Source organism: Zea mays, chromosome 3 (assembly GCF_902167145.1).
Source record: "Zea mays cultivar B73 chromosome 3, Zm-B73-REFERENCE-NAM-5.0, whole genome shotgun sequence".
NCBI classification, from domain to species: domain Eukaryota; kingdom Viridiplantae; phylum Streptophyta; class Magnoliopsida; order Poales; family Poaceae; genus Zea; species Zea mays.
Genome location: NC_050098.1, coordinates 17,784,245 through 17,855,022, shown reverse-complemented (window position 1 = coordinate 17,855,022; position 70,778 = coordinate 17,784,245). Strand labels below are relative to the sequence as shown.

General features: G+C 47.4%; 3 protein-coding genes and 1 pseudogene across 7 annotated transcripts; all 4 read right to left on the bottom strand.

Moving 5' to 3' along the window:
- Nucleotides 1-20,351: 20,351 nt before the first annotated feature.
- LOC100381749 (uncharacterized) lies at nt 20,352-24,884 on the bottom strand. Of its 5 annotated transcripts, none has more exons than XM_008674870.3 (9): nt 24,366-24,879; nt 24,150-24,266; nt 22,561-22,870; nt 21,937-22,432; nt 21,674-21,773; nt 21,512-21,571; nt 21,282-21,365; nt 21,071-21,205; nt 20,352-20,955 (listed from the first exon to the last, which is right to left on the bottom strand). In XM_008674870.3, the coding sequence occupies exons 1-9, from the start codon at nt 24,558-24,560 to the stop codon at nt 20,611-20,613; spliced, it is 1,842 nt and encodes a 613-aa protein (XP_008673092.1). In that variant the 5' UTR covers nt 24,561-24,879; the 3' UTR covers nt 20,352-20,610. The 5 variants fall into 5 exon arrangements, with proteins under 5 accessions (XP_008673092.1, XP_008673091.1, XP_008673093.1 ...); XM_008674869.3 differs by having other exon boundaries at nt 21,669-21,771; XM_008674871.3 differs by having other exon boundaries at nt 21,071-21,181; nt 21,669-21,771.
- A 1,501-nt stretch (nt 24,885-26,385) lies between these two features.
- On the bottom strand, nt 26,386-29,862 carry LOC100272481 (triosephosphate isomerase, cytosolic). The gene is made up of 9 exons (NM_001146952.1): nt 29,556-29,862; nt 28,839-28,914; nt 28,426-28,549; nt 28,016-28,100; nt 27,675-27,807; nt 27,122-27,216; nt 26,894-26,972; nt 26,719-26,801; nt 26,386-26,594 (listed from the first exon to the last, which is right to left on the bottom strand). The coding sequence occupies exons 1-9, from the start codon at nt 29,592-29,594 to the stop codon at nt 26,547-26,549; spliced, it is 762 nt and encodes a 253-aa protein (NP_001140424.1). The 5' UTR covers nt 29,595-29,862; the 3' UTR covers nt 26,386-26,546.
- Nucleotides 29,863-45,069: 15,207 nt separating this feature from the next.
- LOC103651804 (probable cadmium/zinc-transporting ATPase HMA1, chloroplastic) lies at nt 45,070-45,654 on the bottom strand. Its single transcript, XM_008677497.2, has 3 exons — nt 45,466-45,654; nt 45,193-45,377; nt 45,070-45,096 (listed from the first exon to the last, which is right to left on the bottom strand). The coding sequence occupies exons 1-3, from the start codon at nt 45,650-45,652 to the stop codon at nt 45,070-45,072; spliced, it is 399 nt and encodes a 132-aa protein (XP_008675719.1). The 5' UTR covers nt 45,653-45,654.
- Nucleotides 45,655-50,088: 4,434 nt separating this feature from the next.
- LOC109944959 (9-cis-epoxycarotenoid dioxygenase NCED4, chloroplastic-like) lies at nt 50,089-50,848 on the bottom strand (annotated as a pseudogene).
- Between the last annotated feature and the right edge of the window lie 19,930 nt (nt 50,849-70,778).

The following is a 70,778-nucleotide window of genomic DNA, read 5'->3' as shown; positions in this document are numbered from 1 at the left end:
CCCGGCTGCACCCTTAGGCGACTTCTGCACGGATAGTCTTCGTGGAAGACTTTGATTTTTCGCACTTGTTGTGCTAGCCCGGCTGCACCCTTAGGCGACTTCTGCACGGATAGTCTTCACGGAAGACTTCGGTTTTTTCGCACTTGGTGTGCTAGTCCGGCTGCACCCTTAGGCTACTTTTGCGCGGATTTTGTCGCACGCGAGGGTGGCTAGCGCTTAGCCTCGCGGTGACCTCGTATTGGTCGAATGTCGAAGACCGTCGTCGCGGTCTTTTTTCGACGCATGTTTTTGCGGGGGATTTTTCACACATATATTACATGGCTCCGCCTCGTTAAAAACCTCACCCCCCGGGAGGAAAAGAGTGTGGGCCGGTATAAGATTGTTTTTGCGAGTTACAAGGGCGAAATCAGCCCTGATGAGTCAAACAAAAAATTTGCGGAGGTTGTCGATGTTTCAGGAGTGCTCCAGGTCTTCGCCGTTTGGCGTTGTGAGCCTGTAAGCGCTGGGGGAAGCTTTCGTCTTGACTATAAAGGGGCCCTCCCACTTGGGCTCCAGCTTGCCCCTGGACTCTGTCCGAGTGGTTCGGACGAGTACGAGGTCCCCTTCGCTGAATTCCCTCGGGATGGCTGCGTGGTCGCGCCATGCTTTTGTCTGGGCTTGGTATTTGTTTAGGGCCTGCAGGGCGAAGACTCGGTCTCCGTCAATGAGATCCTTTGAAGTTGGCTCGTCCACGTCGGGGACGGCTGATGGAACTGTTCGCGGGGACCCATGTTTTATTTCTTGTGGGGTCATGGCCTCCGATCCGTATAGAAGGCGGAAAGGAGTAAACCCGGTCGCCCTGCACTCAGTCGTGTTCAGTGCCCAGACTGCCTCGGGTAACAAATCGGTCCATTTGCCCTTTTTTCATCGAGGAGCATCTTTTTGACAGCTGTGAAGATTTTCCCATTGGCGAGTTCCACAACTCCGTTGGACTGCGGATGATAGACTGAGGCGAAGGCAAGCTTGGTGCCAATGGAGAAGCAAAAATCCTTGAAGTCTTGGCTGTCAAACTGCTTGTCGTTGTCAACTGTTAGTTCAGACGGTACTCCGAAGCGGCAGACGATATTTTGCCAAAAGAATTTCTGGGCAGTTTTTGACGTTATTGTGGAAACAGCCCTTGCCTCGATCCATTTGGTGAAGTATTCGACAGCGACGAAGGCGAACTTAAGGTTCCCCTGAGCGGTGGGCAGGGGCCCGACAAAGTCCAGGCCCCAGCGCTGGAGAGGCCATGTGTGGGCGATCAGCTTTGTATACTGCGAGGGGCTGCCTGACCGAGGAGAAAACTTCTGGCAGGCTTCGCAGGACCTTGTGACCCAATTTGCGGCGCAGATCATTGCGGGCCAGTAAAAACCTTGGCGTATCACCTTAGCAGCTAGGGCCCTTGGCCCTGCGTGTGAGCCGCACGTGCCACTGTGGACTTCGCGTAGGATCTGGATGCCTTCGGTTTCGGTGACGCACTTAAGCATTGGCTGACTGACCCCTTTCTTGTAGAGTTGGCCTTCAATCAGTGCGAAGTCCCGACTTCGATGTCTGAGGCGCTTGGCCTCGCTGATGTCGGTTGGATGATAGTACCCCTGTAGGAACAGGATTATTGGTGCCCGCCAGTCTTCGGTCATGATTAAGTTGACTATGCGGTGGCCCTCGCTGTCATTAGTTATTTGGAGCCCTTCGGGGCTCCGGACGGCTGGCGTGCTGATGATGTGAAAGAACACGTCGGAGGGCAAGGACTCGCCCCTGGCGGCGGCCTTGGCCAATGCGTCGGCCTCTTCATTCTTGGCCCGATCCACATGCTGCAGGGTGAATCCCTTGAATTGTCTCTCGAGACTTCGGATGGCCGCGAGGTATTGCATAAGTGCGGGGTCCTTTGCTGCATAGTCTTTCTCGACCTGGCCGGCAACTACCTTGGAGTCTGTTTTGATGATGCAGGTGGTGACTCCGAGGGCCCTTAGCTTGTGGAGGCCGAGGATGACTGCTTCATATTCTGCTATATTATTAGTGCATCTGTCGGATTCCAGAGCGAAGCTGAGGCGTGCTGCATATCTGTGCTTGACCCCGGCTGGTGAGGTGATGACTGCAGTGGCGCCTGCCCCCGCATGGCACCATGCGTCGTCGCAATGGATCGTCCAAACCTTCTCTGCGGACGGGTCTGGCTGTGTTATTGGCCCAGTCCAGTCGACGACGAAGTCTGCCAGGACTTGTGACTTGATGGTTGTCCTGGGCTCGAAGCTGATGTGGTAGCCGGATAGTTCGGCTGCCCACTTGGCAATCCTCACCGATGCCTCCGGGTTTCTGAACAATTCGCCGAGTCCCCTGTCTGAGGTGACTCGGACCTTGAATGCTTCGAAGTAGTGGCGCAGTTTGCGCGAAGACATAACGACTGCGTATGCAATCTTCTCCAGCTCTGTCATGTTGCACTTGGACGGTGTCAGTACTTCGGAGACATAGTAAACAGGGCACTGCCTGACCGCGCCCTCAACTGTCTGCTCCTGCACTAGTGCCGCGCTGACCGCGTGCGGCGAAGCCGCGACGTAGAGCAATAGGGGGAGCGAGGAGTCGGGGCTTGTGAGGACGGCCAACTCCGACAGGTACTGTTTTAGTGAGGCGAAGGCCGCTGCCTGCTCCGGTCCCCAGGCGAAGTCTTTTGCACCGCGGAGTGTTTTGAGGAAGGGGAGACTTCGCTCAGCGGACCTGGAGATGAATCTGTTGAGAGCGGCCAATCTGCCTGTCAGGCGCTGGACGTCCCTGGCGGACTGCAGAGGCGTCATGTTTACGATGGCCTGGATCTTGGTTGGGTTGGCCTCGATGCCGCGGTGTGATACCAGGTAGCCCAATATTTTGCCTTGGCGGACGCCGAAGACGCACTTTTCTGGGTTTAGGCGGAGTCGTGCGTCTCGCATGTTCGCGAATGTCTCGGCGAGGTCGGCGAGATGGTCCTCCTTGCTCTTGCTGGCGACGACGATGTCGTCCACATATGTAAATATATTTCTGCCAACTTGCCCTTCGAGCACTGTTTTGGTGAGTCTGGAGAAGGTGGACCCGGCGTTCTTGAGTCCCTCCGGCATTCTGATGAAGCAATATGTGCCGAAGGGTGTTATAAAGCTGGTGCTAGCCTTGTCTTCCTCTTTCATGTATATCTGGTGGTAACCGGAGAAGCAGTCAAGGAGAGACATGACCTCGCATCCGGCCGCGCTATCGACTATTTTGTCGATCCGTAGCAACGGGAAATTGTCCTTTGGGCAGGCCTTGTTGAGACTGGTGAAGTCGATGCACATTCGCCACTTCCCGCTTTTTTTCTGTACCATTACAACATTGGAGAGCCACGTAGGATAAGCCACGGGCTCGATGAATTTGGCTTCCAGGAGGCGGTGCACCTCCGCCTTGGCGGCCTCTGTCTTCTCGTCGGACATTTTGCGAAGCCTCTGCTTTTTTGGTCGCACCGAAGGGTCAATTCCCAAGCTGTGCTCAATTATGGATCGGCTGACTCCGACCAGATCGAGGGCAGACCAGGCGAAGACATCCTTATTCTTGGTTAGGCAGCAGAGGAGTTTCTCCTCTTCATGCGAAGTGAGGTCTTCGCTGATAGTGACTGTCTGCTTGGGCGTGGCCTGATCGAGGGGGACAGTCTTGGTCCCGTCGTTGCTCTGCAGCTGTGCCTTGTCGTGCTGCTTATTGGTTGGGCTGGCGGGCGCGGGGACCTCGCGCTGTGCCGTGAGGCAGTGCACGTTTCTCTGACCGGGCACGAAGTCCCGCTCGATGTTGCGCGCAGTCTGTTGATTGTCGTAGACCGTAATGACGCCTAACGGACCTGGTATCTTCATACATAGGTACAGTCCGTGAATGGCTGCTTCGAACTTATTGATGGAGCCCCGGCCCATGATGGCATTGTATGGATATACCATATCCACGATATCAAAGGTTACTTGCTCACTTCGGGCATTGGGTGCTACACCGAAGGAAAGAGGCAGCTCTATTTTACCGACAGGAAAGGTGCCCTTGCCGCCGAAGCCATACAACGGGTTGTCCGAAGGCTTGAGCAGGCTGTGGCTTATGCCCATGCGATCGAAGGCGTGGAGGAAGATGATGTCCGCCTGACTGCCATTGTCAACTAGGACTTTGTGCAGGTCCCAGCCTGCCACGCTGCAATTGATAGCCATGGCGTCGCAGTGGGGGCGCTGCGTAGGTCGACGTCTCGTGCGTCGAAGGTTAACGGTATGTGGGACCACTTTGTCTGCACGACTGGGCCGGTGACGGCGACGTGGTTGATGCTGCGGTAGTGGTCCCGCTTCTGCCGCTTTGTGTCGAAGTCGGTGCTGGACCCCCCAGTTATCATGTGAATGACTCCGCGATATGGCTGATCGACGAAGTCTTCCTGCTTTGGAGCATGGGGGATGTTTTGATGTTGTTGGTGTGGTGGTGGGGGTGGGGGAGGTACGATTTGTACTTCTGGATGGTGTTGGTAAGCGTGGTGCGGTGGATGCGGAGCGGGGGCGTGGATGTATGGTGGAGGGGGTTGCTGGTAAGTGTGTGCGACAACTCTGGGGTTGTCGGCTGGCTGCGCCCGTGCCATTCTGTCCCTGGTGGCCTTCGTTTCGGGGCAGTCTTTGGTTTGGTGGGCGCAGTCTTCGCCATGGAAGAGGCAGTAGAATCGGCGCGGCGGCTGCGCACGCCCTCGACCCCTACCACGAGTTCCGTTTCCGCGGCCCTGGGGGGGATACTCCTGGCGACGAGGGGCGTCAGCAGCGGGGTGCTGGTTGGCGATGTTGTGCACTTGCTGCTGATTGCGGCCGTCTCGACCGGAGTCTGGCTGCGGAGTCCTCGTCCACGTGCGGCTGGACTGTGGAGCATCTTTGGGTTTCCGCTGCGACTCAACCTTGCGTTGGTGGAGCTCTTTGGATTTGGCATATTTTTCGAAGAGCTGATATAGCTCCTGGAGGTTCTTGGGCGGATCTCTGATACAGTGGCTGTAGAGGACGCCGGCGCGAAGGCCACTGATAGCATAGTGGATAGCGATCTGATCATCGACTGAGGGCAGCTGTGACTTGAGTGTTAAAAATTTGCGGTAATACTCCCGCAGAGTCTCCTTTTCCAGCTGCTTGCAGAGCGAGAGTTCGGCCAATGCGTCGGTGTCTGGGTGGTACCCTTGGAAGTTGAGCAGGAACTTGTCCCTGAGGCTTCTCCAGGAGTCAATGGACAGCGAAGGCAATCTGGTGAACCAGGTGAGAGCTGGGCCCTCTAGGGCGATGATGAAAGACTTTGCCATTGTGGCGTCGTCCCCTTCGGAAGATGCAACGGCGACCTGATAACTCATTATGTATTGCGCCGGGTCGGTGCTGTCGTTGTACTTGGGATAGGTCCCTGCTCGGAAGTTAGTTGGCCAAGGCGTCACTTGCAGGTGTGGCGCCAGGGGACTTCGCTCGTCGAGATAGTTGACCCCTTGGAATGGCGCGGCGTGCTGGAAGGTGTGGTCACGCTGGGGGAAACGCGGGTCTTCCGGTTGTGCTCGGTGTTGCAGGGGTGGCCCATGCTGCAGGCCGAGGTGGCCTTCGCGCGTGTTTTCCAGTTGTGCGCGCTGCTGGAGGGGTGGCCCTTGCTGCAGGCCGAGGTGGCCTTCGTGCTGCATCAGCGTGATCTCCCGCTCGAGGTCTTGGGCCTTCTGCTCTTCGTCGCGTATCATTTGCCGCACTTTGGCTAGTGCGGACACACGCTGGCGCTTGGCCTCCAGTATCTCTTTCTGCCTCTGGAGATTGTGGTTCTTGAGGCGCAGGGCGCGCAGCTGTAGCTGTTCTTCCGCTGAGACGCCGAGGACTTCACCATCCTCGGTGAGGTCCGCGCCCTCCAGTGGGGCGAAGCCTGGGGGTGGCTGCGATTGTCCTTCAGGGCCGCAGGTACGGAGAGTGTCGTCTTCGCAGGTGCGGGGAACGTTGTCTTCAGTGGCCTCTTGGTGGGTGGATTGGGTGAGGGCGAGGGCCTTGCCCTTTCTTGCGGCAAGTAGTGCTGCCTTCGCAGCCTCGTCAGCCTTCGGGTTAGCTCTCTTGGGTGCCATCGCGGGTGGTTTTCTCGTAGCACTAACGGTGGGCGCCAAATGTTGGAACTTGCTCTCAACTCGCAAGGGGGGCCAACAAAGGTGAACAGTGGTGTTAACAGGGTTATGCGCTAGATGGCAATAGCTCTGTTAATCTGCCCTCTCACGGGCACTGTGCGGGGGTATTTATAGGTACCTGAGCGCCCAGCGCCTTGTACTAAGGACGCATGTGCCCTCAGCTACCTAGGTTATCCCCAGAATATTCCCATAAAGCAGGGTTACAGACTGTAATTACAGGGATGCCTTTACAAATTAGGCCCGTAACACGTGGCGGCCACGCAGGGCCCGTTACAATGGGCCGGATCACACATGGGCCTCTGAGCTGGACGAGGCCGCACTGTGGGGTGACGTCGTCGCAGGTCTTCGTCTGGTGCTGAATCGGCGAAGGGTGTCCCTGCCTGTTTTGTCTCTGTCAGACCAGCGGCTGCAGCGAAGGCTTCGAGCGAAGGGTGGCGTCTTTGCCTTCGCCCCAACATTGTGTTTGATGAGACTAACGGCTCTCAAGTAGAGCAAGTTGATCTTGATGAGATAGGTGATGAAGAGGCTCCATGCATCGCACTAAGGAACATGTCCATTGGGGATGTGTGTCCTAAGGAATCCGAAGAGCCTCCAAATGCACAAGATCAACCATCCTCCTCCACGCAAGCATCTCCACCAACTCAAAATGAGGATGAGGCTCAAATTGATGAAGGAGAAGATCAAAAAGATGAGCCACCTCAAGATGACGGCAATGATCAAGGGGGAGATGCAAATGATCAAGACAAGGAGGATGAAGAACCAAGACCGCCACACCCAAGAGTCCACCAAGCAATTCAACGAGATCACCCCGTCGACACCATCCTCGGTGACATTCATAAGGGGGTAACCACTAGATCTCGTGTTGCACATTTTTGTGAGCATTACTCTTTTGTTTCCTCTATTGAGCCACACAGGATAGAGGAAGCACTACAAGATTCGGATTGGGTGGTGGCGATGCAAGAGGAGCTCAACAATTTCACTCGGAATGAGGTATGTCATTTAGTTCCACGTCCTAATCAAAATGTTGTAGGAACCAAGTGGGTGTTCCGCAACAAGCAAGACGAGCATGGTGTGGTGACAAGGAACAAAGCCCGACTTATGGCCAAGGGATATTCACAAGTCGAAGGTTTGGATTTTGGTGAAACCTATGCACCCGTAGCTAGGCTTGAATCAATTCGTATATTACTTGCCTATGCTACTTACCATGGTTTTAAGCTTTACCAAATGGACGTGAAAAGTGCCTTCCTCAATGGACCAATCAAGGAAGAGGTCTATGTTGAGCAACCTCCCGGCTTTGAAGATAGTGAGTACCCTAACCATGTTTACAAACTCTCTAAGGCGCTTTATGGGCTCAAGCAAGCCCCAAGAGCATGGTATGAATGCCTAAGAGATTTTTCTTATCACTAATGGCTTCAAAGTCGGAAAGGCCGATCCTACTTTATTTACTAAAACTCTTGACAATGATTTGTTTGTATGCCAAATTTATGTTGATGATATTATATTTGGGTCTACTAACGAATCTACATGTGAGGAATTTAGTAGGATCGTGACACAGAAATTCGAGATGTCAATGATGGGGGAGTTGAAGTACTTCTTGAGATTTCAAGTGAAGCAACTCCAAGAGGGCACCTTCATTAGCCAAACAAAGTATATTCAAGACATTCTAAACAAGTTTGGGATGAAGGATGCCAAGCCCATCAAGACACCCATGGGAACCAATGGGCATCTCGACCTCGACATGGGAGGTAAATTCGTAGATCAAAAGGTATACCGGTCGATGATAGGTTCTTTACTCTATTTATGTGCATCTCGACCGGACATTATGCTTTCCATATGCATGTGTGCAAGATTCGAAGCCGACCCTAAGGAAGCTCACCTTACGGCCGTAAAACGAATTTTGAGATATTTAGTTCATACTCCTAAGTTTGGGCTTTGGTATCCTAGGGGATCCACATTTGATTTGATTGGTTATTCGGATGCCGATTGGGCGGGGTGTAAAATTAATAGAAAGAGCACATCGGGGACTTGCCAGTTCTTGGGAAGATCCCTGGTGTCTTCGGCTTCAAAGAAGCAAAATTCCGTAGCTCTTTCTACCGCCGAAGCCGAGTATATTGCCGCAGGTCATTGTTGCGTGCAACTACTTTGGATGAGGCAAACCCTTAGGGACTACGGTTACAAATTAACCAAAGTTCCCCTTCTATGTGATAATGAGAGTGCAATTCGCATGGCGGATAATCCCGTTGAGCATAGCCGCACTAAACACATAGCCATTCGGTATCATTTCTTAAGGGATCACCAACAAAAGGGAGATATCGAGATTGCATATATTAACACTAAGGAACAATTAGCCAATATCTTTACCAAGCCACTAGATGAACAAACCTTTAACAAACTTAGGCATGAGCTAAATATTCTTGATTCTAGGAATTTCTTTTGATGTTTTGCATACATAGCTCATTACTATACCTTTGATCATGTCTCTTTTATATGCTATGACTAATGTGATTTCAAGTGTATTTCAAACCAAGTCATAGATTGAAAGGGATTTGGAGTCTTCGACAAAGACACAGGCTTCCACTCCACTCCATCAAGTATTCACCCTTCGTCGTCGCGCCGAGCAAATCTTCGTCTTTGGTATAATCTTCACTCATATGTTATTTACCAAAGGGGGAGAAAGTAGTTACAGGGGCTTATATTTCACTCAAGTATCTGTTTTTGGCAATTCATGCCAAAGGGGGAGAAAGTATTAGCCCAAAGCAAAAGGACCGCACCACCACCTAATTTTACAAAAATGATGTTTTCAAATTGGTATCTTATTATGTTCAAAAGGGGGAGAAAGTAGTATTTTCAAAATCAGTATCTTAAAACCCTCTTGAACACTAAGAGGAGGATTTCATCAAGGGGGAGTTTTGTTTAGTCAAAGGAAAAGCATTTGAAACAGGGAGAGAAAATTTCAAATCTTAAAAATGCTTCTCAAAATCTTACTCATTTACCTTTGACTATTTGCAAAAGAACTTTGAAAACAATTTACAAAAGTATTTGCAAAAACAAAACATGTGGTGCAAGCGTGGTCCAAAATATTAAGAATATAAAGAAACAATCCATGTGTATCTTATGAGAATTTATATTGGCTCAATTCTAAGTAACCTTTGTGCTTACTTTATGTAAACTAGTTCAATTATGCAATTCCATACTTGCTTTGGTTTGTGTTGGCATCAATCACCAAAAAGGGGGAGATTGAAAGGGAATTAGGCTTACACCTATTTCCTAATTGATTTTGGTGGTTGAATTGCCCAACACAAATAATTGGACTAACTAGTTTGCTCTAGTCTATAAGTTCTACAGGTGCCAAAGGTTCACAATAAGCCAATAAAAAGACCAAGAAAAGGGTTCAAACAAGAGAACAAAAGGCAACCCGAAAGGCACCCTGGTCTGGCGCACCGGACTGTCCGGTGCACCACCGGACAGTGTCCGGTGCACCAGGGCACTTCAGCTCGAACTCTTCACCTTCGGGAAAATCAGAGGGCGCTCCGCTATAATTCACCGGACTGTCCGGTGCACACCGGACTGTCCGGTGTGCCAGCGGAGCAACGGCTACTTCACGCGCAACGGTCGACTGCAACCGCATTCAATGCGCTACAGTGCGCGCAGAGGTCACAGCATGCGCGGGAGACGCACCGGACAGCCCAGAGGCCCCACAAGTCAGAGCTCCAACGGTCGAACCCCAACGGTCTGCTGACGTGGCTGGCGCACCGGACAGTGTCCGGTGCGCCATGCGACAGCACACTTCCAACGGCCATTTTTGGTGGTTGGGGCTATAAATACCCCAACCACCCCACATTCAATGGCATCCAAGTTTCCACACTTCTACACCTTACAAGAGCTAGCATTCAATACAAGACACACCAAAGAGATCAAATCCTCTCCTAACTCCACACAAAGCTTTAGTGATTAGAGAGAGAGATTTGTTGTGTTCATTTGAGCTCTTGCGCTTGGATTGCTTCTTTTCTTTCTCATTCTTTTTGTGATCAAACTCAATTGTAACCGAGGCAAGAGACACCAATTGTGTGGTGGTCCTTGCGGGGACTTTGTGTCGCGTTGATTGAGAAGAGAAGCTCACTCGGTCCGAGGGACCGTTTGAGAGAGGGAAAGGGTTGAAAGAGACCCGGTCTTTGTGACGACCTCAACGAGGAGTAGGTTTGCAAGAACCGAACCTCGGTAAAACAAATCATAGTGTCTCACTCTCTATTTGCTCACGATTTGTTTTGCGCCCTCTCTCTCGGACTCGCTTATATATTTCTAACGCTAACCCGGTTTGTAGTTGTGCTTAAGTTTGTAAATTTCAGATTCGCCCTATTCACCCCCCCTCTAGGCGACTTTCAAATATCATCAACATAAATTTGGCATACAAACAAATCATTGTCAAGAGTTTTAGTAAATAAAGTAGGATCGGCCTTTCTGACTTTGAAGCCATTAGTGATAAGAAAATCTCTTAGGCATTCATACCATGCTCTTGGGGCTTGCTTGAGCCCATAAAGTGCCTTAGAGAGTTTATACACATGATTAGGATACTCACTATCTTCAAAGCCGGGAGGTTGCTCAACATAGACCTCTTCTTTGATTGGTCCATTGAGGAAGGCACTTTTCACGTCCATTTGATAAAGCTTAAATCCATGGTAAGTAGCATAGGCAAGTAATATGCGAATTGACTCTAGCCTAGCTACGGGTGCATATGTTTCACCGAAATCCAAACCTTCGACTTGTGAATACCCCTTGGCTACAAGTCGGGCTTTGTTCCTTGTCACCACACCATGCTCGTCTTGCTTGTTGTGGAAGACCCACTTGGTTCCTACAACATTTTGATTAGGACATGGAACTAAATGTCATACCTCATTCCTAGTGAAATTGTTGAGTTCCTCTTGCATCGCCACCACCCAATCCGAATCTTGAAGTGCTTCCTCTACCCTGTGTGGCTCAAAAGAGGAAACAAAAGAGTAATGCTCACAAAAATGTGCAACACGAGATCTAGTGGTTACCCCCTTATGAATGTCGTCGAGGATGGTGTCGACAGGGTGATCTCGTTGGATTGCTTGGTGGACTCTTGGGTGTGGCGGTCTTGGTTCTTCATCCTCCTTGTCTTGATAATTTGCATCTCCCCCTTGTCTTGATTATCTTCTCCTTCATCAATTTGAGCCTCATCCTCATTTTGAGTTGGTGGAGATGCTTGCGTGGAGGAGGATGGTTGATCTTGTGCATTTGGAGGCTCTTTGGATTCCTTAGGACACACATCCCCAATGGACATGTTCCTTAGTGCGATGCATGGAGCCTCTTCATCACCTATCTCATCAAGATCAACTTGCTCTACTTGAGAGCCGTTAGTCTCATCAAACACAACGTCACAAGAAACTTCAACTAGTCCTGAGGACTTGTTAAAGACTCTATATGCCCTTGAGTTTGAATCATATCCTAGTAAAAAGCCTTCTACAGTCTTAGGAGCAAATTTAGATTTTCTACCTCTTTTAACAAGAATAAAGCATTTGCTACCAAAGACTCTAAAATATGGAATATTGGGCTTTTTACCGGTTAGGAGTTCGTATGATGTCTTCTTGAGGATTCGGTGTAGATATAACCGGTTGATGGCGTAGCAAGCGGTGTTGACCGCCTCGGCCCAAAACCGATCCGAAGTCTTGTACTCATCAAGCATGGTTCTTGCCATGTCCAATAGAGTTCTATTCTTCCTCTCCACTACACCATTTTGTTGTGGGGTGTAGGGAGAAGAGAACTCATGCTTGATGCCCTCCTCCTCAAGAAAGCCTTCGATTTGTGAGTTCTTGAACTCCGTCCCGTTGTCGCTTCTAATTTTCTTAATCCTTAAGCCAAACTCGTTTTGAGCCCGTCTCAAGAATCCCTTTAAGATCTATTGGGTTTGAGATTTTTCCTGCAAAAAGAACACCCAAGTGAAGCGAGAATAATCATCCACAATAACTAGACAGTACTTACTCCCGCTGATGCTTATATAAGCAATCGGGCTGAATAGGTCCATGTGAAGGAGCTCGAGTGGCCGGTCAGTAGTCATGATGTTCTTATGTGGATGATGAACACCAACTTGCTTCCCTGCCTGACATGCGCTACAAATCATGTCTTTCTCAAAATGAACATCTGTTAGTCCTAAAATGTGTTCTCCCTTTAGAAGCTTGTGAAGATTCTTCATTCCAACATGTGCTAGTCGGCGATGCCAGAGCCAGCCCATGTTAGTCTTAGCAATTAAGCAAGTATCGAGTTCAGCTCTATCAAAATCTACTAAGTATAGCTGACCCTCTAACACTCCCTCAAAATGCTATTGAGTCATCACTTCTTCTAAAGATAGTAACACCTACATCTGTAAAAAGACAGTTGTAGCCCATTTTACATATATGCGAAACTGAAAGCAAGTTGTAATCTAAAGAATCTACAAGAAAAACATTGGAAATGGAATGGTCAGGTGATATAGCAATTTTACCCAAACCTTTGACCAAACCTTGATTTCTATCCCCGAATGTGATAGCTCGTTGGGGATCCTGGTTTTTCTCATAGGAGGAGAACATCTTCTTCTCCCCTGTCATATTGTTTGTGCACCCGCTATCGATGATCCAGCTTGAGCCCCCGGATGCATAAACCTACAAAACAAGTTTAGTTCTTGATTTTAGGTACCCAAACGATTTTGGGTCCTTTGGCATTAGATACAATAACTTTGGGTACCCAAACACAAGTCTTGGAGCCCTTGTGTTTGTCCCCAACATATTTGGCAACTACCTTGCCGGATTTGTTAGTTAAAACATAGCATGCATCAAAAGTTTTAAATGAAATATTATGATCATTTGATGCAATAGGAGTTTTCTTTCTAGGCAATTTAGCATGGGTTGATTGCCTAGAGCTAGATGTCTCACCCTTATACATAAAAGCATGATTAGGGCCAGAGTGAGACTTCCTAGAATGAATTCTCCTAATTTTGCTCTCGGGATAACCGACAGGGTACAAAATGTAACCCTCGTTATCCTGAGGCATGGGAGCCTTGCCCTTAACAAAGTTAGACAATCTTTTAGGAGGGGCATTAAGTTTGACATTGTCCCCCTTTTGGAAGCCAATGCCATCCTTGATGCCAGGGCATCTCCGACTATAGAGCATGCTTCTAGCAAATTTAAATTTTTCATTTTCTAAGTCATGCTTATTGATTTTAGCATTAAGTTGAGCTATGTGATCATTTTGTTTCTTAATTAAAGCTAGGTGATCATGAATAGCATCAACATTAATGTCTCTACATCTAGTGCAAATGGAAACATGCTCAACGGTAGATGTAGAGGGTTTGCAAGATTTTAGTTCAACAATCTTAGCATGTAGAATGTCATTTTCACTTCTAAGATTGGAAATTGTAACATTGCAAACATCTAAGTCTTTAGCCTTAGCAATTAATTTTTCATTATCATTTCTGAGGCTAGCAAGAGAGACATTCAATTCTTCAATCTTAGCAAGTAATTCAACATTATCATCTCTAAAATTGGGATTTGAAACATCACAAACATTTGAATCAACCTTAGCAATTAAACTAGCATTCTCATTTCTAAGGTTGGTGATAACATCATGGCATGTGCTTAGCTCACTAGATAATTTTTCACACTTTTCTACTTCTAGAGCATAAGCATTTTTAACCTTAACATGCTTCTTGTTTTCTTTAATTAGGAAGTTCTCTTGGGAGTCCAAGAGATCATCCTTCTCATGAATAGCACTAATTAATTCATTTAATTTTTCCTTTTGTTGCATGTTTAGGTTGGCAAAAAGGGTGCTCAAGTTATCCTCCTCATCACTACAATTATCCTCATCACTAGAGGTTTCATATTTAGTGGAGGATCTTGATTTTACCTTCTTCCTTTTGCCGTCCTTTGCCATGAGGCACTTGTGGCCGACGTTTGGGAAGAGGAGTCCCTTGGTGACGGCGATGTTGGCGGCGTCCTCGTCGGAGGAGGAGTCGGAGGAGCTCTCCTCGGAATCCCACTCCCGGCATACATGGGCATCGCCGCCCCTCTTCTTGTGGTACCTCTTCTTTTCTCTCCTCTTGCCCTTCTTGTCGTCGCCCCTGTCACTATCACTAGATAACGGACATTTAGCAATGAAATGATCGGGCTTACCACATTTGTAGCACACCTTCTTAGAACGGGGCTTGTAATCTTTCCCCTTCCTTTGTCTGAGGATTTGGCGAAAGCTCTTGATGATGAGTGTCATCTCCTCATTGTCAAGCTTAGAGGCGTCGATGGGTTGTCTACTTCATGTAGACTCCTCCTTCTTCTCCTCCGTCGCCTTGAATGCGACCGGTTGTGCTTCGGACGTGGAGGGGCCATCTAGCTCGATAATTTTCTTTTAGCCTTTGATCATCAACTCAAAGCTCACAAAATTACCTATTACTTCCTCGGGAGACATTAGTGTATATCTAGGATTACCTTGAATTAATTGAACTTGCGTAGGGTTAAGAAAAACGAGGGATCTTAGAATAACCTTGACCATTTCATGGTCATCCCATTTGGTGCTCCCGAGGTTGCGCACTTGGTTCACCAAGGTCTTCAAGCGGTTGTACATGGCTTGAGGGTCCTCGCCTTGGTTGAGTCGGAACCGACCGAGCTCCCCCTCGATCGTCTCCCGCTTGGTGATTTTGGTCACCTCATCTCCTTCGTGCGCGGTCTTGAGTACGTCCCAAATCTCCTTGGCGCTCTTTAGGCCTTGCACCTTGTTATACTCCTCTCGACTTAGAGAGGCGAGGAGTATAGTGGTGGCTTGAGAGTTGAAGTGTCGGATTTGGGCAACCTCGTCCGAGTCATAGTCTTCATCCCCAGGTGATGGTACATGTACTCCAATCTCAACAACATCCCAAATGCTAGTGTGGAGTGAGGATAGATGATGCCTCATTTTATCACTCCACATATTATAATCTTCACCATCAAACATAGGTGGTTTGCCAAATGGGACGAAAAGTAATGGAGTGCGTTTGGAAATGCGAGGATAACGTAGGGGAATCTTACTAAACTTCTTGCGCTCATGGCGCTTAGAAGTTACGAACGACGTGTCGGAGCCGGAGGTGGATGGCGATGAAGAGTCGGTCTCGTAGTAGACCACCTTCCTCATCTTCTTCTTCTTGTCACCGCTCCGACCCAACTTGTTGTGTGAAGGGGATCCCTTCACCTTGTTGGCGGACTCCCCGGATGGAGCCTTCCCATGGCTTGTAGCGGGCTTCTCGCCGGTCATCATCTCCTTCTTGGCATGATCTCCCGACATCACTTCGAGCGGTTAAGCTCTAATGAAGCACCGGGCTTTGATACCAATTGAAAGTCGCCTAGAGGGGGGTGAATAGGGGAATCTGAAATTTATAAACTTAAGCACAACTACAAGCCGGGTTAGCGTTAGAAATATAAACGAGTCCGAGAGAGAGGGCGCAAAACAAATCATGAGCAAATAAAGAGTGAGACACGATGATTTGTTTTACCGAGGTTCGGTTCTTGCAAACCTACTCCCCGTTGAGGTGGTCACTAAGACCGGGTCTCTTTCAACCCTTTCCCTCTCTCAAACGGTCACTTAGACCGAGTGAGCTTCTCTTCTCAATCAAACGGAACACGAAGTTCCCGCAAGGACCACCACACAATTGGTGTCTCTTGCCTTGGTTACAATTGAGTTTGATCACAAGAAGAATGAGAAAGAAAAGAAGCAATCCAAGCGCAAGAGCTCAAATGAACACAAATGTCGCTCTCTCTAGTCACTATTTGATTTAGAGTGATTCCGGACTTGGGAGAGGATTTGATCTCTTTGGAGTGTCTAGAATTGAATGCTATAGCTCTTGTAATGTGTTGAAAGTGGAAAACTTGGATGCAATTGAATGTGGGGTGGTTGGGGTATTTATAGCCCCAACCACCAAAATGGCTGTTGGAAGTGTGCTGTCGCATGGCGCACCGGACAGTCCGGTGCGCCACCGAACACTGTCCGGTGCGCCCGCCACGTCAGCAGACCGTTGGGGTTCGACCGTTGGAGCTCTGACTTGTGGGGCCTCTGGGTTGTCCGGTGCGCCAACTACGCGTCCTCTGACTTCTGCGCGCGCAGGCACGCATTTAATGCGTTGCAGTCGACCGTTGCGCGCGAAGTAGCCGTTGCTCCGCTGGCACACCGGACAGTCCGGTGAATTATAGCGGAGCGCCCTTGGAAATTCCCGAAGGTGAAGAGTATAGCCTCGAGTGCCCTGGTGCACCGGACACTGTCCGGTGGTGCACCAGACCAGGGTGCCTTTCGGGTTGTCTTTTGCTCTCTTGTTTGAACCCTTTTCTTGGTCTTTTTATTGGCTTATTATGAACCTTTGACACCTGTAAAACTTATAGACTAGAGCAAAGTAGTTAGTCCAATTATTTGTGTTGGGAAATTCAACCACCAAAATCAATTAGGAAAAAGGTGTAAGCCTAATTCCCTTTCAGAAACCACAGAGAGAAACAACACAGTAGACACAGTGGTTTATCCCGTAGTTCGGCCAAGTACAAAACTTGCCTACTCCACGTTGTGGCGTCCCAATGGACGAGGGTTGCACTCAACCCCTCTCAAGTGATCCAATGATCAACTTGAATACCACGGTGTTCCTTTTTCTTATCACTTTTCCCGTTTGCGAGGAATCTCCACAAGTTGGAGTCTCTCGCCCTTTCAACAAATATCAAAGTGAAAGCACTAGATTAAGGGAGGGAAGCAACACACACAAATCCCAGCAATACGCACACACACAAGCCAACACTTGAGCTCAATTGAAACACAACAAGTTCACCACTAGAATGGAGCTCAAATCACTAAGAATGTCAATCGAGTGTGCGAGGATGGAGTGCGGGAGTCTTAGAATGTTTAGAGTATGCTTGGTGTTCTCCTCCATGCGCCTAGGGGTCCCTTTTATAGCCCCAAGGCAGCTAGGAGCCATTAAGAGCAATCCAGGAAGGCAATTCTTGCCTTCTGTCGGGTGGCGCACTGGACAGTCCGGTGTGCCACCGGACAGGCACTGTTCAGTGTCCGGTGCAGATTGCTTTCCAAAATTGGTGCAGCCGACCATTGAAGATTTGGAGCCGTTGGCGCACCGGATACTGTCCGGTGCGCACCGGACAGTCCGGTGCCCCCATCAGACCGTTGGCTCGGCCACGCGTCACGCGCGGATTGCGCGATCGACAGTTGGCGCGGCCGACCGTTGGCTCACCGGACAGTCCGGTGCACCACCGGACAGTCCGGTGAATTTTAGCCGTACGCCGCCGACGAATTCCCGAGAGCGGCCAGTTGACCAGACTCCAGCCTGGCGCACCAGACACTGTCTGGTGCACCATCGGACAGTCCGGTGCACCTAGACTGCGCAGAGTCTTAGCTGCTCCAGCCAAGTCTTTTCCCTTTTGTGTCTTCTCTGATTCTAGCACTTAGATAAATATGTTAGTACACAAAAAATAATGTACTAAGTCTAGAATCATACATTTGTGTTGATTTTCACTTCATCCACCATTTGGCACTTATTAGAACTTAAGGCATTTGTGTTGGACACATAATCACTAAAATCCTTAGAAATGGCCCAAGGGCACATTTCCCTTTCACATTCCTTCACTACTACAGGATGGTGGGTTGATAATAAGAAAGAACATGTGATCTTTTGCAAGACTCGCACACGAAAGGGTATGCATGGATCACGACCGTCCGATCTAAACCAACCACTAGGATTAAATATGCGCCCCTCAGAAACAATGCGCTATGCGGACCCTTGGATCCGGACCCAACGGTCCACAACCGATTTCGTGGCTCAATGCAAGGGCTCAATCCCACCCGTTCGGATCAGGATCGATGGCTCTAATTCATCATAACCCTGCTCGGCTTCCTATACGTCTGATCCCCATCCAACGGTGTAGATCTAATCGGTAAATTGTTAAGCTGCACTCAATCACCGTCGTCCGATCATGGACAAACGACCAGGGACTCTCTCTCCCAACTCCCCGTTGCGACGGCCGCGCGAGCACCATCCACGGCGAACGCCTTGCCGGCAAAACACTGCCCGGTGTCTGAGTGCCCGGCTACCTAACCACGAGGACCCTACCCCACGTTTGGAACACCGCGAGTTGACAGGTAGAGCGCTCGCTAGAGATGGAGGCATAGGAACGCGCCCACTCGGGTTGTCGTTCCGCGGTGGAGGCCCTGCTTCGACGAGAAATTGTCGGCAGTAAATCGCGCACCATTCAGCGATTTCGAGTGCGAACGAGAGAGGAGGAATAGGGGTAGACTCGAGAGTAGACTCACGATGATTGGAGCAGTGAAGATGTCTATCCACGCTCCCCCAGCGGTGCGGTCCGAGCTGAGCTCCCCACCACGACCACTTCTCCCCTCGGCGTCGACGTTTCTGGTGGCAGCGCGGAGTGGTTGAGGAGGAGGCTGGGCCCGATTGGTGGTTTATATCATGGGGAAGGATAGGATTCGGGCAGCGCCAAAGAGTCTGGCAGATTCTCTCCTGGCCGCGCATTGCTCGCGAGGTCGTTGACGCATCTGAGCGAGCGGGCCCACATGGCAGCGACCAAGAGTAACAACGCGCGAGCGTGACCAGCTGACGGAGTGGGGCCACAGACCAGTGACGGACTCACGCACGCATTGGACTGACGGCTGGGCCCCCCATGTCGGTGCGTCGAACCCCAGGCTGGGTCGCGCGGTGGGAGAGGGTTAATGGGACGGTTTCCTAGGAGCGGCCCAACACGAGGTTTTCTTTTTTTTCTTTTTATTTTCTCATTCTTTTGTTCTTTCTTTCAAATTTTAAATATTCAACTAAATTTGAACTCTTGTTTTGAACTTCACTATTCCAAATATAATTTCAATATAAATAATGTTTCCACTGGTTGCCATAACAATATTTATCATAATTATTATTACTATTATTTTTCCACTCTTTTGTTTCTATGTATATAATTTCTTTTCTAAAGCCCAATTTCATGTCAAAATTAGATTTGTTTTAATTATGAATTTGAGTTTTAATGCACAAACAAAGGAAGTCCAGCATGATGCATAATTTTCAGGTGTTTTTATTGGGTATTTATTTGAAAGAAAATGTGTCTCGTGCATAAATCACCTTATCAAAAGAGCTCCTTTATTAATTTCAATGACAAAGGTCATGAATACTCTATACCATGGTTTACAAAAACTTATCAACTAACAATATACATGTTGTTCTTTTATATCCATATTTTTTTCTTTGCATGTCATCCTTTTGTATTTTGAATGTGTATTTTGGTTGAAGCCTAGCTAAAAATATGACAGCTCTTATTGCACTCATATCTTATGATGCAATGAATCTGTATTTTATTTTTAAAATTTTGATCTTATTAGCTTCTACAAACTTTTAATCCTCAAGTTTAGCTTAAACACTCGTGCACATCAGATCCTCTTATGTAATAAAAACAAGGATTGCAGGTCTTAGGGAGTGTTTGAATGCACCAGAGTTAATGGTTAGTTAGCTAAAAAATTGCTAGTGAAATTAGCTAGTTAACAAATAGCTAGCTAACTATTAACTAATTTACTAAAAATAGATAATAACTGAACTATTAGCTAGAGTGTTTGATATTTCTAGCTAATTTTAATCGCTAACTATTAGCTTTATGTATTCAAACACCCCTTATATTAAACTCTTGAGTACGAAAATGATATAAAGTTATTGAAATTTTTTGCACCACGTCACTTGATATTTGTGGCATAGCTTGAACTGACATCTAAGGTGGAGGTGGTAGCGATGCTAAGCTCAAGAGGTTATTAAGAATCAATGCTCAATTGCTATTGTTAATCTAGAGTTATTTGCTACATAGCTTATACAGTATACCAGAAGTGTGACTATTTAAACGACAATTTGAATTTAACAGGGTCCCCTTGGTATTTTTTTTGGGTTTCGAGATATTAATTAGGATCAAATTTGTAATTAGTGACTAAGTACTTAGATATTGATTTCCATAAAAGTTACTCATAGTTCCGTCAGCTATTTTGTATGATCTTGTTAAGTAGTCCTAAGCCTGAAGTAGAAAATTAGCGTCACTGTTTGTGGACGTACTGAAAATAAAACAATAATCAATATAAAAAGTATATGATTTCCTTATTATTAGGGCAATGTTCGTTTTGACCACAATCTATATCTATTGGACAGAATTGGATGTGTTAAAATTCATAGCAAGTCAAAATTCTTCGCAATTTTTCGAATCCATATAGAATATGAACAAGGCCTTATTGATTGATACTTCTGCACGTCAACACAACGCACAAAAAAATGTACGTAGTAAAACTATCATACGGCGGAAGTAGTTCACGCTTCACATGCACGACATCGTCACCACCTCGCACTGCAGCAATGGTCACAGCAGAACTTGACCCGCGCGGCGCGCAGCTAGCAATGCCTTGCTTACATGGACACGGACGGTCGCTGACGCTCACCAGACGGGCAGCAGGTAGCAGAAGTCGGCGTCGTACGGCTCGACCTCCAGCATCTTGGCCGCCGGCGCCGGCGTGGGCGCCCTGCTGCCGCTGCCCATGTTGGCGCCCAGGACCTCCCTGATGGCCCGGCGGAGCGGCCCCGACGCCCTGGGCAGCTGGCTGTGCACCCACTCCAGCAGCGACGCGGCGTCGTCGGCGAAGTCGCGCATGTGCCAGTGCAGCAGCTTGGGCACCACGACGGCGCGCTGCTTCCTGCCGGCGACGCGCACCGAAGACTCCAGGTACTCCACCTTGGCCCGCTCCAGCTCGTTCGACACGTCCTCCGCCGTGTACACGCGCAGCTGCAGGCAGGACAGACAAACCCAACGGCACGCCACGTGAGGCGACTCAGTCTGGGAGACTGGGACTCGGGGGCAGTGGGGAGGGTCGACAGGGACGAGACGACGACACACGTACTGCTGGCGAGGAGCGGCTGCCTCTGCACAGCGCGAAGACGACGTTGGGCTCGGGATACCCTAGCCCGTACGAGTGCAGCAGATCCGTCTGTCCGTCGTCGCCCATAATGCCCTTATCATCATCAACATACATACCCTTGTTCAGATTAAAAACATTAATGAAAAAGGGAAAACGATGATGCATTCTGCGTTCTGCTAGTCTTTTTGCATACTTGCTTGGCGTCAGGAGAGTGCCTCAGGATGAGGTGCTCGATCGACACAACGTTCAGCACTGTTCCGCCGACGTTCACCGAAGCCTGAATATGACTGTCGGCGTTAGCAACTTGTATAAAGGCAAAGTTTTTTTTTTGTCTTTCCAAAAGCAAGTTTGAGGAAAGATAGCCTCCTGAAGCAATCAAGTTTTTTTTTCTCAATCAGTGGAAAGAGCACAGCAGCAGGGCACCTGATTCAGCAGCGCAAGAAGCTTCTCCGGAGACGGAGGCAAACCGTGCTGGAGAAACGCCTGAAACCATGACGGATAAAAAATCAGCACTGCCTTCACGCAATGGTTCGTCAGGCTAGGCCGCTACGCGTGAGATGGAACCAGAGGATCAGCTTACAGTACATGCATCACGCAGAAGTTGTAGACGTTGATCCAAAACGCCAGCTTCTGCTTGTTCGTCATAAGGCTGGGGTCGACGGCGCAGAGCTTCTGCATCAGGCCTCTAGGCAGTAGGCACGCACGCAGACGCATACAGGGAGGCCAAAACAAAAGCCATCCATCATTCAGTCAGTCAAGAGGCTGTACAGGCAGCAAGCAGCATGCACAGTTGCACACGACACAAACTGGGGGGGAGGCGGGGAGCCCGTCAGCTCAAGCGCACGCACCTCAGGTTCTTGATGTCGACGAGGCACAGTGAGATGCGGCTGACGTCGACGGAGCCTCTGGTGAACTCGACGAACCTCCTCTGGCACCCGGCGGCAGACCCGGTCTCCGCGCCGCCGCCCTTGGCCGCCGCTCTCCGGCTCTTGAGCGGGCTCATCGCCGCCGCGGCGCCGTTCACGGACGCGGAGACCCTGGGGACGAGGCTCCTGGGGCCGATGCACGAGATGTTGAGCTTGGACGACGACGCGCCGCCGCCGCTCGGCTCCAGCTCCAGATCCAGCTCCCCCGCGTCCGCCGCCGTCGCCGTCGCCGTCTTGTTGAGCTTGTGGAAGATGGTCACCGTCAGCCTGACGAGCTCCTCCGAGAGCCTGTTGGGGCTGCTCGCCATGCAGTACGTCTTCCGCTCGGGAGGCGTCGGCCGGTACGGGTTCTCCGACGACGACGACGACGAGTGGCAGTGGCTGCTCCTCCTGCCGACGACGTGCTCTGTCTCATCTCCTGATGATCCAAAACACCATGATGGGTCGCGCGTGGCGCGTCGATCAGACAGCGTCTGCGTCGGACACAACGAGCTCCGCACGCGGGTGCTCTTGCCGAGCACTTGACCACGTCAGTACGTCCTATACCTTTGGCGGAGGCGGATCCGACGGAAGCCTTGCTCTCGCGTTCGGGAGCCTCGTCGCTGCCCGGACCCGGACACGGTAGCCTGGGTAGCTGCTGGGCGCCTGCTTGTTGGAGCTGGAGCTCCCTCCTGGACACGGACACGGAGTGCCGTTGCTGGCGGTTGTGCTGCTGCTGCTGCTGCTGGTGGTGGAGGATGCAGTGGTCCGTCCACTTCTGCTCCCGGCGCAGCCTCAGGCGCAGGTCGTCCACCTTCTTCTCCAAGTAGAATATCTCGTCCTCCACCACCGCTAGCTCCGCTAAAAGGCCCCTAACCTACACCGGCCATTGCATACAAAGAAAAAGTAAACACACAAACACACACACACATTCAGATTTTACTGTTGATATACACAAGGGGCAAAGCAGTGATACGGTAAAAAAAAAGGATAACAACTACGAGCAGCAACCATTGTCAAGTCGTACTGATGGCCTTCTTGTACTGTACCACGCAAGCATTGGGTGATTGATCCAGTTGACAGAGGTAGAGTACAGTACGAGAAGGCGGCATCCAAGGAAACCAGATCTGATAGATAAGAGGTACTAGTGATTTTGTCTGAAGATAGACAGGTCGAGATCGCTCACACAGTAGCTCTGCGTCCTTGGTTCTCAAGTGAGAGACACAGGTGACGTCGGATCTCGGATGGCAGGCAAGGCAGGCAGGAATCCAAAGGACACACTGTTGTGTTCCTGCACCTGGCGTTGGAATGGAAAATGGCCGTGCTCTGGGAGTCCATGCATATGCATGGTACATGTTTACCCTAGGGGCCGGTGACTCGAGTGGATCCACCACACCCACACACGTCACTGGCGTCGAGTACGGGGGTGTGAGTGTGTGACAGCTTCACGTGTGCCGTATTTCCCTCCAGATGCGGCGGTGAGGTGAAATGCCACGACTCACGATGCAAATAATTCCTATGGGACTGCGGTGACAGTACACTTGCAATCATGTTTGTTCTTCGTGGCTAGGAGACTTCAGACTGAGCAGTTTCAGCCTTTTTTTTATTGATGAGCAGCAGGCTATTTGCTTGGCTTTAATTTATATCTACTTTTATTGTACCCGTTTCTATTGAGTATCTTTGTTTATATAGATTATAGATACAACATTCAAACAACTAGATTTAATCCGAAGCGAACATCCCCTAACCTTGTTTGTTTCCTTTAAAATTATATAATCCAGCTTATAGATTATATAAACAACTATTGACATACTTATAAATTATCATAATTTAGGTATGTAAATTCTATAATCCATTTAATAATATGTGTTGTCTATTTATCCCAACTTATTTAAACTAGATTATATAATCTATGGGGAACAAACAGTGCCTAGGACTATCAGCGTCACAGCTCCAAACGATCGACAAGGTAATAAGCTACAAAATCAGAACTTTTTCGGATTGCTATGCAGAAATCAGTTCATGCATGATGATATCATACATGCATGATGATCTCACACTGACGGGACTAGCTGGCTGATGAACATTCAGCCGGCCGCCACTACATGCAGATGCAGGCATGGAATGGAACAGAGAAGTGAGTGAGACGCGCTTACGTTGGTAGGAACCAGCGCGGAGAGGCAGCAATGGCACACGACGCGCCCCTGGAGCGAGCACTGCAGGACCCTGCCCAGCTGCTGCTCCTTCTCGAGCACCGTCTCCAGCTCCGACACCTGCACACAGAGAGAGAGAGAGAGAGAGAGAGCGTCAGCCGAGAGAGTCTGCCGTACGTCCATGGAAGACGAGAGAGTCTGCCGCACTGGGCAGCGCACCTCGAACTCGAGCTCCAGCCGCTTCTCGCGCTGCTCGTCCCTGTCCATGAGGAAGTACATCAGCTTCATCTTGCACCGGCGCACCCGCGGCCTTCTTAAACCCGCGCCCGGGCCTGGGCCCGGTCGCCCGCGCCGCCGGTGGAGCGGGTAGTAACTGCCGCCGCCGGCGGGACGTAATGGCGTCGGCGAGCTCATTTAGTGTTGTGGGGGGGGGGGGGGGGGGGGGGGGTCTCGGCCTCTCGATCGGTCTCTCCGGCGCGGGTAAGAAAAGGAGGATGCGGGGAGTGAGAGAGAGAGCGACGTCTCGCTGCCGCGCCGCCTGTCAGAGCACCGAGAGAAGAACCCCGCGCGGAGGGGTTGCCGCCTCTTTCGGGGCAGACGGCAGAGAGAGATAGGGACTAGGGAGGGAGGCAGCGCAACGGGTGACGGGGTGGCGAGGGCGCGTCGGTGTCGCGTTACGCTTCCCGTGCGGGCACCGGAAATAGCTGGCCGGCCCATGCAGTGCAACGCATGACCGGCTTAAATTCCCCAGCGGTTGACGCAATGCAACGCGCCGAGGGGCTGCGCGAATTTATGCCCGTGACGGCATCTGTTACCAAGGTCACTTTGATGAGGGTTGAGGGGTACAGCCTCACGTTTTCTTTTTTTTCATCTTCAAAATATAAATATATAAATCAGCGGTTTAAACTTTACAAAACTCATCCAATCATAATATTCTCTAAATTCATCAAATAAATTATTTTAAAACATAACACATTCTTAAAACCAACCGTTAAGATTGTTAGATAAACCTTTTCTCTTAATCGCTCAAATACAATATCCAATGTTATTTGAATTATGGCTACTCACACGTCCCTCACGCACAATAAGAGCATCTCCAAGAGACTAGTTAAATGACTCGTCAAGCCAAATTTTGGCTACTTAACAGTAAAATAACTTTCTAACAGACTAGTTATCTGACTCGCCAAGCTATCTGACTCTCCAAATCAGCTCTCTCACTAGCTAAATTTGGCTAGCCACCTGACTAGCAAAATTAGATAAATAGTCTGTTGGAGTAAGATGCTACATATATAATGTAATCTTTATGAAAAGATAAATAGAGAGTTAAATAGAGAGTAAAAAATAAAAAGTCTCTTGGAGATGCTCTAACCCCCCTACCACCTCTCATTATCCCACGGCTCCCCTCCCCTTCTCGTGCCACCTCACCAGCCTCTATCTTTTCTCTCGCCTTCCCGGAACCATAGCGTTAGCATAGATATATAGATTATTCATCTTCAAAGTGCACACTCATTTTATAGTCTTATAAATTTACAGATAATATTAATGTCTCTTTTTATAGATTTATAAAACCATAAAAAACTCCATTATATAAAATATTAGTTTTCACATTTTCACTTAAATAGTAAAAAGGTTAAAATTATACACAAATAGAGATTTAAGATTTAAACTATGGTTGTTCAGATATCTAACCAGTAGAAGACATGTATATCTAACCACCAGTAGAAAACACGTCTTTTTGGTTTATATCTATACTTTGCTAGTTCTAGGAATACGAGACCACCCATGCCGACTTATCTTGAATCGACAGGTTTCATCCCACTAATTAAGCCACGCCCATTCTTGTACGTATGTGTATTTAATTTTAAAAAAAAAGAAGTAAACAATAGTTTTGGACATTGTTTGGATCCGTATTTCATTTGTAAAAACAAGAATAGATATTCAATCCCCTATGCCTGGGGAGATCGAATATATATCGTACAATAATTGTCTGGCTGCCTCCGTGCAACGATTAGCTGACAAGTTGCATTCGCAGATCAGGCTAATCCGTACGGAGCACAGATGACCGGTACAGTTTTGGCAGCATTCGACCAATGTGGGGCACAAGGGCACAAGGCTACCTTGTCCCAAATGTCCAAAAACTTCAGTCTCACACCCTAGGCATCGGGTGACGCAATTACATACACCAAACCCATGGTTCAGATGACGGATCCACCGTAATTCGGCACAAAAAAAAGGGGATACATAAGCACCATTATTGATACGTCCAGAGGTAAACATTATTAGCAAGCTCAAGCTAGAAGTTGGGGGCAGGCAAAACAGTCTCTGCTCCTGCGCAAAAGCTACTAGCTTACATAGCACAGTTGAGCAAAAAAAAAGTATGTTCGTCTTCAGCGTAGCATCTTAAGCGGACTTCACGGTGGCCGCGTTGATGATGTCGATGAACTCAGGCTGCAGACGAGATAGGGTTGGAAACAGTCAGCAACACGGGCAGCCAGTTCGTTGTTTCTTTGGTTTATAAAAATAAAAGGAAAAAGAAACAGGACATCAACCGTCTTTCTGGATTTTTCATTACCTTCAAAGAAGCTCCACCGACAAGAAAACCATCGACATCAGGCTGTGCTGCTAGCTCTTTGCAGTTCGCAGCAGTTACAGAGCCTGTAGCAGGAGGCACGTGTGTGATTACCAAAGATGATTTAGCAGCTAGCACATAAAACGCCAAGTCGATGGCTCCAACAAAATGTATGTACCTCCGTAGATGATCCTAGTAGATTCAGCAACCTCAGGGCTGGCATTGGTCTTTAGCCAATCCCTCAGGGAGGCGTGCACCTGGGAACATAATACGAATTTGAGCGTTGCACAAAGAAAAGGATAATGTGTAGCAGATCAACATATTTTATAATAGTAGTGCATCACAGCCCAACACTGAAACAGATAAAAATATATGAACCAGTAGAGACTTCTAGAAAAAAACTTACTTCCTGAGCCTGAGCTGGGGTGGCAACTTTACCAGTTCCAATAGCCCAAACTGGTTCATAGGCAACAACTACGTTGCTCCAGTCCTTGATCTTCTCTGTAAAACAAACAGCCATTTGATCCATTCAGCCTGAATTTTCATATGGCGTCAAATTTTTCAACTTGGTAAATCCAAAGCAGGGCACTAAAAAACCAGCATGCGAATTCATCCAAGCAACAGAAACACACATAAGCTGATTCCTAAACTACAGCTGTTACTGAAAAACAGTAATGACTGAACTACACATGTAGATTATCTAACCAAACTGAATGCCAAGATGTAAATTTATCACGAACAGGACAAAACAAAATTCACTAGAAGAGAAGTGTTCAACAAAGATGTCTAGCTAGTAGCTACATTTATATAATCTTAGTATTATATGAATGGGAGCTAACAGTAGAAGCACTTGAATATAATCAATCAGCAACTCTTCATTATCATAAGAAAAAAAACTAACAATGAAGAGCATAGACAAAGACTACACAATCACTGGACTGAGAGTAAATGAAAGGTACCAGCAATTGCTTTTGTTTGTGCAGCAACAACATCCATGGTAGACCCAGCCTCCCTCTGCTCAAGGGTCTCACCAACACATGCAATGACCTTTAGTCCCTGAGACAGGGCATACGCAACCTTGTCTCCAACAAACTGCCATCCAAGCAGAAGAGTAAAACCATTAGATGTGAACATTCTTTGGAAGGTAATGGTTATAGTGTGAAGATAGGGCCTCCACAGTACGTCAACAATCAAACATACCACAAAGGAAACATAGTCCCAAATGAAAACATGCATGCATTACAACCACAATGAAAATGACACGAAAAACATGTTGCATAAGATGCGGCCTGGATCATACTTCATTTGATTCTCCCAGCAGAGCTCTCCTTTCAGAGTGTCCAAGAATGACCCAGGGAACACCAAGGTTGACGAGCATCTCAGCACTGCATTAATAATGACTTTGGTCATTAACTAATAGTGAAATTGAATGAAGCGTATTAGCACAATATACAAAGTGCTGAATTAGGTTATACATGCAGAATGCTTAGCATGGCATCAGTTAATCAGTATACAAGTAGTTAAGATTGAATGAAAGCGTGAAAGGTGACTTCAAAAGCCTCTTGTGCATAATGGACTAATGGTCAAGAGATGATAATCAATTATTCTAGTGTATGTATGCATTTGCACTGAAGGCTTGATATTGATCCTTCCTTAGATTGGTCATCATGACATACGGCGTGATCAGACAGGAGAGAAGTAAAGACTAACCTGACTTCACCAGTGAAAGCACCTCCCTTCTTCACCCAGCAGTTCTGAGCAGCAACATGGAACTCTTGGCGCAGCTGGCTCTTGACCACAGGAAGGAAGACATAAGGAGGGCTGACAACGACCTCTGCAATGCAATCAATACCAAATTGCTAAATACATCATACAATACGCTTTAGTAAATTACTCAGGATGGATTTCGAAAATCTGCAAAGTTCAAGGTTAGTCCTAAAGGACAGGCCTAGTGCAGTGGTGAGAAGCCTCCCCACTAAGCCAAAAGTCCACACAGCCTCTCTGTAAAAAAATGCAGGGGTAAGACTATCCCACTCATGTGGGAGCCACCACCACTGGGTCTGTCCTTCCTCCTTCGAGGTTAGTCCTAAAAGGCATCACGTAAAAGTTTTTGGTGTCCGTACCCACAACATCTGAAGGGGGAACCTGTCCTTCATTCAGGGTTTTGACAATCTTCTCGACCTGATCTGTGGTTCCATTCTGCACGCATCAGGATCAACCATGACATGATCAGTTAACACTTAACAGGCAATTCAGTATGTATACACGTCACTTGTATGAGAAATTTGGCAAAGCAACATGCTCTTTCACTGCTAATGAGTACTGAAGTCGCCAAAGGAGCTCCCATATATATGCTCGGATTGAGCAAGGAGCTCCAATATATGCTCGGATAGTCGGATTGAGTAGGGTCCTTCACGAAACATCTAAAATTACCGCGCTCCGTGACAAAAAAAAAACTACGGTTAAATCGTGCGGCAGGCAATGGATCTCCAGAAGTTGCAGATCGAGCTTCTATGCTGCTACAGACAAGACGTGGGGGTTTTCGATTTGTTCTGCGCTGGCCGCTGGGGCCTAGAAGCACGGGGTGGATCTGAAGAAGGCCACTTCCAGCTAGGTCAGAACATACAAAGACCATCAACATCACCTTGTCTGATTCCGTCTTGGACGAGAACGACCAGATCAGTTCTATTCGTGTCCAGATCTTAAAAGATCACACCTGGAGGCATCACGTCCACTAGCGATCTATACCGTATCACAGAGAGTAAAACACTAGCCTAGCCGCAAACGGGATCAGAAATATGAGAGCCCCACATCCGATCCACGAGGGGAAGAGAAATTACGCATTTCCAGTTGCCACCGACGAAGAACTTGCGGCCCATCTCGGTGAGGTGTCGATTAGATTGGGGTGCGGAGCTTCGGACGGCGAAGAGAGAGAGAGGGAGAGGGGTGCTTCTAGATTGGATTTCGCTGCTTGTGGAGGAAGAAAGACAAGGGGCACGGGATAATATAGGTGGGGTGAGGTTTGTGGCCTCTCATGTGATCCCAATTCATCACTTTCTTTTTTATATATATTTAAACCCGTGAAATCAACTACTATGTTATAGATAACTTTTCGTATTTCTACGCAGCTGGGAATCAACTGGGTAGTATCGCCGTATTAGGCTGTAGCTACAAATGTCCTGTACTGTACGAGCTGTAGCAGTGGAGCGGCTAGGGATGCGTCACGGACACAGGCCACGCGGGTGCAGACGATCCAGCGGCGGCACATGATACTGCGGGCACCCGGCGGCCGGTGCAGTCGCACGGAACAGGGGGCGGCGGCGAATCAGCGGCCGGCGCATCGCGACACGGGTGACGGACTGACGGGCGCGTTTGCATGCTTGCATTGCATAGTTGCATCGTGGATGCGCACCACCGCCTCGGCGGTTCCGCTTTCGTGCTCCACCTTCGCTGCAAAGCTAGTACTCGGTTCGGCGGCCATTCGGCCCGCTCTCGGTTCGCAGCCGGGCCCAGTTTATTATTGCCCTTCTTTTGAGACGGATAGGTTGGTTGGGCCTGGTACGGGATGCCAGTTAAGCCCATCTCAGAAGAAATACGCACAATTTAGGAAACCAGCCAAATCATATACGAGACAATTGTATATGTGGGACTCTAAGCATCCTATTTTGCAGTTTTGTCATTCAAATCATTTACTTTGTCAAGATAGAACTTCAAACATTTTCTATTTGAATAGAATGACATTTGACGTATTTTCTTTTATTTTTTTTATTTTTCCTTGTATTTAAAGCCTAAATAGAAGAAATTACCCCTACTAGATTTTTACTGAAAGTCGCCTAGATGAGGTGAATAGGCAAATCTGAAATTTACAAACTTAAAGCACAACTACAAGCCGGGGTTAGCGTTAGAAATATAAACGAGTCCAAAAGAGAGGTGAAAACAAATCACAAGCGAATAAGAGCGGATGACACGGTGATTTGTTTTACCGAGGTTCGGTTCTTGCAAACCTACTCCCCGTTGAGGTGGTCACAAAGACCGGGTCTCTTTCAACCCTTTCCCTCTCTCAAACGGTCACTTAGACCGAGTGAGCTTCTCTTCTCAATCAAACGGGACACCAAGTCCCCACAAGGACCACCACACAATTGGGGTCTCTTGCTTTGATTACAATGATCTTGGGAACAAGAAAAAGGAAGAAGAAAAGCAATCCAAGCGCAAGAGATCAAATGAACACAAATGTCTCTCTCTCTAGTCACTAATTTGGTTGGATTGATTCCGGACTTGGGAGATGATTTGATCTCTTTGTTTGTGTCTTGTATTGAATGTTATAGCTCTTGCATAAGGTTTGAAAGCTGAAAACTTGGATGCAATGAATGGTGGGTGGTTGGGGGTATTTATAGCCCCAACCACCAAAGGAGCCGTTGGTGGAGGCTGCTGTCGCATGGCGCACCGGACAGTCCGGTGCGCCACCGGACAGTGTCCGGTGCGCCAGCCACGTCACCCGGTCGTTGGGTTCTGACTGTTGGAGCTTCTAACAGCTGGACCACCGGACAGTATGGTGGTGCATCGGACAGTCACTGTTCACTGTCCGGTGCGTCTTCTGGCTCTGCTCTGACTTCTACGTGCACTATAGCGCATTAACTGCTCGTTGCAGACGACCGTTGACGCTGTGTAGCCGTTACTCCGCTGGCGCACCGGACAGTCCGGTGCTACACCGGACAGTCCGATGAATTATAGCGGAGTGCCTCCCAGAATTCCCGAAGGTGGCAAGTTCAGACTGGAATTCCCTGGTGCACCGGACAATCCGGTGGCACAGACCAGGGCACACTTCGATTGTCTTTTGCTCTCTTTGTTTGAACCCTTTCTTGGTCTTTTTATTGGTTTGTTGTGAACCTTTGGCACCTGTAAAACTTATAATCTAGAGCAAACTAGTTAGTCCAATTATTTGTGTTGGGTAATTCAACCACCAAATCAATTAGAAAAAGGTGTAAGCCTATTTCCCTTTCAATCTCCCCCTTTTTGGTGATTGATGCCAACACAAACCAAAGCAAATATAAAAGTGCATAATTGAACTAGTTTGCATAATGTAAGTGCAAAGGTTGTTTGGAATGAAACCAATAATTATTTCTACTAGATATGCATGGATGACTTTCTTCTTATTAAACATTTTGGACCATGCTTGCACCACTTGTTTTGTTTTGCAAAGTTTTGGAAATTCTTTTTCAATTTTTTTTGCAAATAGTCAAAGGTATATAAATAAGATTTTAAGATTTTGAGAAGCATTTTCAAGATATGAAATTTTCCCCTGTTTCAAATGCTTTTCCTTTGACTAAACAAAACTCCCCCTTAATGAAATCCTCCTCTTAGTGTTCAAGAGGGTTTTAGATATTAATTTTGAAGACGGTATACCAATTTGAAAAATCTATCAATAATAAGATGCCAATTTGAAAACACTTACTTTAAATACAAATTGAAAGACTAAAATTTTTGAAATTGGTGGTGGTGCGGTCCTTTTGCTTTAGGCTAATACTTTCTCCCCATTTAGCATGAATCGCCAAAAACGGAGTCATTAGAGCCCTTTTTCAAACTTTCTCCCCCTTTGGTAAAGAATATAGGAGTGAAGATTATACCAAATTGGAGAGCGTTGCGGAGTGACGGCGAAGGATGAATAATTCGATGGAGTGGAGTGGAAGCCTTGTCTTCGCCGAAGACTCCATTTCCCCTTTCAATCTATGACTTAGCATAATATTCACTTGAAAATCACATTAGTCATAGCACATGAAAGAAAGATGATCAAAGGTATATAAATGAGCTATGTGTGCAAAACATCAATCAAAATTCCTAGAATCAAGAATATTTAGCTCATGCCTAAGTTTGGTAAATGTTTTCTCATCTAATGGCTTGGTAAAGATATCGGCTAATTGTTCTTTGGTGTTAATATATGCAATCTCGATATCCCCCTTTATTGGTGATCCCTCAAAAAGTGATACCGAATGGCTATGTGTTTAGTGCGGCTATGCTCAACGGGATTATCCGTCATGCGGATTGCACTCTCATTATCACATAGAAGAGGGACTTTGGTCAATTTGTAACCATAGTCCCTAAGGGTTTGCCTCATCCAAAGCAATTGCGCGCAACAATGGCCTGCGGCAATGTACTCGGCTTTGGCGGTAGAAAGGGCTACATAATTTTGCTTCTTTGAAGCCCAAGACACCAGAGATCTTCCCAAAAAACTGGCAAGTCCCTGATGTGCTCTTTCTATCAATTTTACACCCTGTCCAATCAGCATCTGAATAACCAATTAAGTCAAAAGTGGATCCCCTGGGGTACCAAAGGCCAAACTTAGGAGTATAAACTAAATATCTCAAGATTCGTTTTACGGCCCAAAGGTGAACTTCCTTAGGATCGGCTTGGAATCTTGCACACATGCATACGGAAAGCATAATGTCCGGTCGTGATGCACATAAATAGAGTAAAGAACCTATCATCGATCGGTATACCTTTTGATCTACGGATTTACCTCCCATGTCGAGGTCGAGATGCCCATTAGTTCCCATGGGTGTCTTGATAGGCTTGGCATCCTTCATCCCAAACTTAGTGAGTATGTCTTGAATGTACTTCGTTTGGCTAATGAAGGTGCCCTCTTGGAGTTGCTTCACTTGAAATCCTAAGAAATACTTCAACTCCCCCATCATAGACATCTCGAATTTTTGAATCATGATCCTACTAAATTCTTCACAAGTATATTTGTTAATAGACCCAAAAATGATATCATCAACATAAATTTGGCATACAAACAAATCATTTGCAATTGTTTTAGTGAATAGAGTAGTATCGGCTTTTCCGACCTTGAAGCCATTAGCGATAAGAAAATCTCTTAGGCATTCATACCATGCTCTTGGGGCTTGCTTGAGCCCATAAAGCACCTTAGAGAGTTTGTAAACATGGTTAGGGTACTCACTATCTTCAAAGCCGAGAGGTTGCTCAACATAGACCTCCTCCTTGATTGGTCCATTGAGGAAGGCACTTTTCACGTCCATTTAATAAAGCTTAAAGCCATGGTAAGTAGCATAGGCAAGTAATATACGAATTGACTCAAGCCTAGCTATGGGTGCATAGGTTTCATCGAAATCCAAACCTTCGACTTGGGAGTATCCCTTGGCCACAAGTCGAGCTTTGTTCCTTGTCACCACACCATGCTCATCTTGCTTGTTGCGGAAGACCCACTTGGTTCCTACAATATTTTGATTAGGACGTGGTACTAAATGTCATACCTCATTTCTCGTGAAGTTGTTGAGCTCCTCTTGCATCGCCAACACCCAATCTGAATCCTTAATGCATCTTCTACCTTGTATGGCTCAATAGAAGACACAAAGGAGTAGTGTTCACAAAAATGAGCAACACGAGATCGAGTGGTTACCCCCTTTTGAATATCGCCGAGGATAGTGTTCACGGGGTGATCTCGTTGGATTGCTTGGTGGACTCTTGGGTGAGGCGGTCTTGGGCTCTCATCATCTTCCTTGTCTTGATCATTAGCATCTCCCCCTTGATCATTAACCTCATCTTGAGGTGGCTCCTCTTGATCTTCATCATCATCATTTTGAGCTTGATCCTCATTTTGAGTTGGTGGAGATGCTTGCATGGAGGAAGATGGTTGATCTTGTGTGTGTGGAGGCTCTTCGGATTCCTTAGGACACACATCCCCAATGGACATGTTCCTTAGCGCGACGCATGGAGCTTCTTCATCATCTAGCTCATCAAGATCAACTTGCTCTACTTGAGAGCCGTTAGTCTCATCAAACACAATGTCACAAGAGACTTCAACTAGTTCAGTGGACTTGTTAAAGACTCTATATGCCCTTGTGTTTGAATCATAACCAAGTAAAAAGCCTTCTACAGCCTTAGGAGCAAATTTAGATTTTCTACCTCTTTTAACAAGAATAAAACATTTGCTACCAAAGACTCTAAAATATGAAACATTGGGCTTTTTACCGGTAAGGAGTTCATATGATGTCTTCTTGAGGATTCGGTGAAGATATAACCGGTTGATGGCGTAGCAAGCAGTGTTGACCGCCTCGGCCTAAAACCGATCCGAAGTCTTGTACTCATCAAGCATGGTTCTTGCCATGTCCAATAGAGTTCTATTCTTCCTCTCCACTACACCATTTTGTTGTGGCGTGTAGGGAGAAGAGAACTCATGCTTGATGCCCTCCTCCTCAAGGAAGCCTTCTATTTGTGAGTTCTTGAACTCCGTCCCATTATCGCTTCTAATCTTTTTTATCCTTAAGCCGAACTCATTTTGAGCCCGTCTCAAGAATCCTTTTAAGGTCTATTGGGTTTGAGATTTATCCTGTAAAAAGAACACCCAAGTGAAGCGAGAATAATCATCCACAATAACTAGACAGTACTTACTCCCGCCGATGCTTATGTAAGCTATCGGGCCGAATAGGTCCATGTGGAGTAGCTCAAGCGGCCTGTCGGTCGTCATGATGTTCTTCTGTGGATGATGAACACCAATTTGCTTCTCTGTTTGACATGCGCTACAAACCCTGTCTTTATCAAAATGAACATTTGTTGTGACGGAACCTCCCAAGTAATTAGGCCCACCTACAGTTGTCCTTGTCCAACGGACTTCAGACAACCCTGTAGGTGCCCCTGAACTACTTGACAAGCTCGGTATCTTTTCTTACCTTACCAGGAACGTCTCACCCGTCTTGCAGACATTACAGAACATCGGAGATAAAGAAATGCGGAAGCGAATTACATAAACTTTACATTTATTTCAAAAGCAAGCTTGAGTTATGTTATTACAGACCAGACCAAAAGTGAGTGCAGAGTAGTAATATTATACAAACCAAGGGAGGCACAAACTCCTCCCGATAAGTTTGATAAACAAAAGATCCTAAGTGGAGGACCGAGTCCTCCCGCACTTCAGTCTTGTTTTTCCTCGTTTGGTACCACCTTGGAGCAGAAGCAACAAAAGTTTGTCGCTTCCTCACCTAAAAACAACAAAGGGATAAACCCTGAGTATGGAATACTCAGCAAGTCTTACCCGACTAAGGAAAAGACTCTCAAGGGTATGCTGGATAAATAGGAGTCAAGGAGAGGCTTTAGCAAGAATCAACTTATATTTTGGCAGAAGTAGCTTACTAAAGTGAGTCCTTACTTTCAATCTTTTAACGCCATATTAAGTATTAATAGACTCCATTTGCATCTAGTCTAATTTCCATCTCATCAATACAACATCATTTTTATCCATAGTGTTCACATCCTGACTCTAGGTTGTAGAAAAGTGACCAAGTCTTCATAACCGCGAAGGTACGGCGATCCGAATCGATTATACTCAGCTGAGGATCTCCAATCACACGACATATGTAGCACTTAACCCTTGCATATGTCAACCCGCCACCGGGGTTCTTAAGACCGGATCAGGTTCACGCAAACCGAGAGCACAGATACACCACCGTCCAGCCTCTTGCCACGGAGGGTACACGCTACTCTCGCCACCGCTCCACGCCCATTTCATGTTATCTTATTCCGGCCTTAGTCTGCCCGAGGCAAGGCTTACCCATGACGAGGCATGTGACCAGTTAAAGGGTCCTCGGTCAGCACGCCTACATACGCGTTAATCCTTAACCAACTTGGGTAGAACATCACCTGTTCCTAACCCAAGTCTCAATTTAAGTATTTCCATCCTTAGGATTGTGTCTGTTCCTTAGGATGAAAGAGCATCACAGGGAACTTTGCAGTAAGATCCCACTATTGCTCCAAATGAAAATATTCTTGCAGGTAGAAGCCATCCTCTCCATGGTTAAATTGAGGACAACCTCTATCCACAAGATCTAAGCAAGGCTAAGCATTTTTGTAAATCATAGTTTGATACTTCACAGAAGTATCTATAAAGGTATGGATATCAAGGAAAGCAATGCATCAAAGGGTTTCAAGTAACTCCTATGAACCTAATGCACATTTCACTAGACTTAAGTGTGCAAAAAGTATTTAAAAACACAAGGAAAGGGGTTGCATGCACCGGGGCTTGCCTTCGTTCACAGGTGAATCGGGCTCAGATCCACAGATATCAAAGTAGAAATGATTCCCAGCCTGAGACTCCGAAGGTGGTGGTGGTGTCTCCTCTTCAGTTACTTCTATCTCTTCTTCTCGTTCTAATCATAACCATACATAAGTATAAGAATGGATGCCATGGGATGCTCATGAGGATGCAAAGATAGCATAAACTTATTATTTATGTCTTGAATACAACTTTCCTTCACGGAGTTCCGGGAACTTAGGGTTTCCGGAGTCGGTAAAGGAGTTCATAGGGCAGGGGGGTGTTTTGGGGTTTGGTGATCAAACAAGGTCCAAATCAATTCAAACTCTACCCAAGGCTTCTAAATATTATATAACACTCATATAAAAATTTTGGGCATTTTAGGACTTACCAATTATTTTCTAAAAATCCATAATCAACATTTTTAACCATTTTAAATACCCTAAAATTTCTTACTTTCACTAAAAATCACCAACTTATTTTTATTAAATACTATGGAAAATAACAAACCTAGGAAAATTAGTTTCACAATTTTAGCATTTTTCTACATTTTTCTATAATTGTTTTGGCTCTGGGGATAAAAGAAAAAGAAAAACACTAGAACAGCGCTGGGCCGAATTCAGCCCAGGCGGCCCAGATAAGGCAGAAAGGCGCCCGCGCGCGGCCGCGCCCTGGCGGCTTTGCACAGGGGCCCCCGCGTTTTAGACTAACCGCGAATGAGCCCTTTCACTATTTGGAGAAGTCGCTGACACTTCGCAAAAAGGCCCTCCGGTTTCTATCTCTTCGCAGGATGAAGTCCACGACGGCGTCGCGCGGAGGATGAACTCCGGCGAGCGCATAGACCGGCCGAGTTGGGCTATGACCGGTGCTTAGCTTTGGCGTAAACCAAATTCACTACCTGAAGAACGTTTCCCCTAATTTAATTGCGCGAATGATCAAATGTTTTGCTCTGGCCACGGTGACCGTGAACCATGCGGGCAGATGATTGTGTTCCCGACAATATACAAGGTTCTAACTTAATTAAACGGGTCAGTGATCATCCATAGCAAGTAAGAATGTCGAAACAAGCACGCAGAGGACAAGTGTGGACCTGAATTGGGCTGGCCGCGACGAGGCTTGTTTCACGGTGGCGAAGAACGAAGTTGGGGGAAATGAGCAATTCTCTGGCTAGGGGGGTTAATCGGAGACGAGAGTGGGTGCTACAGCTTCACGAGTACAAGGCGCAACTATCCCCGCCCTCAATTTATAGGCTTCAAGGGCGGCGGCTCTCAATTTGACCGCGATGTGTTGGCGGCCGGAGACGGGGAAGAAGCCTGGCGCGCGCGGTTACGTGTCCCTAGCCGTGGCGGGCTCATCGGCGATGATGGGACGGCAGTAGGGAATTACGGCGGTGCCGTGGAAAGGCTCGGACACGCGGCGGGCACAGAGATGGCACGACGGCGGCGAACGGCCTTATCTACGGCGGTGAGCAAAGGGGAGGGGTGCCGTGTCCAATCGGGGTGGCTTCCAGCTCAGCGGTGACGACGATCTTTTGACGCCGCGAAGCTATCCACTTACCCGAGCGCGAATCGTGGCGCCGGCGACGTGAATCACGGCGGAGAGGTTACCGGCGTCGAGCTGTCCAAGCTGGCGTCCTTATCAGTGCACTGTACCATCGAGGAGCTTGTTCAGAGTGCCTGACAGACAATGTTTAAGCTTCTCTTTCTCTGATTTTCAAATGGCAACACATCCCGTAACCTATAGCAAAGTTGTATAGCTATATACCACCTACAATTCGACTATAGGGATTAAGCTCATTTGAGCACTGGATCAAGGTCAAACTGGCTCTCAAACTTGGGTCTAAGCCACTGTTAGTCTGAAATTCAGACAATACTAGCCTGACAGCCTGACTTCAGGCTTGATTATCTCCAAAATTTTCTTAACAACTGTGCTTACACCTTTTAGCAAAGTTGTACTCCTATAGTTGGGCTACAATCTTGATGTGGTGACTTAGGGCAAAAACCCTATAATTTGAAAGTTACAAAGCCCCAAAGTGGAGCCTTTAACACTAAATTTCAGACTTGGTATAGAGCTCAAATGAGGTCCATTTTGCATTTAAGTCGAAAACTTAGGGTTTGGCTTGTAAATTCACATATTTGTGAACCAAATGACTTTAGATGCTTAAACATAGTAGTTTTTACATTTTAGTCCAAAGGTTCATCACTTTTGCACATAAGCCCCTAGGGTTTGGTTTTAGGGTTTTCCGGGGTTCCAATTAGGGTTTCTGGTATCCCAGGGGTACAAAAGTGATTCAAGTTTATTCTTAGGGTCATTTTATGACTTTTACCCTAAAGTCTTTTGGTTTTCTTAACTTGGGTAAAGTTTTACCCCTATAATCCCTATTTAGGGTTAAGTTCCTTAACCAGGGTTCTAGTTGCAAAACACTTAAAACAATACAACTTGTTTGAAATTTTTGCCTAGTGAATGCACTCTAGGTGTGTCAAACATATGCAATGCCAATGCTTATGATGTCATGCTCAAGTTTTAGTAATAGTAACACCAGGGGTGTTACATCCTTCCCCCCATAAAAGAATCTCGTCCCGAGATTAAAATCCTAGGGTAGGTAATGATAAAGGAAACACATCACATTTTTATTTCCTTAATTTTGGTACAAGGCAGGGGTGATGTGGGGGTTACTTCTTTATTACAACAACTATACAGGTTTTACAATTTACATGAGGCTAGAAAGCCTGGGAAATTCTTATCTAAAAAGTCTTGGGTTTCCCATGTAGCCTCATCTTCCGAATGCTGGTTCCACTGTATCTTGTAGAACTTGAGAGTCTTTCTTCGGGTGACCCTGTCCTTTTGATCTAGAACTCGAATAGGATGTTCCGAGTATGTTAAATCTGGTTCCAGGACAACATCAGTCACTTCAACGGTTCGATCAGGAACCCGAAGACACTTCTTCAGTTGTGACACGTGGAACACATTATGCACAACAGACAATGCTTCGGGGAGCTGAAGTCGGTATGCCACTGGTCCACATTGCTCAAGCACCAGGAATGGACCAATGTACCTGGGTGCAAGTTTCCCTTTAACCCCGAAACGCAATACACCCTTCATTGGTGAAACTTTTAAGTAGACATAATCGTCTACCAGAAAGCATAAGGGTTGTCGTCGTCGGTCTGCATAACTCTTTTGTCGAGCCTGAGCTTTCTTCATATTATGGATAATTCTCTGAACCTTTTCTTCGACCTCTTTCACCATATCAGGTCTAAAGAAGTATCTTTCTCCAGGTTCAGACCAATTTAGCGGAGTTCGACACCGTCGTCCATATAAAGCTTCAAAAGGTGCCATCTTGATACTTTCTTGATAACTGTTATTGTATGAAAACTCCGCTAGGGGCAAACATTCATCCCATTTTGGTGAGAAGTCCAGGACACATGCCCGCAGCATATCTTCAAGTATTTGGTTCACCCTCTCAGTCTGCCCACTGGTTTGAGGATGGTAAGCCGAACTGTGGAGTAATTTAGTACCCAAGGAGTTGTGAAGTGCTTCCCAAAACTTGGCTACAAATTGAGGTCCACGATCCGACACAATGGTCTTCGGAACACCATGCAGACTGAGAATACGGGCAATGTATAATGCTGCATAAGTGGCTACTGTATATGTGACCTTAACAGGTAAGAAGTGGGCAATCTTTGTGAGTCGATCAACGATAACCCAAATAGATTCATACCCTTTGGCTGTCCTGGGTAATCCCACAATAAAGTCCATACTGATGTCTTCCCATTTCCATGTTGGGATTGGCAAAGATTGTAATGGACCAGCAGTTTTCATGTGTATGGCCTTGACACGTCTGCAAGTGTCACACTTAGCCACATAGCGTGCAATTTCGATTTCATCTTTGTCCACCAATAATGTTGCTTTAAGTCTTGATACATCTTAGTGCTTCCGGGATGAATAGAATAGCGACTAAGATGTGCTTCATCCAAAATTTGCTGGCGGAGTTCTTCGTTCTTTGGCACTACTATGCGGTTTTTAAACCATATCACACCTTGATCGTCTTCCTTGAAACACTTGGCTACTCCAGCCTTTATCTTCTCTCGAATGTGCTTCATACCCAGATTATCCTTTTGAGTATCAATTATTCTTTGCAAAATGATTGACTCAAGCTTTAGTTGATTTAGAGTCCCTTGTTGGATAATTCCCAGGTTTAGCTTTTCCATTTCTTGACACAAAGTGTTCTCGGAGGTCTTCGCCATAAGGCAGTGGCAGGAAGTCTTACGACTCAACGCATCTGCCACCACATTGGCCTTACCTGGGTGATAATGGATCTCCAGTTCATAGTCTTTAATGAGCTCAAGCCATCGTCTTTGTCTCATATTTAATTCTGACTGGGTGAAGATGTACTTCAAACTTTTATGATCTGTGTATATGTGACAGATATTACCCATCAGATAGTGATGCCAAATCTTTAGGGCATGAACCACAGCAGCTAGCTCCAGATCATGAGTTGGATAGTGCTCCTCATGTCGGCGCAACTGCCTTGAAGCATACGCAATCACTCGGCCCTCTTGCATCAGTACACAGCCGAGCCCACTGCCAGATGCATCACAATATACGTCAAAAGGTTTAGTGATGTCCGGTTGAGCCAATACCGGAGCAGTGGTCAATAGTGTCTTCAGTTGCTCAAAGGCTTCATTGCACTTAGAAGACCAATTGAACTTAATGTCATTCTTCAACAAACTTGTGATTGGCTTCACAAGCTTAGAAAAATCTGGTATGAATCTGCGATAATACCCAGCTAGTCCAAGAAAACTCCGGACTTGGTGAACAGTTGTTGGGGGTTTCCATTCCAGAATATCTTTGACCTTGCTAGGATCTACCGCAATTCCTTTAGCCGATAACACATGCCCCAAAAATTGAATTTCTTCCAGCCAGAACGCGCACTTGCTGAACTTGGCATATAGCTGGTGCTCCCTGAGGCGCGTCAATACAATCCGTAGATGCTGAGCATGGTCCTCTTCATTCTTAGAATATATCAAGATATCGTCGATGAAGACTACCACGAATTTGTCCAACTCGGGCATGAACACCGAGTTCATCAAATAGGTGAAGTGGGCAGGAGCATTTGTGAGCCCGAAAGACATTACCAAGTATTCAAACAATCCATACCGCGTAGTAAACGCGGTCTTCGGTATATCCTCGGGCCGAATACGGATTTGATGATAGCCCGACCTGAGATCAATTTTGGAAAATACCCTCGCCCCAGTCAGTTGGTCAAATAATATGTCGATCCTTGGAAGGGGGTACTTATTCTTGATGGTGACCTCATTTAGGGGTCGATAATCCACGCACATTCTCAAGGTTTGATCCTTCTTCTTAACAAAAATGGCGGGACAACCCCAAGGGGACGAGCTTGGCCGGATGAATCCCTTATTCAGTAGATCTTGTAATTGAATCTTCAGTTCCGCTAATTCATTAGGGGGCATACGGTATGATCTTCGGGAGATGGGAGTCGTACCGGGCTTTAGCTCAATTACGAATTCTACATCTCTTTCAGGGGGCAGTCCAGGCAAATCTTCCGGAAATACATCTGGAAACTCACATACTACCGGAATATTCTTGATCTCCGGTACAATGGCTTCATATACTCTACCAGAAGCTTTGGCTGGATTAGTTGCGGGGAGAGTCAAAAGAATCTCTTCTTGGTTATAGCTCAACCTGACGGTTCTGAGTTCAGTGTTGAGGATTGCCTTGTGTTGGGTTAACCAATTCATACCCAATATTACATCTATATCCTGGCCCTTTAGAACAATCATGTTAGCAGGAAAGTTCCGTTCGGCCATTGTTACTGGCACTGCATAGGCCACTTCTCTAGTATAAATGTGTCCCCCAGGTGAATGAATTTTAAATCCCTCCTTTGATTCATGGTATGCAATATGATATTGTTCCACAAACTTCTTGCTAATAAATGTATGTGAAGCACCAGAATCAAAAAGAATAATTGCTGGGTGACTGGCCACGGGAAACGTACCCATCATCACCGGTTCTCCTTCCAGTGTAGTAGCCACTTGAGTGTAATACACACGCCCCGTCTTCTTTGTATTCTTTCCCACATCATTTCCTTTGGGCTGAGTTGATTTCCCAGATCCTTGCGAAGCATTAGATTGATTTTGCCTAGGATATGGGCAGTCTTTGATGAAGTGTCCCGACTTGCCGCAATTAAAGCACCCAGTTGAAGAACTAGGCAAGGCAGGAAATCGAGTGCCTGGGGCACCCGGCTGTTTTGGGGTAGTGGGGGTATTATTGGGGCGGATAATGATAGGCTGCTTGAAGGGAAATGAAGGTGGACGAGAAAAAGTGCGATTTTGGTTTGAGGGTTGAATCACAAACCGTTGCTTCTTCGCCTGGCCGTGATTAGGCCTCTCACCACCGAATCCCTTATTCTTCCCAGAGGTTGTGTATTTGGCTTCAACAGATAAGGTCGTGCTGACAGCCTTTCCATATGTGAGGTCTATGCATGTGGCCATTTTCCTTTGTAGCCGATCATTCAGTCCCCACATAAAACAGTTCTTCTTCTTCAAATCTGTATTCACCTGATCGATAGCATACTGCGACAGGTGATTGAATTTGTTGAGATATTGGTTGACGGTATCTCCACCTTGTTGTAACTTCATAAATTCCTCTTGTTTCATATGCAGCACTCCTTCGGGGATGTAGTGTTCACGGAAGGCTGCTTTAAACTCATCCCAGGTGACTTGATGGTTGATAGGTTGAATAGCCACAAAATTTCCCCACCAGGTACTGGCAGGACCACAGAGTTGTTGTGCGGCAAACAACGGCTTCTGCGTCTCTGAGCAACGGAGAAGACCAAACTTTTGCTCGATAACCCGAATCCACTCGTCAGCTTCTAGGGGATCTTCTGCCTTGACGAATAGAGGTGGACGGGTTTCAGAGAAGTCCAGATAAGTGGTTTCTCGAGGGCCTTGTGGATAACCTCTTCCCGCCTGCTGCTGAAATTGTTGCTGACCCGCCATTTCCCTAAGGAAGCGGGTATTATCGGCGGTGGCATTCACCAAGGCGGCGATCGCCTCGGCTAACGTGGGAGGAACTGGAGGTGGGTTTGGGGTAACATCCCGTCCCCCAGAAGTTCCTGCTGCATCCTGTCCTCGAGTCCTGGTCGGCATCTGTGGCAAAAATATTTGAAGTAAACATAATGTGCCAGAGAAAACCTTCCATTTTACATTACTATAAAAAGTAATGATACAGACTCGATATTACATAACAGGATACAATACCCATTATACAAAGGTTCAACCTATTAACAGGATACAATACCCATTATACAACAGTACACCCTTCAATACCCTACCATACACTACTCTACTTCTACTTCTACTAGGTAGATGCCCGTGCGTTGCAACGGTATACAAAATATTCAACAAAATGTTAATGCATAAAAAATAACACCACATATTTTAGTTGCACAAAAACGATACATTCTCCCTTGCAAGGTTAGGGTTGCATTTTCTTCCTACTTTGCACCTCAGCGAACAGAAAAACCAAAGAACCATACAGTCCATAGACGCACTTGCACACTTGAAGAGCACTGCACATCCCGTTATCCTCCCATACACCTCCTGAGCAGTATGAGCCTGATTCCTGCACACTTGAAGAGCAATATGATGAGCTTGTGCCTGTGTGATGTGAAAATTTGAGGCCTCAAGTTTCTCAACCTTGTGACCGAACCTGCAAAGTATTAACAAATATATAGTAAATTAGGACACTCAACAAAATGGAATGATGGAAAAGATGGAAAAAGATCAAGATACTGGTTAATCATTTGATAGTAGGTAAATTCAACAAATGAAAAGGAGAATAAAGGATTGTACAAATTTGATGGCAGCATGCCATGAATGAATAAGAACAGAGCAGTTAGTGACAAAAGCTTTGACATCACTGTGATGAAGGTGTAACCACATGTAAATAAGTGGTAGTAGATAACAGCCAACAGTAGAAGCACTGTCACAGTTTGCTTCGCATCTTCCCAAAGTACTGTTTTTGCAACTGCATATGAATAGATAAATTGGTAAGGATTTCAAATGTGGAAGTACAAAAGTACTATGAATATACAGGGTATGTGTGGGCACAAGGGATGAAGGCAGTTTCATACGATTTCCATTCCCGAGGAAAATTGAAGCCTTTGATATACTCCTATGATTCTGAGCTTGTAGATGGGGGTACGACTCTACTGTTCTCTTCGGTCCATCCTTAATTTAAAATAAGCCATCAATTACTTATTACAAAATAGTACTGAAATAACTGCACTAAAATGAGAGAATTTTTCTAACCATCTAGAATAAAAGCACCATCAGCATGTAGGAAACAATGAAATGAAAACAAAAGATATGAAAGGCAAGGATTTAAATTCTATACAAGATATAACACACCTCGCCAGCTCTAACCAAGATATGAGAACCCACTTCAAGATCGTGCACAGGAACCTTGGTGTAACTTAGATTTGAAAACTGTACAGATTCTTCTCCACTTGTTTCTAACAACAAAGCAAATTCTGGATGATTTTCCTTCAGTTCCCTCACGTCAAACATTGACTTACTTGTAAAATACTCTTCAGCTGTAAGAAACGAGAATAGTGAACTCCTAATAAACACACAACAGGAGCTAACACATGGGGCTTTCAGATGTTATCAAAAGAAATGTACCAATATGAGCCAAATTAAACATTGCAAGAAGCAGGCCACCCTCCAATGCATTTCCCATAAATATAGAAGCAAATGCTGCAAGAGCCATGAGGACATGAATATTTATTCTACCGTCTGCAATATTTACAAGAGCATCAAGCGCTGCAGAAACCTGCAATATGGGGAAAGGAGTGTCAAACAGGTACATTGTTGGCAAGCGACCTCAAAAACAAAGACTTCTCTAATCTCCCTTGTTCGGTAGCAAAGAAAAACACAGCTCCATGTTCAATGAATTCCATTTTACACCAATGCAGTCATCATATCAATTTCTGAGAAGATTTAGCTGAACCTTGGGTAATTTGAAATCTGGACAAGCCGTTTCAAAAGAAGCCTGGACAAGTACCCGAGAGTTGTGTGGTGGCATACACATAGTGACTTCCCTGTGCAAACTTTTAGAGCGAGATCCCCAGCATGACACAATGTCATAGATAGAAGCCTAAGTGTTTCCAATGTATGAACTCCATAGAGTGTGCTATGCTCTAATTTTCCTACCAATTTTCAGGCATTTATTAAATACAACATAGAATTGACGCAACCCAACTAACTATTTCATCTGAAAGTGCGATGTTGAAGGCTTGAAGCAGCTGTGAGCATAGAACAAATAGAACTAAGCAAGCATAGTAATTAGTGGTGATCACTGGTAATCGGTGTTTTAAAGAGGAATAAGTGAGACAACAAAATAAAATCGATGATGTGTAGATTCATAAATACGCATAAAAACATAATACAAACTTGTACATGTATGAATCTAAACACATTTTAGAAATTCCCCATATATTTACAGTGGATGTTAAAGGATTTGTATGAGGAATTCTAAATTATCTTTACAGTATTCGTAACCTGAATAGAAGGTACATAGAAGAAAAAAAAATATGTCGATTAAAGAAGGATATGTCGATCATAATCAGTCGATCACCAACCCCGTGGTCAGTAGGAATCAAGTGAGCATCCAACCAAGTGTGGTCAGTAGAAAAATCCTTTTAAATCATCTACTATACCTTTTTGCATGAACCCAGCATGTGAGGCTCAACATTCTCAAGGTTCATTCCTAGCTCTTCAGCTATTACCTGAATCATGATGAATTGATGAGACAAGTCGTTTTTAATTATACAGAGAAATAAAATGCACACAAGAAACAACTGTGAAGCCTACCTCTCATCCGGTAAGGATAGCGAGGTCCTGTAAGTTTGCCTTCCTGTTTTCCCCAAAACCAGGAGCTTTGACAGCACAGACCTGAATGTCGTTCCAATTAGAACAGAAATGGTACCAAACCCAGAAACTTGACAGAACCTACCTTGATGCCTGCACGAAGCTTGTTAATAATCAGAGTACCTAATACCTCACTTTCCACATCTTTTGCAACAATTAGTATAGGCCTTTTTTTATGTTCCAAGCAAAGAATGAAAAAAAGTACATGTTCCTTCTGCTTCTAGATGGATTCGATCTTTTTCATGTAGTCATCTGTGACTTTCTGCAGAATTTGTACGAGAAAGTTAGCTACCACTGCATCTAACAGTAAAAAGCTTTCCAAGAGATATAAGCATATCCTTGAGGACCTATGTGCAACTACAGGAAGAAAAAAACAGAAAATTCATCCTCACTTGTAGATCAGTTGATAAATCTTTCACGTTGTCCTCAGAAAGCTTCTTTTCCTACATAAGCAAGTGCAGTTTTTTGAACAAAAATAAGCAAGTGTGGTATATGAGTTTTATTACAAAGCTACGATGGCTGCCATTCACATGAGTTGAGTCTAGCAAAAAGATAAACCAAGAAAAATCTTCCCCCGCAAACGCAAAGAGACTGATTTGATCCCACGACCTGGTCAACCACCATTTTTTAAAATCTCAGAAACCACCCGTGGTATTGTGCAAGAGAGAATTTCTTACCAAGGAATCCTTCTGAAGCTGCATAATCACCCTTGCAAGTTGACTTTATATATGGAAGCGGGTATGGACGTATGGTTGGATTCCTGCGTGGCGTAACTGGGCCCTCGGTGAGAGGGAAAGATTCTAACAACTAAAGAAAAACAAAATTGCCATGGTGGCCCCCACAGTTTTTGTTGTTACGACAACACCAAAAAACGAAGGGCAAAACCAAGTGAAGCCAGGCCAAGCAACTTTCTTGTTGTCCTTTCGTCTCACAGCGGCAGCAGGATCCATTAGATGCTCAGGTGGAGCACTGAGCCTTTTCCGGCGGTGAGTTGAGTTGAGCAGAACCGTGCTACCTAGCTAATCCACAGGAGAAGAGAGGAGAACGGGAGCCCTTTTATGACAAGAAGGAAGGCGCCAGGCGTGTGATTAACAGTGAGCTGCTTGCTACTACCAATCTCTTTCGCTCCTTGCTTTCCATTGAAAATGATGTGATCTTGCTTACCACCCACACCCTGCAATCCGAAGGCACGCATGCCCAGCACAAAAATCTCCCAAGGATTCCCATGTCCCAATGGTTTCCTAGCACAAGATGTGCATGGACCAGCAGAACACTCTGGCATTGCATGCCCAAGTGTTGTTGTTATCGTTACCAAGATCATCGCTACTACTGATGACTGATGCAGTGCGTTCGTGATGAACTATGTAAGCAGGTTTTGAAGGGAGAGTTACCTGCATCTACATGGAAGAGGGAGGAGACCCACAGCTTCCGAGCATCTCCGCACGCCCCACGTCCGAAGGCGCGGGGGCGTCGACTTGGATCTCCTTGAGCAGCTACTGTCTGACGACAACGGCTGGCTCGAGGTGGTCTCACGCTCGCCCAACTCGGTAGCGTTTCCTCCACTCTCAGCCTTCTTCTCGGCTGACGCGACAGCCACCACAGTGACGACGACGGCGACGACCGCGAACGCCAGCTGGTGGATTCAGACGGGTGGCGCGAGCCCCTCCTCCGTGGAGGAGCAGTTCAGCCAGGCACTGTCCTACATCCGGGATATGCAGAGCGACGGCGACGTCCTCGTGCAGCTCTGGGTGCCGGTCAACCACGATGACGGGAAACTGGTGCTGACCACCAGCGAGCAACCGTTCACGCTCGACCACCGCTCCGACAGCCTCCTCCGGTTCAGGGAGGTGTCCACCAAGTACCAGTTCTCGGCCGATGTTAAGTCGGGGGGATTCGCCGGGGCTGCCAGGGAGGGTCTTTATCGGCAGGCTCCCCGAGTGGTCGCCGAACATCAGGTACTTCACCAGCTACGAGTATCCCAGGGTAAGGGATGCACAATACCTCGATGTCCATGGCACCATGGGTCTGCCAGTGTTCGAGAAGGGAAGCTACAACTGACTGGGCGTCATCAAGCTGATCATGACAAGGCAGAAGATAAACTTCACTTCTGAGCTCAACACCATTTGCAGTGCTCTCCAGGTATGAAACCTCCTCAATCTCACTGCTCCTGAAAGTTCAGAGAAGTATATCGCAAGTGTGTTAGGTTAGTAGATCAAATCACCAGCTTAGTGCAGGAAAGAAAAACAGCAGTCTAGCCACTGATGCCACCTTGAAGTACCTGCATGCCAATTATTACTGTAGAAAATCAATAGTGTTTCCAGGTCCGGGCTTTACTAATAGTGAACAGGGTGTTTGCAGGCAGTTAATCTCAGAAGTACAGAAGTTTCAAGCATTCCACGCATAAAGGTGAGCAGAAAAGAAATTCTACACTCACTGTGTCACAACTTTGAATTTTGGGAAATAATTCATTTTTCCAAAAATATGAATCTCACGACCTCTACATTCCAACTTAATGTAGGCATGATATGAAATCTACTTAAAATTGCATGTTTGTGAAGAAAAAACTATGCACGTTTCAATTTACCTACCCTAGCTCAGCTACTCCCTCTGTTCCAGATTATAAGTCGCTTTGGTTCTTTTAGTATATAGATCCTACAAGTAAATATTTGCAATACTACAACCAATCGCTAATCCAACAGAATATACATATCGATCAGCAAGAGCAAACCAGGCACAAGTAAAGTAACAGACCCAGATTTGTAATAGGTCCTAGATCCAAAGTTTTTTCCCATTTGAGAACTTGGTGACACGCATGCCTCTGTACAAGGAGAAACATGGTTAAAATATGAAACCAATCTGTCGATGCTTGACAGATAACAATCTAAACGAATCATTGAGAGTTGGCAAGCCAAATATTAAGTAAATTTGTTGGTTCCCTAAAATCTCCGCTTACTAATACCAACTGAAATCATGAGAATTCCACGTCATTTCTCCACAGAAATTAGTCAACTACTGAAGTCCACCCGATCAACTCCACAGAAATTCAGCTACACAGCTAGTGCTAGAGGCAGGAATCCAAACCTGGGCCAGCAGCCACTCCAGGGTTGGGCGCGTCCATCGTCGCGGTCGTATCCTCCAAGTCAGACGCCCGAAAAATGGCTAGTGACACAAGCAGCAGCAGCAGCAACAGGTGGGAAGTCCTGGCAATCCACTGGTGCACAAGTGCAGTACTATCCGTGCTGCGGGCATATGAGCTCCATGGATCTGCCCCAACAACGCCCGCGGGAACGCGCACAACCAGGCCTCACTGGACCCACCTGCGTGCGTTGTTGAAGAAAGTTTTGACTAAACTCACCTTGAGAAACTGAAGGTCGATCAGCAAAAGCGCGGAGAGGTGGAAGAGGCGGTCTTATCCCTATTGTACACCACGGGGGAGCCGCCCAACACCATCTCCTGAACCTTGAACACGATCTGCTGGCCCGGGATGATGGTGTGGTCTCGGTGACGGCGAAGTCCTACATCATGGTGGGCGTGTCGATAGGGATCTCGATGTCGGGGGACTTGCGGCCATCAGTGGTGAAGTCGTCCAGCTTGGGGTGTACGATCATGGTGGCATCGAGTTGCCCGCCGAAGTCGTAGCGCCTAGCGGTCTCGAGGTCGCCGTCGGCGGTGACGCGCACTTGGTACGGGAGGTCGTCCTCCGAGGCTCCGACACGACGAGGAGGCGGTTGTTGTGGTACACCAGGCCGGCGTTGCGACCCCGATCTCTTGCGATGCGTCGAGTACGCCGCAGAGGGAGCGGGCCCTGAAGAGGAGCAGGCGCTGCAGCCGAGCTGACGGCGCGCGATGGCTTACTGGGGGCGCAGGGGTGAGCTCCGACACATCGAGAGGAGAGACGGGGTGGGGCGAGGGGTTTCGCCATGGGCGATTAGTGAGGGCGTTCACAGGGAGCGTGCGGAAGTGGCAGAGCGGTTGAGGTCGTGGGGGAGGAGGTCACGGGAGTGGAGCTCGTGCGTGCGGCGCCGTCGCGGAGGCGGAGGTTGCCGAAGAGGATGACAGGCGTCGTGCGTCGGGAAGCTGGGCTGCATAAAGTAAACCACAAATCGTTGTGCGAGGGACGTTGGGCTGCACTCATCGCTGGACCACACGAAACCGCTGGGCCTCACAAATCGCTAGGACACCTGCATTGTTATGAGGTTTGTTTGATTAGTGCCATACCAGCTATTGAGAGAGTTGGAACGTGTCTTATAAGCGTTTTTGTGGATAGTCTGTTGCTCAGTCCGACTTCTCCTGCTCTGGTGCGACATTAAGATAAGCTTTTTGCGCAGCGCGAGACCGGTGGAGGCAGAACAGCAGTTGGCAGAACACGCCGGAGGCAGACTACTATTGCTTACTTAATAAGTAGTAGAGATTACACCCTTATTCCTGCTTGCCATTACTCTTGGCGGCTTCATCGTCAGGTGTGGGAGTCCAGACATCAACCAACCTCAAAGAAGGAGGGGGCTCAAAAAGGTCTAACTCCCCACCCAGCGCACGTCCCGCAACGTGAGATGGTCCAGCTTCCGCCTCAGCAGGTTGTGCAAGCTCACTTGGGTGTAGTTGTGAGTATAGTATATGGACTTCCTCGTGCAACGTGTTGCAGTAAACCTGCAGGTTATCAATAGTCGAGCTAAGTTCTTTAACTCGGGCCTGAGCCCTTGCTTCCTTAGCGCACATTAGCAAACGAGACTGTACGGCCCAGTCAAGTGCTAAGTCTCGATCAGCGAGTTGATCCTGCAAGTGTCGGATGTCCCTTCGTAGTTCATTGATTCTATCTCCGTCGGCGACCCAAGCATCAGTCCTATGTTGCAGCGCTGCTTGAAGTCGACTCACACGAGCTTCAAGGTCTCCGATGGGGTCGTTACTTCCACTGCTGCTACTTTCATGTCGGGGAGCCAATTGATGCCGAGGCACCCCAATTGGTCCCGTAGACTTGCGTGTCGTTAGCCTTGTACGTGGCGGCATCTTTTCTAAGGGGGAAAATGTTATTAGTATAGTGCTTAGCATGATGCATGTATAATTACAGAATCAACCTTAGTCGATTCAACCTTCTATACGTTGCACTCTTCCTATCTGGTCTTTAAGATAGACTCTTCAGAGTACTTAGGTAAGAAGAGAAAAGAATTTTGAGGTAAGACTTTTGAAAATCCTTTTGAAGATGCTTCGTAATATCTGCCAAGAAGGGCTACGCTCCGATACCAGCTGTGACGGAACCTCCCAAGTAATTAGGCCCACCTACAGTTGTCCTTGTCCAACGGACTTCAGACAACCCTGTAGGTGCCCCTGAACTACTTGACAAGCTCGGTATCTTTTCTTACCTTACCAGGAACGTCTCACCCGTCTTGCAGACATTACAGAACATCGGAGATAAAGAAATGCGGAAGCGAATTACATAAACTTTACATTTATTTCGAAAGCAAGCTTGAGTTATGTTATTACAGACCAGACCAAAAGTGAGTGCAGAGTAGTAATATTATACAAACCAAGGGAGGCACAAACTCCTCCCGATAAGTTTGATAAACAAAAGATCCTAAGTGGAGGACCGAGTCCTCCCGCACTTCAGTCTTGTTTTTCCTCGTTTGGTACCACCTTGGAGCAGAAGCAACAAAAGTTTGTCGCTTCCTCACCTAAAAACAACAAAGGGATAAACCCTGAGTATGGAATACTCAGCAAGTCTTACCCGACTAAGGAAAAGACTCTCAAGGGTATGCTGGATAAATAGGAGTCAAGGAGAGGCTTTAGCAAGAATCAACTTATATTTTGGCAGAAGTAGCTTACTAAAGTGAGTCCTTACTTTCAATCTTTTAACGCCATATTAAGTATTAATAGACTCCATTTGCATCTAGTCTAATTTCCATCTCATCAATACAACATCATTTTTATCCATAGTGTTCACATCCTGACTCTAGGTTGTAGAAAAGTGACCAAGTCTTCATAACCGCGAAGGTACGGCGATCCGAATCGATTATACTCAGCTGAGGATCTCCAATCACACGACATATGTAGCACTTAACCCTTGCATATGTCAACCCGCCACCGGGGTTCTTAAGACCGGATCAGGTTCACGCAAACCGAGAGCACAGATACACCACCGTCCAGCCTCTTGCCACGGAGGGTACACGCTACTCTCGCCACCGCTCCATGCCCATTTCGTGTTATCTTATTCCGGCCTTAGTCTGCCCGAGGCAAGGCTTACCCATGACGAGGCATGTGACCAGTTAAAGGGTCCTCGGTCAGCACGCCTACATACGCGTTAATCCTTAACCAACTTGGGTAGAACATCACCTGTTCCTAACCCAAGTCTCAATTTAAGTATTTCCATCCTTAGGATTGTGTCTGTTCCTTAGGATGAAAGAGCATCACAGGGAACTTTGCAGTAAGATCCCACTATTGCTCCAAATGAAAATATTCTTGCAGGTAGAAGCCATCCTCTCCATGGTTAAATTGAGGACAACCTCTATCCACAAGATCTAAGCAAGGCTAAGCATTTTTGTAAATCATAGTTTGATACTTCACAGAAGTATCTATAAAGGTATGGATATCAAGGAAAGCAATGCATCAAAGGGTTTCAAGTAACTCCTATGAACCTAATGCACATTTCACTAGACTTAAGTGTGCAAAAAGTATTTAAAAACACAAGGAAAGGGGTTGCATGCACCGGGGCTTGCCTTCGTTCACAGGTGAATCAGGCTCAGATCCACAGATATCAAAGTAGAAATGATTCCCAGTCTGAGACTCCGAAGGTGGTGGTGGTGTCTCCTCTTCAGTTACTTCTATCTCTTCTTCTCGTTCTAATCATAACCATACATAAGTATAAGAATGGATGCCATGGGATGCTCATGAGGATGCAAAGATAGCATAAACTTATTATTTATGTCTTGAATACAACTTTCCTTCACGGAGTTCCGGGAACTTAGGGTTTCCGGAGTCGGTAAAGGAGTTCATAGGGCAGGGGGGGGGTGTTTTGGGGTTTGGTGATCAAACAAGGTCCAAATCAATTCAAACTCTACCCAAGGCTTCTAAATATTATATAACACTCATATAAAAATTTTGGGCATTTTAGGACTTACCAATTATTTTCTAAAAATCCATAATCAACATTTTTAACCATTTTAAATACCCTAAAATTTCTTACTTTCACTAAAAATCACCAACTTATTTTTATTAAATACTATGGAAAATAACAAACCTAGGAAAATAAGTTTCACAATTTTAGCATTTTTCTACATTTTTCTATAATTGTTTTGGCTCTGGGGATAAAAGAAAAAGAAAAACACTAGAACAGCGCTGGGCCGAATTCAGCCTAGGCGGCCCAGATAAGGCAGAAAGGCGCCCGCACGTAACCGCGAATGAGCCCTTTCACTATTTGGAGAAGTCGCTGACACTTCGCAAAAAGGCCCTCCGGTTTCTATCTCTTCGCAGGATGAAGTCCATGACGGCGTCGCGCGGAGGATGAACTCCGGCGAGCGCATAGACCGGCCGAGTTGGGCTATGACCGGTGCTTAGCTTTGGCGTAAACCAAATTCACTACCTGAAGAACGTTTCCCCTAATTTAATTGCGCGAATGATCAAATGTTTTGCTCTGGCCACGGTGACCGTGAACCATGCGGGCAGATGATTGTGTTCCCGGCAATATACAAGGTTCTAACTTAATTAAACGGGTCAGTGATCATCCATAGCAAGTAAGAATGTCGAAACAAGCACGCAGAGGACAAGTGTGGACCTGAATTGGGCTGGCCGCGGCGAGGCTTGTTTCACGGTGGCGAAGAACGAAGTTGGGGGAAATGAGCAATTCTCTGGCTAGGGGGGTTAATCGGAGACGGGAGTGGGTGCTACAGCTTCACGAGTACAAGGCGCAACTATCCCCACCCTCAATTTATAGGCTTCAAGGGCGGCGGCTCTCAATTTGACCGCGATGTGTTGGCGGCCGGAGACGGGGAAGAAGCCTGGCACGCGCGTTTACGTGTCCCTAGCCGTGGCGGGCTCATCGGCGATGATGGGACGGCAGCAGGGAATTACGGCGGTGCCGTGGAAAGGCTCGGACACGCGGCGGGCACAGAGATGGCACGACGGCGGCGAACGGCCTTATCTACGGCGGTGAGCAAAGGGGAGGGGTGCCGTGTCCAATCGGGGTGGCTTCCAGCTCAGCGGTGACGACGATCTTTTGACGCCGCGAAGCTATCCACTTACCCGAGCGCGAATCGTGGCGCCGGCGACGTGAATCACGGCGGAGAGGTTACCAGCGTCGAGCTGTCCAAGCTGGCGTCCTTATCAGTGCACTGTACCATCGAGGAGCTTGTTCAGAGTGCCTGACAGACAATGTTTAAGCTTCTCTTTCTCTGATTTTCAAATGGCAACACATCCCGTAACCTATAGCAAAGTTGTATAGCTATATACCACCTACAATTCAACTATAGGGATTAAGCTCATTTGAGCACTGGATCAAGGTCAAACTGGCTCTCAAACTTGGGTCTAAGCCACTGTTAGTCTGAAATTCAGACAATACTAGCCTGACAGCCTGACTTCAGGCTTGATTATCTCCAAAATTTTCTTAACAACTGTGCTTACACCTTTTAGCAAAGTTGTACTCCTATAGTTGGGCTACAATCTTGATGTGGTGACTTAGGGCAAAAACCCTATAATTTGGAAGTTACAAAGCCCCAAAGTGGAGCCTTTAACACTAAATTTCAGACTTGGTATAGAGCTCAAATGAGGTCCATTTTGCATTTAAGTCCAAAACTTAGGGTTTGGCTTGTAAATTCACATATTTGTGAACCAAATGACTTTAGATGCTTAAACATAGTAGTTTTTACATTTTAGTCCAAAGGTTCATCACTTTTGCACATAAGCCCCTAGGGTTTGGTTTTAGGGTTTTCCGGGGTTCCAATTAGGGTTTCTGGTATCCCAGGGGTACAAAAGTGATTCAAGTTTATTCTTAGGGTCATTTTATGACTTTTACCCTAAAGTCTTTTGGTTTTCTTAACTTGGGTAAAGTTTTACCCCTATAATCCCTATTTAGGGTTAAGTTCCTTAACCAGGGTTCTAGTTGCAAAACACTTAAAACAATACAACTTGTTTGAAATTTTTGCCTAGTGAATGCACTCTAGGTGTGTCAAACATATGCAATGCCAATGCTTATGATGTCATGCTCAAGTTTTAGTAATAGTAACACCAGGGGTGTTACATTTGTTAGTCCCAAAATGTGCTCTCCCTTTAGAAGCTTGTGAAGATTCTTCATTCCAACATGTGCTAGTCGGCGATGCCAGAGCCAGTCCATGTTAGTCTTAGCAATTAAGCAAGTGTCGAGTTCAGCTCTATTGGAATCAACTAAGTATAGCTGACCCTCTAACACTCCCTTAAAAGCTACTAAATCATCACTTCTTCTAAAGACAGTGACACCTACATCCATAAAAAGACAATTGTAGCCAATTTTGCATAATTGAGAAACAGAAAGCAAATTGTAATCTAATGAATCTACAAGAAAAACATTGGAAATAGAATGGTCAGGTGATATAGCAATTTTACCCAATCTTTTGACCAAACCTTGATTTCCATCCCCGAATGTGATAGCCCGTGGGGATCTTGGTTTTTCTCATAGGAGGAGAACATCTTCTTCTCCCCTGTCATGTGGTTTGTGTACCCGCTATCGATGATCCAACTTGAGCCCCCGGATGCATGTAACACCCTGAATTTGGGGGTATAAAATTTCTTTGCTCATATTCACAAATTCAGGTGTTACTTCCCTTTTCTCATCCTTCCTTATTCTTTTCTTTCTCATTTCTATAGGAGAAAAGTGCTTATTTTATTTGTAATTATAGTTTATTATGTTAAACCCTAAGGGAGTATGAATTGTTGCATCATGTTGAACCCTAGATTTCACTTTTGCTTGGTGCATAATTCTTGGAAAGTTTGATTTGAACTTGTGGCTTGTTTGAATTTGAATCAAATAGAGAAAGTAAAAAGAAAAGAGAAAACAATTCCAGAATAAAAAGAAAAAGGAAAGAAGCCCAACCCTGCCCCCCCTCGGCCTTTCGGCCCAGCCGGCCCAATTCCGCGCGCGCGCTTCCCCCCCCCCCCCCGCTCTCTCTACCCTGGCGGGCCCGCCCGTCAGCGCAGCCGCCTCTCGCGCGCGACCGCCTCCGCTCTCCCCTCTCTCTCTGCTCGCGGGCCCGGGCTGTCAGCCCCGTCGTCCCCGCGTAACCGCCGCCGAGCTGCACGCGCCCGCCTTCTCCGTGCCCACGTCGCGCGTGGGGCTCGCAACTGACCCGCCCCTGGCCACTTGAGCCCCGAGCCCCACTCACCCTCTCCCCCTCCCCCATTTGCGCTCCAGTAGACCCTCTTCCCCCCTCGCTGCGCGCACGCAGAGCGCCGCCGCCGTAAACCCCGCCGTCCCGAGCTCGTTTCTCGGCCGCCATTGGAGCTCCGCCGTGTCCGTTGCCACGGTGAGCTTCGCCCCGGCGTCCGCAACCCGGGACGCGCCCCAACTCCCTCTCCCCCTCCCTATTTCTCTCTGCCCGCGCTCACCCGCCGTTCCCCATGCAGCCGCGGAGGTCCGCCACCGTCGCCCCGAGCCACCGTCGCGCCATTGCCGCCGCCGAGGAGTCCCCGGAGCCCGCCTTGAGGTAAAGAACCTCTCCCGCCCCAATCGACCCGTGTATTGCCTTCTGTTGCGCTTAATTCCTCGTCGGAGTAGAGTAACCCCGCCGCCGAGCCGCCCCGACGTGAACCGCCCCCCTCCGGTGCCCCTGCCCCGACCCAGACCCCACCAGAGGACTCCCCGTGCCCTCCCCAACCTTCCCGGTCGCTCAGGTCGCCTCGGAGCCCCGCCAAACGCCCGCGCCCTTCGTCTCCGGCGAGTCCTCCGCCGTGGGGACGAGCGCCGCCGCCCCAGCTAGCCGTAGGAAAGACCCAGGCCGCCCACCCGATCCCCGCCGTTCATCCCAGATCGGGCGGCTCTGATTCAACTCGCCCGGACCCAATCCTGGCCGTCCGCCGGAGATCTAGCGGCCCAGGCCCACTTCCCCCTCACCCCGTCTCCCTGCCGTTTGGGGCCCGCCTGTCAGCCCGCCCGCGCGCGCTCTGCCCGCCGGCCCCGCCTGTCAGCCTGCCCGCGCGCGCGCTGCCTGCCCGGTCCCGCCTGTCAGTCGCCCAGGCCGCCGCGCGCTCGCGCGCCCGCCCGCAGGATCTAATCCTGGCCGTCCGCCCGAGATCCAACGGCCGTAGTAGCCCGATACCCCTTCGCCCGCGCGTTTTCTTAAAGAGACCCCCGGCTTTCTGGAATTTGAACCCGCCGTCCCTGGTTTCTCGCAGTTAGGTCCCTGGACCTTTAATTTAATTCAAAATAGGTATTTAGGGTATATTTTTAATCCCCAAACTTGTAAAATCCATAACTTTGTCATATGAACTCCAAATTAGGTGCTTCAAATTGCAAAATGCTCATAGTGTTTTTGTCTATCTATTCAAACAATGTTTCCCTGCTGTTTCCATGTACCAATTAATAGTTAATCACCAGGATAGGATTAAGGCTATTGGAACCCTATTTGAGATAATTAGAAATTGGTAGACTTTAATAAAAGTTGGACTACTTAAGTTTATGGACTTAAACACCCAAGTTCAGGGACTTAGAACCATGTAATGATTTAACCCCACCACTGACTTAAACCTGATTAGTGGATAATGAATCACTTTGTATAGTCCTCTACCCCAGACCTAGGGAACACCAGAGTGCCTATCCCTTTTCTACTATGAACTTGTGATCTCTCTGCTGCATATGTTTGGTATGTTGCTTTTTGTTTGTTATCTTCCCAAGTGCATAGTGTGAATGATTACTTTACGTAGACATCGAGCAGTCTGTGTTTCCCGAGGAGGTTGCAGAGGAAGTCCCTGATCAGCAGTTGGGTGAAGGCAAGTGTCCTCTGTCCTATTATGTCCTATTCATTTATAACTTACTACCCCGCACTACTTACTTGAAACTTAAGGATTGACTAGCTTTACACTTTACTTTGTCCTTGATGACCTATTGGGTTGTTATGGTTAGCACTCTGCTTTTGCCTTAACTTAAATCAATGAACATGATGTGACTATTTATGATACTGTTACCCTGATGATATTGATGATCTTGTGATACTCTAGGGGGCTCAGGCTGTTTCCTGAGTACCTCTCCGTAAGGACTGGTTCGTTGAGAGACCACCCGGGATAACAGTGCAACCATGAGGGTGAAATGGGATGCCCTTAGCTGATTAATTAGATGAACTAGAGGTGTAGTTGCTTAGCCATCGTGCCGTCAATGGGGTCCAGTCACAGTGCTTGCTCTGTCGAGGCTGAGTGCCGAGGTTCTTTCGTTTTGCTCTTTGTTAGTCACTCTCCTGCGGGGAGGGGTACTGTGTTTATCAAACTGGAGAAACCTAACGGGCAGCTATGATCTCTAGGGAATCTTTGTAAAAGCTACGTAGTGATGCCCTGCCGGACCACCTAGGTAGTGGTCAATGGGGATTAGCTCTCCCCGGGTAGAAAGGGAATCATGACTCATGGGTAAAGTGTGCAACCTCTGCAGAGGGTAGTGAAACTGATATATCAGCCGTGCTCACGGTTAAGAGCAGCCTTGGGATCCTCTTTGATTAGAGATACAGATGGTTCGAGATACAAGGATTATGTTATGGTTTTGGTTCGACTATGATGGTGTTGTTCCTCAATGAGGAAATGGTTCACGGGTTGGTTAATGCTAAAATCTGGCTTCTACTAATGATAAATACTTGACCAACTAAAAGCAACTGCTTGAGCCTAACCCCACATAAAGCTAGTCCACTTCAGCCAAACGGGACATTTGCTGAGTACGTTGATGTGTACTCATCCTTGCTTTACCACAAACACCAGGTTGTCCGCATTGTAACCATTGCTCAGGAGAAGGAGAAGCCGTGGAAGGAGACTTCCAGGAGTTCCAAGACTACGATGAATTCTAGATGTGGGTTGGCGGCAACCCCAAGTTAGCTGCCTGTGAAGGCCTTATCTTTACTGCGTTTCGCTAGCACTTTGATTTACTTGTTAAGACAATGACTATGTGGATGTCTATGACTCTGTGATGTAATCAGTTAATACTCTTTTATGTTATTATTCGAGCATTGTGTGATGATGTTCATTTATGTAATCGCTGTGTACGTGAGTTCTGATCCTGGCACGTACATAGTTCGCATTCGGTTTGCCTTCCAAAACCGGGTGTGACATAAGTGGTATCAAAGCCCATGCTGACTGTAGGACCGCTGACCTAGAGTAGCACTGGTCGTACTAAGGACTATTGACCTTCCCTCTCACCTTGACCTCTGTTGTTACTTCAAAAGTCGGTCACCTCGACCAACCCTATGTTTTACTATCTATCTATACTATACCTTGTTAAAATTTTTATCTTATTCTATCTTTGGTTTATTCACTTGTCATATTAGTTCTGCTCTTACTCTTGTGCTTACGGTGTCTTTTGTAGATGGCTCGTCTTAGACACACTGCACGTAAGTCGGTGATTCCTTTCCTGCCGTCTCGACTTGCGGAGCGTCCTCTGCACCGCACCGTGTCTGGTCAGTCGAGTCACCTGGAGAGGCTGCACCACCGCCTGCGTGAGGAGCAGGAGCACCGGCGCCAGCACAGAGAGCAGCAGGGCTCTTCCTCCCCACCCCAGCAAGAGGTGGAATCTGTGAGGCCCCGTTCCTCTGTGGCCCAGCTGGAGGCGCCCCCTGCACCACCGCGGGACGTCCCGGCTGTTGGAGGAGCTACTGGTGGAGATCCTGGAGGAGACCCCGACGACGACGACTCAGACCACAGCATGGAGTCTTCTGAGCCGCAGGAGGCGGAAGGATGGGTCGCCCGACCCATCACCCGTGACGCCGCTCGCGGTTGTCACTTCCACGACACACTCGACACCTTGCTGCGCCAGGCTTTCGACCGGCACACCTGGTCGATCGAGTATCATTGTGTAGTCTACCAGCACAGTCGCGGGAGGTACCCGGACCGCTGGGAGGCTACCTGCCTAGTTCGCCGTCCGGAGGATGACCTCCGGGGTGCGGAGGCCGTTTCAGAGCACTATTCCATCTCCGAGAGGGACACTGCAGAGGCGGCTATGCAGGATGCAGCACGACGTGCACTCTCCCAGTACTGTTCTTTGTTCGGTGGCGTGGCCGACGGTCTTAACCTTCGGTACTACCCCCGCCGTCCTACTGGCAGCACGGAGAGTGTGGTTGTCTCACCTGTTGGTGAGGCTAACCCTAGGTTGAGCAGCACAGTCAACCTAGTCGCAGTGCTTAACACTGAGCTGGATCACTCTCTGGACGAGCTAAGCAGGGCTCGAACGGAGATTGCGGAGTTGCGTGCTGAGCTGGCAGAGCGCCATCACCAGGAGGGTGGTTCTCCCGCACCCGTTGGGACTCAGCACCCATACCGCTCGCCGCCACGTGGTCACCACACTTATGGTTCCCCTGTCTGTAAGACCAGAATAGATCTGGATCCTTAGATCATTAGCGTCGGAGTTTGTAATAATTCTTAAGTCAGATGTCTCAGTCTTAGGTAGTCGGTTTAGTTTGCTTATCAGTTGCTTTCATTTAGTTTAGTTTGCTTATCAGTTGCTTGCATGCTTGTTATGATGAACTTGTGCTGGATTTGAATCTTTGTAATGACTGTAGCCAACATGTGGGTTTCCCCTGCAGTTTGGCTTAGTTAGTAATGTTAATGAAGTCAGTTGTTTAGTTGGGAAACCCAATGCTCTTACTTTCCTTTCTTATCTGAGAAGCTGTGTTGAATCATGAATGAGGATCAGTGAAGCTCTTTGTTCACTCAGTGTCATGAAGAATTCTGTATTCTCTTTTCTTATGCTGAAGGGTTGTAAGATCAATGCTGATGTATGAATGTCTTCCACAGATGTCTGACAACAGGCGCCGATGCAACAGGCGTGCTCAGCAAGAGCAGCAGGACTAGCCAGAGGAACATCAGGGGCAGCCTCCCCCACCACCCCCAATGACAGTGGAGTAGATGTTCTTGATGCAGACCCAGGCAGTGCAGGCTATTGGGCAGACTCTGGCAGCCATGCAGCAGGCTCAACAGCAACCCCAACCCCAATTGCAAGTGCAGATGCCCCAAATGCCACGAGATAGGCGTGGTGAGTTCATGAGAGGGCACCCTCCCACCTTCGCCCATTCTGCTGACCCCATGGATGCAGAAGACTGGCTGCGCGCAGTGGAAAGGGAGCTGCGCACCGCCCAATGTGACGACAGGGAGAAGGTTCTGTATGGTCCCCGTCAGCTAAGGGGAGCAGCCCAGTCTTGGTGGGAGTCCTACCTCGCCACCCATGCTGACCCTGAAGCAATCACCTGGGAAGAATTCAGCGAGAGTTTCCGTAGGTACCATGTGCCAGAGGGGCTGATGATTGTGAAGAAGGAGGAGTTTCTGGCTCTGAAGCAGGGACCCCTGTCTGTTAGTGAGTACAGAGACAAGTTTCTGCAGCTGTCTCGTTATGCACCCGAGGATGTCAACACTGATGCCAAGAGGCAGTACAGGTTCATGAGAGGTTTGGTGGATCCCCTGCATTACCAGCTGATGAATCACACCTTCCCCACCTTCCAGCACCTGATCGATAGGGCAGTTATGACTGAGAAGAAGCGTAAGGATATGGAAGATCGGAAGCGCAAGATGAGTGGACCTCAGACCGGAAGCATCGGTCGCCCCCGTTTCTCAGGCAGTTCATCTCAGCAAGGCAGGCCTAGCCACCCACAAGGATACCAGAATCAGAATCAGCGTCCGCATCAGCAGCAGTTTCAGAGGCAGTACCCACAGCAGCAGCAGCAGTATCGTCAGCACGACCAGCAGGGAGGTAATCAGTATCAGAAGCAGAACAACCAGGCACCTCGCCTTCCTGCCCCCGCAGCAAATCAGAGCAACCAAGCAGCCCCAGCACAAGGAGGAGGCAGGGGATGTTTCCACTGTGGAGAACAAGGCCACTGGGCGATGCAGTGCCCAAAGAAGATGGCGCAGCAGCAGACCAACCCCAATGCTCCAACAAGGCAAGGTGTACTGCAGCCGGTAGCAGGCAACCGTAACCAAGCGTACAACCGTGGAAAGGTGAACCACTTGGAGGCCGAAGCAATCCAGGATGCACCAGATGTGGCAGTAGGTATGTTCTCAGTCGAATCTCATCCCGCAAAAGTGCTATTTGATACTGGTGCAACTCATTCATTTGTCACTGCAACATGGGTAGAATTGCATAATATTTCAGTAGAGGCAATGATGCCGCCCATGAGGATTAATTCGGTTGGTGGCAAGGTGCAAACAGATAAAATATGCTCAAATATAATGGTGGAAATAAGGGGGATAGGATTCCCCAGTGACTTAATAGTAATAGACACCCCTGGGATAGATGTTATTCTAGGGATGAATTGGTTAATGAAGTATGAGGCAAATGTTAGTTGTGACAAGAGGACCGTAACATTGAAGTCCCCGTCAGGAGAAGAGGTAGTGGCCGAGCTATGGATGCCTAAATCAGAAGAGGGAGTCTGTCACCAGATTTCAGTGGATAGTAAAGAGCCCAACCCGCTCGAGGCTATCAAGATTGTGTCAGACTTTCCGGATGTGTTTCCCGAGGAGCTAACGGGCATGCCACCCGAGAGAAAGGTTGAATTTGCCATAGAGCTTATCCCTGGTACCGCCCCCATTTCCAAAAGAGCCTACCGAGTGTCTGGACCAGAATTGGTGGAACTCAAGAAGCAGATAGATGAGATGTTAGAGAAGGGTTACATCAGACCAAGCACCTCGCCTTGGGCCGCTCCAGTGTTGTTTGTAGAGAAGAAAGATGGTACCAAAAGGATGTGCATAGACTACAGAGCCTTGAATGAAGTCACTGTCAAGAACAAGTACCCCCTGCCAAGGATAGAAGATTTGTTCGACCAGCTCAGAGGTGCCAGCGTATTCTCGAAGATAGACCTGAGGTCAGGTTACCATCAACTCAGAATCCGACCCTCGGACATACCGAAGACAGCATTCATCACCAAGTATGGATTATATGAGTTCACAGTTATGTCCTTTGGTTTGACAAATGCGCCAGCCTTCTTTATGTACCTGATGAACAGTGTGTTCATGGATTATCTGGACAAGTTTGTGGTAGTGTTCATCGATGACATTCTCATATACTCTCAAAGTGAGGAAGATCATGTAGAGCATTTGAAGATGGTATTGCAAAGGCTTCGAGAGCATCAGTTGTATGCCAAGCTGGGCAAATGCGAATTCTGGATTCATGAAGTCTTATTTCTGGGTCACATCATAAATCAAGATGGGTTAGCAGTGGATCCAAAGAAAGTAGCAGATATCCTGAACTGGAAAGCACCGAAGGATGTTCGTGGGATCAAGAGCTTCATTGGAATGGCTGGATATTACAGGCGTTTCATTGAAGGCTTCTCAAAGATTGCTAGGCCAATGACAGCGTTGCTAGCGAAGAAAGTTGAGTTTAAATGGACTCAAAAGTGTCAGGAAGCATTTGAAGAACTGAAGAATAGATTGACTACAGCTCCTGTGTTAGTCCTGCCTGATGTTCACAAGTCATTCTCAGTGTATTGCGACGCTTCGTACACCGGATTGGGATGTGTGCTAATGCAAGAAGGAAGAGTGGTAGCATACTCATCTCGACAGCTGAAGATCCATGAGAAAAATTATCCCACACATGACCTGGAGTTGGCAGCAGTGGTTCATGCCTTAAAGACCTGGAGACATTACCTGTATGGGCAGAAGTGCGACATCTACACAGATCATAAAAGTCTGAAGTACATATTCACCCAGTCAGAGTTAAACATGAGGCAGCGAAGATGGTTGGAATTGATCAAAGACTATGAGTTGGAGATACATTACCATCCAGGCAAAGCCAATGTTGTTGCAGATGCTCTAAGCAGGAAGAGTCAAGTCAATATGTTGGCCACGTACCCGATGCCGTATGTGTTAGCCAAAGAGTTCGACAGACTGAGCCTCGGTTTCCTGAACAGTACGCAAGGAGTAACAGTGGAATTAGAGCCCACCCTAGAGCGGGAGATCAAAGAAGGGCAGAAGGATGATGAAAACATCAACAAGATCCGGCAGCTGATCTTAGAAGGAAGAGGCAAAGACTTTCGAGAGGATGAAGAGGGGGTAATATGGTTCAAGGACCGATTGTGTGTCCCCGACCTCAAACCTATTCGGGAACTGATCCTCAAGGAAGCTCATGAGACAGCCTACTCCATACACCCTGGAAGTGAGAAGATGTACCAGGATTTAAAAAGGAGGTTTTGGTGGTATGGCATGAAAAGAGAGATCGCAGAATATGTCGCCATCTGCGATAGCTGTCAAAGAACCAAAGCGGAGCATCAAAGGCCTGCCGGATTGTTGCAACCATTGTGGATTCCCCAGTGGAAGTGGGATGAGATCGGGATGGATTTTATAGTTGGCCTACCTCGTACCCGGGCCGGTTATGATTCCATCTGGGTGGTTGTGGACCGCTTAACAAAGGTGGCCCATTTCATACCTGTGAAGACGACATACACCGGAGCAACGTTAGCTGAGTTATATATGTCACGAATAGTCTGTCTTCATGGTGTGCCAAAGAAGATAGTGTCAGATCGAGGAACGCAGTTCACTTCTCATTTTTGGCAGCAGCTACAAGAAGCTTTGGGCACACATTTGAACTTCAGCTCAGCTTATCACCCGCAGACAGACGGTCAGACTGAAAGAACTAATCAGATCCTAGAAGATATGTTGAGAGCCTGTGCGTTGCAAGACAAGTCAGGATGGGACAAAAGATTACCTTATGCAGAATTCTCCTACAACAATAGTTACCAGGCCAGCTTGAAGATGTCGCCGTTTCAGGCACTCTATGGACGGAGTTGTAGGACTCTGCTGCATTGGGACCAGCCTGGAGAGAGACAGGTGTTTGGCCCCGACATCTTGCTTGAAGCCGAAGAGAATATTAAAATGGTTCGAGAGAATCTGAAGATAGCACAATCAAGGCAGCGAAGCTATGCGGACCGAAGGAGGAGAGAACTGAGTTTTGAAGTGGGAGATTACGTCTATCTGAAGGTGTCACCTATCAGGGGAGTCAGAAGGTTCGGAGTCAAAGGCAAGCTAGCACCCCGGTACGTCGGACCATATCAGATCCAAGCCAAGCGTGGGGAAGTGGCCTACCAGCTCAACCTACCAGAGAGCTTGTCAGCAGTGCATAATGTGTTCCACGTGTCCCAACTGAAGAAGTGTTTGCGAGTACCAGAGGAACAGTTGCCAGTGGAGGGTTTGGAAGTCCAGGAGGATCTGACATACATAGAGAAGCCAACGCAGATTCTGGAGTTTGCAGACAGAGTCACCCGGAGGAATACCATCAGAATGTGCAAAGTCAGATGGGGTCACCACTCTGAGGAAGAAGCAACCTGGGAACGAGAAGATGATCTGAAGGCCAAATACCCTGAACTCTTTGCTGACCAACCTTGAATCTCGGGGCGAGATTCTTTTAAGGGGGATAGGTGTGTAACACCCTGAATTTGGGGGTATAAAATTTCTTTGCTCATATTCACAAATTCAGGTGTTACTTCCCTTTTCTCATCCTTCCTTATTCTTTTCTTTCTCATTTCTATAGGAGAAAAGTGCTTATTTTATTTGTAATTATAGTTTATTATGTTAAACCCTAAGGGAGTATGAATTGTTGCATCATGTTGAACCCTAGATTTCACTTTTGCTTGGTGCATAATTCTTGGAAAGTTTGATTTGAACTTGTGGCTTGTTTGAATTTGAATCAAATAGAGAAAGTAAAAAGAAAAGAGAAAACAATTCCAGAATAAAAAGAAAAAGGAAAGAAGCCCAACCCTGCCCCCCCTCGGCCTTTCGGCCCAGCCGGCCCAATTCCGCGCGCGCGCTTCCCCCCCCCCGCTCTCTCTACCCTGGCGGGCCCGCCCGTCAGCGCAGCCGCCTCTCGCGCGCGCCCGCCTCCGCTCTCCCCTCTCTCTCTGCTCGCGGGCCCGGGCTGTCAGCCCCGTCGTCCCCGCGTAACCGCCGCCGAGCTGCACGCGCCCGCCTTCTCCGCGCCCACGTCGCGCGTGGGGCTCGCAACTGACCCGCCCCTGGCCACTTGAGCCCCGAGCCCCACTCGCCCTCTCCCCCTCCCCCATTTGCGCTCCAGTAGACCCTCTTCCCCCCTCGCTGCGCGCACGCAGAGCGCCGCCGCCGTAAACCCCGCCGTCCCGAGCTCGTTTCTCGGCCGCCATTGGAGCTCCGCCGTGTCCGTTGCCACGGTGAGCTTCGCCCCGGCGTCCGCAACCCGGGACGCGCCCCAACTCCCTCTCCCCCTCCCTATTTCTCTCTGCCCGCGCTCACCCGCCGTTCCCCATGCAGCCGCGGAGGTCCGCCACCGTCGCCCCGAGCCACCGTCGCGCCATTGCCGCCGCCGAGGAGTCCCCGGAGCCCGCCTTGAGGTAAAGAACCTCTCCCGCCCCAATCGACCCGTGTATTGCCTTCTGTTGCGCTTAATTCCTCGTCGGAGTAGAGTAACCCCGCCGCCGAGCCGCCCGCCGTGAACCGCCCCCCTCCGGTGCCCCTGCCCCGACCCAGACCCCACCAGAGGACTCCCCGTGCCCTCCCCAACCTTCCCGGCCGCTCAGGTCGCCTCGGAGCCCCGCCAAACACCCGCGCCCTTCGTCTCCGGCGAGTCCTCCGCCGTGGGGACGAGCGCCGCCGCCCCAGCTAGCCGTAGGAAAGACCCAGGCCGCCCACCCGATCCCCGCCGTTCATCCCAGATCGGGCGGCTCTGATTCAACTCGCCCGGACCCAATCCTGGCCGTCCGCCGGAGATCCAGCGGCCTAGGCCCACTTCCCCCTCACCCCGTCTCCCTGCCGTTTGGGGCCCGCCTGTCAGCCCGCCCGCGCGCGCTCTGCCCGCCGGCCCCGCCTGTCAGCCTGCCCGCGCGTGCGCTGCCCGCCCGGTCCCGCCTGTCAGTCGCCCAGGCCGCCGCGCGCTCGCGCGCCCGCCCGCAGGATCTAATCCTGGCCGTCCGCCCGAGATCCAACGGCCGTAGTAGCCCGATACCCCTTCGCCCGCGCGTTTTCTTAAAGAGACCCCCGGCTTTCTGGAATTTGAACCCGCCGTCCCTGGTTTCTCGTAGTTAGGTCCCTGGACCTTTAATTTAATTCAAAATAGGTATTTAGGGTATATTTTTAATCCCCAAACTTGTAAAATCCATAACTTTGTCATATGAACTCCAAATTAGGTGCTTCAAATTGCAAAATGCTCATAGTGTTTTTGTCTATCTATTCAAACAATGTTTCCCTGCTGTTTCCATGTACCAATTAATAGTTAATCACCAGGATAGGATTAAGGCTATTGGAACCCTATTTGAGATAATTAGAAATTGGTAGACTTTAATAAAAGTTGGACTACTTAAGTTTATGGACTTAAACACCCAAGTTCAGGGACTTAGAACCATGTAATGATTTAACCCCACCACTGACTTAAACCTGATTAGTGGATAATGAATCACTTTGTATAGTCCTCTACCCCAGACCTAGGGAACACCAGAGTGCCTATCCCTTTTCTACTATGAACTTGTGATCTCTCTGCTGCATATGTTTGGTATGTTGCTTTTTGTTTGTTATCTTCCCAAGTGCATAGTGTGAATGATTACTTTACGTAGACATCGAGCAGTCTGTGTTTCCCGAGGAGGTTGCAGAGGAAGTCCCTGATCAGCAGTTGGGTGAAGGCAAGTGTCCTCTGTCCTATTATGTCCTATTCATTTATAACTTACTACCCCGCACTACTTACTTGAAACTTAAGGATTGACTAGCTTTACACTTTACTTTGTCCTTGATGACCTATTGGGTTGTTATGGTTAGCACTCTGCTTTTGCCTTAACTTAAATCAATGAACATGATGTGACTATTTATGATACTGTTACCCTGATGATATTGATGATCTTGTGATACTCTAGGGGGCTCAGGCTGTTTCCTGAGTACCTCTCCGTAAGGACTGGTTCGTTGAGAGACCACCCGGGATAACAGTGCAACCATGAGGGTGAAATGGGATGCCCTTAGCTGATTAATTAGATGAACTAGAGGTGTAGTTGCTTAGCCGTCGTGCCGTCAATGGGGTCCAGGCACAGTGCTTGCTCTGCCGAGGCTGAGTGCCGAGGTTCTTTCGTTTTGCTCTTTGTTAGTCACTCTCCTGCGGGGAGGCGTACTGTGTTTATCAAACTGGAGAAACCTAACGGGCAGCTATGATCTCTAGGGAATCTTTGTAAAAGCTACGTAGTGATGCCCTGCCGGACCACCTAGGTAGTGGTCAATGGGGATTAGCTCTCCCCGGGTAGAAAGGGAATCATGACTCATGGGTAAAGTGTGCAACCTCTGCAGAGGGTAGTGAAACTGATATATCAGCCGTGCTCACGGTTAAGAGCAGCCTTGGGATCCTCTTTGATTAGAGATACAGATGGTTCGAGATACAAGGATTATGTTATGGTTTTGGTTCGACTATGATGGTGTTGTTCCTCAATGAGGAAATGGTTCACGGGTTGGTTAATGCTAAAATCTGGCTTCTACTAATGATAAATACTTGACCAACTAAAAGCAACTGCTTGAGCCTAACCCCACATAAAGCTAGTCCACTTCAGCCAAACGGGACATTTGCTGAGTACGTTGATGTGTACTCATCCTTGCTTTACCACAAACACCAGGTTGTCCGCATTGTAACCATTGCTCAGGAGAAGGCGAAGCCGTGGAAGGAGACTTCCAGGAGTTCCAAGACTACGATGAATTCTAGATGTGGGTTGGCGGCAACCCCCAGTTAGCTGCCTGTGAAGGCCTTATCTTTACTGTGTTTCGCTAGCACTTTGATTTACTTGTTAAGACAATGACTATGTGGATGTCTATGACTCTGTGATGTAATCAGTTAATACTCTTTTATGTTATTACTAGTTAGGTGCCCGTGCGTTGCGACGGCATACAATAGTAAATGCTCCACTTGATTCGAGAAGGTGAATTTGGTATGTTCAATTATTGTATACATGGTATGTTCAATTATTGTATACATGGTAACATCATACATTGATGAAGAGCAAATAGAATGATATTGCAATACATAATGGTAAGCCAAATATGCATATTTAACTTTGGTAATTAGGATGATAAGACATCATTTATGCTTGTGTTCTTATAGCTCACAGTGTATTTCAGATGGAATTTCTTCAATAGCAACACTTTCATCATTTTACAATGTCTTGCCTGAATGTGCTGATTTGAAGAAAGGACATAGATTATACACACAGAATAAAACATCCTAAAGATACCTGGCTATGTCCTTTCACAACTATTTCAAAGCTTATGTACATTTAATTTACAGAATTCTACTATATTCCTATTAAGGTATATTACATAATCTGGCGTATTACATTTAAGACCTGGCATGTTAATTGGATATTACCAAGAATAGGACAAATGTACAATTAAGAACAAACACTAATAGGTATATGAAGGATAGTCGTTGCAATAAAAATAATGAAAAAATTAAGGATAGTCATTGCAATAAAAATTTGCACACTGAGCATAGCTAAAATAAAGTACAACGTTTATTTGATAACAGTGTGTTACTGGTTCCAACAGATATTCTGCTGAGAAATGTATGTGTTATGCATTACCTCCCGCAAAGCACACACAGCAGCAGTCAAGCAACTCCAAGGTATATGAAGAGATGACCTAGGTGGAACCTTCTCCTTGTGTTTCCTACCTAATCTTGTTCAAACAGAAGTTTATCTCTGACATATACTAACAGGATCCAAGAACTCCATTTGTTGCTCCTTCACAAACATCTGACAGGCACCAATGACAGTGTTGGATGCGTCGGCATTGAGCATCTCAACTGTTGATGCACACGGGCACGCGCTCGACGTCTTGGAAGAACTCAACCACAGCGAGCAACCCACAGTCGTAGACCCTGTGACAGTGTTTAAGATCCAGGGTCAGAAAGGTAACATAAACCACAAGTGTGCTAAAATGGAGACAAA

Coding starts and splice junctions, on each gene's coding strand:
- LOC100381749 (XM_008674869.3), bottom strand. CDS start 24,560: ATGAGCTCGCCGACGCCATTACGTCCCGCCGGCGGCGGCAGTTACTAC. Junction 24,267..24,365: donor GGCTGGAGCTCGAGTTCGAG/GTGCGCTGCCCA, acceptor CTCTGTGTGCAG/GTGTCGGAGCTGGAGACGGT. Junction 20,956..21,070: donor GCAGCCGCTCCTCGCCAGCA/GTACGTGTGTCG, acceptor TCCTGCCTGCAG/CTGCGCGTGTACACGGCGGA.
- LOC100272481 (NM_001146952.1), bottom strand. CDS start 29,594: ATGGGCCGCAAGTTCTTCGTCGGTGGCAACTGGAAATGC. Junction 28,550..28,838: donor TCCCCCTTCAGATGTTGTGG/GTACGGACACCA, acceptor ATTGCATTGCAG/AGGTCGTTGTCAGCCCTCCT. Junction 27,808..28,015: donor TGCTGGGAGAATCAAATGAA/GTATGATCCAGG, acceptor CTTGGATGGCAG/TTTGTTGGAGACAAGGTTGC.
- LOC103651804 (XM_008677497.2), bottom strand. CDS start 45,652: ATGTACCTGTTTGACACTCCTTTCCCCATATTGCAGGTTTCTGCAGCG. Junction 45,378..45,465: donor GTTTAATTTGGCTCATATTG/GTACATTTCTTT, acceptor CGTTTCTTACAG/CTGAAGAGTATTTTACAAGT. Junction 45,097..45,192: donor TCTTGGTTAGAGCTGGCGAG/GTGTGTTATATC, acceptor CTTTTATTCTAG/ATGGTTAGAAAAATTCTCTC.